The sequence below is a fragment of the Saimiri boliviensis genome, chromosome 17 (assembly GCF_048565385.1).
Source record: "Saimiri boliviensis isolate mSaiBol1 chromosome 17, mSaiBol1.pri, whole genome shotgun sequence".
NCBI classification, from domain to species: Eukaryota; Metazoa; Chordata; class Mammalia; order Primates; family Cebidae; genus Saimiri; species Saimiri boliviensis.
Window position 1 is genome coordinate 36,370,560 of NC_133465.1, and position 72,089 is coordinate 36,442,648.

Here is a 72,089-nt window from a genome sequence, read left to right on the forward strand (position 1 = left end):
CATACATGAAAGATTACACAGCCATGAAGCAGCCACAGAAAGACACATGACAACCCTATTTCACCATAGCTGTAAAACTGCTGGGGCTTGGCAATACTACATTTCCTGCCTTAGGATTTTGTAAATCCCACTGCTTATGATAAACTGACCTTTGTACTAGCTAAATAAGTGGAGCATAAGAAGAACTTGGTGTGCATGGTAAAAGCCTGTGTCTCCATATTCAGTGTGGACTTGTCACACTCATTGCACGGTCCTCAAGACAGGCCGGCTCCTACTTGGCAGATCATGAGTGAGAAGACTTTATCGGCACTCCAGCTCTGCCACGTTATTAAAATGGAGAAGCCTTACACTGGTCCTTAATGTGTTTGGACCTCAGCAGCTTCATTTATAAAATGCGTGTCGGGGGAGGGAAGAACCAATAACAAAACATCTGACCTGCCATCTGCCTCCAGCCAAAAGTTGTGAGTAAGTAGAAAGGCCATGCAAATGTGGAACTTTTTTTTTAAGCTTAGCATTCCTTAGGGCTAGTGTGTAAACCATGACTGTTATCAGTGGTGCTGGGCCAGTCAGTAAAGAAAAAAGTAATGCTACCTATCACCCTGGCATTTCCCTCTCTCACGTCTCTATTTACAAAGTTACAGGTATTGCCAGAAAATACCCATATTCCTTTGTTCTCACTAATGAGTCAACTCTGGAAGCACCAGTCCCTTTATCAGTAAGACAGATCTACCTTTTCCAAGTCTCTGTTTACTCAACAACAGAAACCTTCTCCAGGGCTGTTCTCCATAGTCTTGGCTCACAGTCTTTCTGTGCCTTTGTGCTTCACCAGACTTTGCAATTTCTACCCCCAACAACAATGCCTGTGATTCCTGCCAGGGAGACTTTGTTTGGGGAGAAACGTGGCAACAAACACATGAGACAGATAGTTATTAGCCTGAGTGTCCAGACAGTGTGATTCTCTGATACAGTTACATTTACAAGACCCAGAGATGTTAAATTTAATTGAATTTTATGGTAGATTTATTTTGCTGAATACAATTCGCAGGAGGCTACTGGTTTGGACTGAGCTCCCTCTGCACTAAATCCAACAGGCCAAACCAAAATGGAGTTAACTCATGCTGATGTTCTGCACACAAGCTGAAACCGAGTTGTTTATCTGACCTACCAAGAAATCAAGAGAGATAATAGCCAAATCCCCAAACAGGCCAGTTTTAGGTAGTCTGCTCTGCCTTAACCTTAACAAGAAAAGTAACTTTGAAAACCAATCTACCCTTCGTTCTCTGTTGGGGCTTTCCTCAGCCCTTGTCTATAAGCTAACCTCCCCTGCTCAGCTCATTGGAACGCTCATTCTATTTTATGGAAGGAGGTGTTGCTCAACTTTAGAATGGCAAACAAAAGCCAATTAAAATTTTTTAATTTGTTGTAACTTTGTCTTTTAACAGTCGGTAAACAAACGATGCTGCCCTCAAAATATGACTTATGTTGGGTTGTCCCCAACTTCAGAAAGGTCTTATGTCTCATTGAAACCACAATATCACTAAATCATAGTCTTCCTATCTTGTAACGCATGCAGATGTGACCAGACAATTTCCCATGAATACATTATAAGATATTTGAAGCTTGCTTTATTAGATTATGGAATGGGACGACCCCAGCAAGTTACAAGCCCTGGGGTAGGATTGCCAGATAAAATACAGAATGCTGTGTGTGTGTGTGTGTGTGTGTGTGTGTGTGTGTGTGTGTGTATTCTTATATATATATTTTTTTCTTTGCTCTATTGTCTAAGCTGAAATGCAGTGGCATGAACACAGCTCACTGCAGCCTCCATCTCCTGGGCTCAAGTGATCATCCTGCCTCAGCTTCCTGAGTAGCTGGGACTACAGGCCTGGGCCACTATGCCTGGTTAATTTATTTTTCCTTTTTTTTTTTTTTTTTTCTTTTGGAAAGACAAGATCTCGCCATGTTTCCCAGGCTGGTCTTGAACTCCTGGGCTCAAGTAGTCCTCCCACCTTAGCCTTCCAAAGTGCAGGGATTACTGGCATGAGCTACCATATCCAGCCCTGAGTTAAAATTGCACTTCAGATAAGTAATGAATAAACAACCAATATTGCATGAGGCAGAATTATACTAAAAAATTATTTGCTGATAATTAAAATTCAAACTTAAAGGAAATTCTATGTTTTTATTTGCTAACTCTGGCAACCCTCCCCAGAGGTCCAATTCTGACTATTACAACAGATAAGAGTTGTAAATTTAAATTATGTCATCCTCAGAATCCTCTATAAAATGAAAAGTCTGAACACGATGAATCCTAAGGTTTCTTGCAGTTCAATAATTACATAATTCTATGACTCAAGTACTAATGAACTACAAATGTGGCATTGGGCAAGTTATTTAATCTCTTGGTGAATTAATTTCCTCATCTTCAAAATCAGGATAAAGCCAATGTCACGATTGTTAGACGAATGCACCTGGCTTGTGATTTGTCTTAGATAAACAAAGCTGGATGTAGTTAAAGAGGTAAAAGCAGATTTTATTCAACTACTGACAGTAAGGAAAGAGTTGGGCTGCCTTCTAATTTGTGCAAAGGTAACTAGACATTTTAAAGGGAAAATGAGGGAGGAGGAAGCATCAGCAACTGCAGCTCAGGCAGAGTCAGGGAAAATGAAAAATGACCAAGGGTTGGTCAGGGTAAATGTGATTAGGCTGGCTGCATCTGCTAGCTGGCAATTATGGACCCACAGAGACTGAGACTCCCAGGCCCTATCCTTCCTGATGATTATATTTCAAAGGAATCGTTTTCAGGTCCTTGAGAAAGACACTCCTAAGTTGTGGGAGATACATATACAGTCAAAGCAACAGAGAAAGGACTCAGAATTGTAAGCCCCTTTGAGTTCGTGTGCTAGGAAAGGGAAGTCAGGGGCCTATTATCAAGTGTTAACTCTAATAAACAGTAAATGTTTCTGACAGCCCTGTGCTTTTCCTGACAGGAACTCAAAAGGGGGCTGAGTTTTCTCAATGATGCCGCCTTCTGATGATAGTACAATTGGTCAAGTCTTAGCACAGTGGTATGGAGCTGTACTTATGTTCCAAGAGTTCTTTGCAGTTTGCACCTTCAAAAGTGTATGGCATAGTAACTTGTGCTTAATAATTAATTGTTTGCTTATTCATTCAAAATACTATACAATCCCTCATGATCAAGCTGTATCTAAGGAACACTTTTTTATAACTTAATTCTGTGTGAAGAAAAGGTTTTTGATGCAAACTTTTTTTTTTTTTTTTTTTTTTTTCCTGAGACAGTTTTACTCTGTCACCAGGCTGGAGTGCAGTGGCAAGATTTCAGCTCACTACAACATCCCCCTCCTGGGTTCAAGCAATTCTCCTGCCTCAGCCTCCCAAGTAGCTGGGACTACAGGCTCATGCCATCACACCCAGCTAATTTTTGTATTTTTAGTAGAGATGGGGTTTCACCATGTTGGGCAGGATGGTCTCGATCTCCTGACCTTGTGATCCACCTGCCTCGGCCTCCCAGAATGCTGGGATTACAGGCATGAGCCACCACAACCAGCCTAGATGCAAACTTTAAGTGAGAAAAAAGTATAGGACACTTGCTTAATTTGCTTAATTTTGTTTTGCTTTTGTTTTTTGAGACAGGGTCTCACTCTATTGCCCAGGTTGGAGTATAGTGGTGCAATCACAGCTTACTGTAGCTTTGACCTCCAGGGTTTACACAATCCTCCTGCCTCAGCCTCCCAAGTAGCTGGGACCATAGGTGTATGCCACAATGCCTGGCTATTTTAAAAAATCTTTGTAGAGATGAGGTCTCACTACGTTGCCCAGGCTGGTCTGGAACTCCTGGGCTCAAGTGATTCTCTTGCCTTGGCCTCTCAGAGTGCTGGGATTTCAGGCATGAGCTACCATGCCCCACCTCTTGCTTAAAATAGTATGAGTCTTAGCAAATTGTTAGTAAGCAATGATGGTTCGACAGTTTAAAGTGAATCTGATTTCTTCATTAAGGCATCTCTAAAGACTTACCATTGTCACCATTTTTGTGAACACAAAGTTGGTGACCTATGGACACAAAATAAACATCTTTAAATTATTATAGAATTTGTATGTTAGCTTTCAACTTGCTCTCCCTTCAGCTGGTCCAAAATAAAAAGATTCCTCAGTTTCCGAATAGGTGAAGGTACTACACAGATTTAATTATATCTGTATTGCAGCAAATCTGAGCTGGATCTGGGGAAGAGTGTGTGTCCTATTTTTGTTTCTCTTTACTCATTAGATTTCTATTTTTAAATGGTGCTAAATTGTGAATTTAATTCAATGCACACAGAAGTAGTCATGGGTGGAATTTTATGCCTCCCTGGCTCTAAAGAGTTTTCACAGATTTAGGCTTTGTATAAAGAACTTCTTCGTCTTTCTCAGATGATCCTCTTTTTCTCCACTCCATTGATGTTGTCTTGGTTCTGGCCTTCATCGCTCCTTGCCTGGATTATTATACTCGTGTTTGTTTGTTTGTTTGTTTTTTGAGATAGAGTTTTCGCTCCTATTGCCCATGCTGAAATGCAGTGGCATGACCTCGGCTCACTGCAACCTCTACCTCCTGGATTCAAGTAATTCTCCTGCCTCAGTCTCCCTAGTAGCTGGGATTACAGGCATGCAACATTGCACCCAGCTAATTTTTTTGTATTTTTAGTAGAAAGAAGGTTTCACCATTTTGGCCAGGCTGGTCTTGAACTCCTGACCTCAGGTGATCTGCCTATCTCAGCCTCCTAAAGTGCTCGGATTACAGATGTAAGCCACCGCACTCAGCCTATACTCTTGTTTTAAAATGGTCACTCTACTTCTAGCATCCCTCACAGTATTTGTTAGGCTAAACTGTATGTAACAAAAGCCCCAAGTAAGAGTGGTATAAGAGATTTATTTATTCTTCTTACAGATCTTCTGGAGGTGGAGGGTTTTCCCCACTGGCATGGAGAAGAAATGCTGGATGGAAATATGCGGTTGAGAGAAAGAGATATGGTAGCTGCCATATGACATACAACTAGAGAGATACAGAGATATTTAAGAGTTATGTGCTGGCCGGGCGCGGTGGCTCAAGCCTGTAATCCCAGCACTTTGGAAGGCCGAGGCGGGTGTATCATGAAGTCAAGAGATCGAGACCATCCTGGTCAACATGGTGAAACCCCGTCTCTACTAAAAATACAAAACATTAGCTGGGCATGGTGGCACGTGTCTGTAATCCCAGCTACTCAGGAGGCTGAGGCAGGAGAATTGCCTGAACCCAGGAGGTTGCGTTGAGCCGAGATCGCACCATTGCACTCCAGCCTGGGTAACAAGAGCGAAACTCCATCTCAAAAAAAAAAAAAAAAAAAAAAAAGAGTTATGTGCAATGTATTTTCCTCCTCCATATTCACAAGAAACTTTAGTAACAATTGAAACTGGTTTCATAGAAGACAATATTTCAACCGATGGCGGGGCGGGGATGGTTTCAGGATGAAACTGTTCCACCTCAGATCTTCAGGCATTAGATTCTCATAAGGAGCGAGAAATTTAGGTCCTTCACATGCTCAGTTCACGATAGGGTTTGCATTCCTGTGAGACTGTAATGTCCTCGAATGTGCAGTTCACAATAAGGTTCGTGCTCCTATGAGAATTTAATGCTGCCACTGATCTGACAGGAGGCAGAGCTCAGCTGATAATGATCGTTCCCCACAGCTCACCTTCTGTTGTGCAGCCTGATTCCTAACAGGCCACAGACAGGTACCGTCCACGGCCCAGGGGTTGGGGACCACTGCTTCAGAGACTCACTTAGGTTTGTGATTCTTCCAGAATCATTAAGGCAGGTGCTAGGGCTTGCCTAAGGAGGCTCAGCTGCATTTAGATTACAAATGAGCAGTGATATCTACCTGACCCTTTACAGCACCTGGTGAGGTTTCAGAGCAGCATCTTTCAGTGTGTGTGAGTTTAGAAATCGTCATGGGCATTTCCACCAACATACTCTGCTTTTCTCACTTCAAGAGATGTTTCGTTTCATCTTTGCCACCACCTCTTACTTATCATGAACAAATGGAATAACAGACCACACAAAGACAGTAAGAATCTCAAATCTTTTCCATTCATGGTTGACTTTGGCAGAATGAAAGAACTCAACAGGCTGACTGTTCCCTTACCTAAGAAAGAAAGACGCATCAAGATAAATGGCTAAATGAGCCCAAATAAGGGGCATCTACATTGTGTTAAATATCATTCTTTATTCTTTGTGACTAAAGCAAAAGCACAGACATGAGTTTCACACAGACCAATAGGAAAGCCCCTAATGTGTCTTGTGGCCTCTGCACAACATTGTGAGAACCACTGCCATCAACTTTTGCTTTATGTTGGTCTTTTGAGGTCTTCTTTGCATTCATTGGCATTCCCAATCTTATTCTCATCACCTCTCGAACCTCTGCTTGAAGAAAGAGCTGAAGCAATCCTGACCCTCAATCCTCAGCAGAATATGTCATGAGGCAGTCAGTGTCTTACATTCAAATAATCTTTTTTTTTTTTTGAGGGAAAACAACCACAATAGCCAACAGAATGTCATTTATTGATTGTCCAATGGGAATAGAACACTGTTTCATGCAGTGTGGAATGACACATAATCATCTACTGTGACAAAGCATGGGTGGAAAAAGCCCTGAGCTTGGAGTCAGAAACCCGGGACTCCATTCTTGACTTTTTTACTAATACAAATTTATGTTATTTGCAAAGCCTCTCTAAGTATTCACTTCTTCATCAATAAAACAGACACGATATTATCTATCTCACAGGATAGTTTTAAGGATAAAATGAGATAATAGATGTAAAATTTCTAGAACCACGTTAGGCATTCATGAAGTTAATCTGCAGGAGGTAGGGGGCAAGAGGAGGGAGAACATTAGGACAAATGCCTAATGCATGCAGGGCTTAAAACCTAGATTTTAACCTGTTTACCCTGTGGTTGATAGGTGGAGCAAACCACCATGGCACATGTATACCTAGGTAGCAAACCTGCATGTTGTGCACATGTACTTCAGAACTTAACGTTTTAAAAAAATTAATCTGTGCAACCATTCCATTGTACATCCTCCTATGTATTCCAGTTGCTAAAAGAAGTAACTTTCAAATAAATACAAGCAAACAGCCAAAAATAACTTTTAAAGAGGACTCAAAACTTTACTTCTTGGAAAAACATGAGAATATCCAACTTAAATTGTTAGTAAAACTATTCCCAACCTCATTCCTCCTCCTCCTCTTCTTCATCTTGATCTTTGTCCTTCCCACAATCCTAGGAATCATCTTATTTTGCTAAATCCCAACCCACCTCTCAAAACAGCTTGACCAACATCTCCCAGAGTATGGAATTTTTTTTCTTATTCACCTTTATCAGGACGATGCATATAGCCTATGCACCTAAGTCCTTCACTTTTTCTGTAGGTCTTTTTTTCTTCCCGTTGTTTTTATCCGATTGTTTTTATCAAGCAAGTCTAGGAATGGGGCATGAGGGATACATATACTACTCAAAGGTCAGCGATTGTGGAGAGAAAACCAAGTAGGAAAAGACAATATTCTTCTTTTCAGAAAAGAGTGAAAGACTGGGAGCACCTGTATTTTAAAACTTGCTTTACTCAGTCATATTTACAAAAAAGAGAGATTGAACGCCAGTAACAGAACACAGGATGAAACTGGAAGTTCAGTCAACTCTTCCCAAGGTGTCTGGAGTCAAAGTTTGGAGAAAAGCTGCTATTTCTGATTGGACAGTCAGAGCTAGAAGAGCAGGTCCCAGGTGCTTCTTTGTATGGTGGCCATCCTATCCAGGAACTCTGGATATCCCTCCGTGAGCAGAGCAGGTGTTTGCTCTCCTAAACATTTCCTGTGGCATCTATTCTATTGCACCTGAAGTCTGCTCTATCACAAATTCCTTCTTATAGGTACAGGCAGTGACCATGCAAATATATAACTGCAGTTTTGCAGAAAGAAGAACTATATCTCTGAGCTCAACAAAAATGTCACATCCTTTCCACTGTCTTCAGCTCTCACAACACTAATCTCTAAATCAAATTGTATACCTCTTTTCTGCTAACATACTTGGGATTGCTCCTCAGAAACAGATTCATTCAACACCTCAGTAAAAAAATGTGGCAGGTGTTTACATGATTCCTTTAAAGCTGTTTCTTGTGTTTTATTTTTATCTTTTTGTGGCTTGCTTTTTACCTTGAGGGGTAAGTTTCAGGAAAGATGAGGTTAATTCAAAATTGTCATCATATTTGTTTAAGTCACCTTTGGTTAATATTCTAGCATTTCTGTGGAAGAGACCACTGTAGGTCAAGGTGTTTTATTTCATCTGATTTAATCTGACTTTTTATCTCATCCATTTTTTCCCCCTTGGGTAAATATCAGTCTTATTGATGTTTCTAAACCTAGGTAGCTTCTCACAAGTTTTCCTCATACCAACCACTTCTCTTCCTTGTTCAAGCCATTCTCCCAGTGGGAAAGTCTGTGCCAAGTGATACCCAGCCAGCATCTCAATCAAAATCCATCTTCAGACTTCCTTCTCTCTGGCACTCCTTCCTCATCATGCTCATCATACTCAGTTCGCTTATTATCTCTGCACATTCCTATGTTACTGATAGAGTGTGATCTGGCATCTGTTAGCTTATTGTGTTGCTGTTGTTTTCATTTATTTTTTAAATTAAATTCATATAAATAACTATTTATTGAGCACCTACTGTGTGTGTTTCTGTTAAAAGTCTCCAAGAAATACAATCATGAGTAAGACAATCTGTGCTCCATATATTTTTATTTCAACCTTTTACAGAAACTAAAATTTTTCAAAATATTTTAACAGCTTTATTAAGATATAATTCCTATGCCATACAATTTACCCACTTAAAGTGTAGAGTTCAATGGCTTTTATATATTCACAGAGTTGTACATCCATTATCACAATTTCAGAACGTTTTCATTAGACCCCCCTCCAAAAGAACACTTGCACCTCTGAGCCATCACTTCCCAATCCCCTATCCCCTCCCATTCCCTTGTCCTAGGCAACCACTAATCCACTTTCTGTCTTTATAGATTTGCCTGTCCTGGACACATAAAGGGAATTTTGTATAGATGGAATCATATAACCTGCAGTTCTTTGTGACTGGTTTCTTTCATTTAACACAGTGTTTTCAAGTTCATCCTTGTTGTAGCATGTATCAGCACTGCCCTTCCCTCCTTCCTTCCCTCCCTCCTTCCTTCCTTCCTTCCCTCTCTCCCTCCCTCCTTCTCTCCCTTTCCCTCTCCCTCTCCCTCTCTCTTTCTTTCTTCCCTTCTGTCCCTTTTCTTCCCGCCCTTCCTTCTTTTCCTTCTCTCTCTCTCTCTCCTTTCAACAGGATCATCTCACTCTGTGACCCAGTTTCAAGTGATCCTCCCCCCTCAACCTCTCAAGTAGCTGGAACCACAGCTGTGTGCCACAACACCTGGCTAATTCTTTTGTTGTTTTTAGAGATGAAGTCTTGTTTTCCTCAAAGCTCAGGCTAGTTTCAAACTCCTGGCTTCAAATGATCCTCCCACCATATCTCCCAAAGTGTTGAGATTACGGGTGTAAGCCACTGTGCCTAATCTTATATATATATATATATATATATATATATATATACATATATATATATATATATTTTTTTTTCCAGAGAAGTTTTATGATCACTCAAAAATTGAGAGTAAAGTACAGGGATTTCCCATACATACACAGCCTCTCTCATCATCAACATCCCGCAACAGTGTGGTGCATCTGTTACAATTGAGCTTCCTTGTTTTTTTTGCTTTTTTTTTTCAACCCTTCTTATGTTATTTCCCATGGCTATTTTGTATCTATCTTTATTAGCTATCTCCTTTATTATCTTGCCCTCCAGGACTGATGGTTCAGCCCAGGGGCTCAACATAGCTGATTAGAAGTAGACTTTCAACCCAGGCCCATTTTCCTGATTTAGTGTTGGGAGTGGGGGTGGAGGGAATTTTGTTTGTTTTGTTTTAGAGATGTGCATTGCTTTAAAACAGGGAGAGACAGTCTGAAGTACAGAAAGGATCTGTGTCTTTAATATTAGAGAAAGGTAGGTCGGCGCTTTAGTTTTGCCTTTGGCAAATTCATTATCAGTCTAAGTCTCAGCCTCCTTATCTGTAAAATGAGTTGGGTAATGCCCATCTGGAGGAGTTCTTGGGAAGATTAATGCAATAAGCACCGAAAGCACCTCTTTGGAAGGTTCAAGGAAAGGAAACTGGATTCATTAGCTGGGTTGGCAGAATTCCCGGGCTTTCCAACCCTTCACCGTAGGCCTAGTAACGAGCACTCCTAGCAGGCTAGCACGCTGGCCTCCTGCCCCTCCAGAGTGTCTAGCTTGTGGGCTGGGGGCTGGGTATGGACAGGATACCTGGAGGGGATCACATCTAACTTCCAAGGGTTATCCTGGAAAGGCTCGACAAATCACTCATTCATTCATTCATTCGTGTGTGTGTGTGTGTGTGTGTGTGTGTCTGTGTGTGTGTGTGTGACGGAGTCTTGCTCTTTCTCCCAGGCTGTAATGCAGTGGCGCGATCTCGGCTCACTGCAACCTTTGTCTCCCAAGTTCCAGCGGTTCTCCTATCTCAGCCTTCCGAGTAGCTGGGATTACAGGCACTTGCCACCACACCTGGATAACTTTGGTATTTTTAGTAGAGACGGGGTTTCACCATGTTGATCAGGCTGGTTTTGAACTCCTGATCTCAGGTGATCCGCCACTCCCCCTTGGCTTCCAAAAGTGCTGGAATTATAGGTGTTAGCCATCGCGCCTGACCCATTCATTCATTTTTATCTGAACCTGCCTTCCAGACCTCTGCCTTTAGAAGGTTTAGTGACAGGACCCTTATACAAGTCTACTTGGTTTATTTGAAAGCTGCTTGAATAAGAATTATAATAATAAACTGGAGGATAACATAAAAGGATCCTTGCAGAGGATTCTTCCGTTTCATCGAATCGCAGAGTTAGACGACGGCTCAAAGACCTCAACCCCCTTATGGGTCGGACAAGGAGGTTTTTCATTCTGCCCTGGATCCTCTTACAATAGCCTAGCGGGAGCTGGCCCTCAAAATGATGAAGGAATAAACGAACGGAGGGATGGAGAAATGAATGATAACGAAAGAATGAATGCGTTAGGGCTGCTTGTTTGCTGCTATTTCCTTCACAATGCTTTTTAGATTTCCGGGTCCATCTCCTCCTTCACCGTTTCTCTCCCCCTCCCTCGGTCTCTTCTCCAACTCGTCTCTTATTGAAGGGCGCCGCGTTCCCGCGCTCCTCCCCTTTTCCTCGACCCGCCCCGCCCCGCCGCCTCGAGGCCCCGCCCCGCCGCCTCGAGGCCCCGCCCCACCGCCTCGAGGCCCCGCCCCGCCGCCCGAGCCTGGCGGGAATGAATGGCAGCGTAGCCTCCGCGCCGCTCGGGGCGCCGATTGGCTGACCCGGGCGCTGACGCGCCGGCGACCGCGGATGCACGCAGGCGAGCGGGGCCGGCGGGGGCGGAGCCGGGCTCCGGGGCGGGGCGCAGGAGCCCCGGGGCGGAGGAGCCGGGTAGGCGGGAGGCGGGAGGCGTCGGGGCCGTTTAAGCGGCCTCCCTCCCGCCCCCAGCCGCCCGGTCTGGCCCCAGCCCAGTCCCGACCCCCGGCCTGGCCCACTCCGGCCTTACCCGGCCGAAGGGTTCCACTGGACACGCAGGCGGCCCCTGGAGCAGCACAAGCCCATGAGGGCCGCGCGCCCGGCCGCCGGTGCTGACGAGACGGAGCTCCCGGCCCCCGAGGAGGAGCAGAGGATCAATGCGGTTCAAGAATCGATTCCAGCGGTGAGAGGGTTGGCGTCCCGGTCCCGCGGCCAGTGTCAGGAGCGGGTCCCCGGATCCCGCCGTTAAGCGCGCGTGTCCCCTTTTCTCACCTGGATGCATCCGGGGTGGATCCCGCACCGTGGCCCGGGATCAGCTTCCAGGGGAGTCCCTTCCCGGCTGTCCCCGGGTGACCCCTTTCCTCCGAGGATGGGAGCTCGTGCCTGACCCGGGTCTCCCCTAGCGATCTGCAGACAGCGGATGGATTCCCGCACCGGGACCCCTAGCCTCCCTCCTTCTGGGGGATCCTTTTGCTTATGGGGCTGACCCTCCCGACCCCCGTACAGGCCGGGCTCTGGCTCGCTCTGGGAACTCGAACCCCAGCCCCCGGAGCCGCCCTCGAGTCCTGCAACCTGGCTTGCGTCTCCATCCCTTTACCTCTAGGGCGGGGGTCTCGCGGGGCGCGCGGAACTGGGTGGCGCTCTGCGGAGAGATTTGTCGTACAGCCGGGTGCTGGGCATTTTGGGAGCTTTGTCTGTGAACGACCCTAGCAACAGGGAAACTGAGGCACGCTCCGCCAGCTTTTCCTTCCCTGGCCGTGTAGGGGCCTTGCTGGTTCTCCAGCTGAGCGTCTCAGGGCGGTGCTATTTTGGGCTCTGCGAAGGGGCAAGTTAGCTTTCGGGTGGCGAGACCTGCTGCGGAGGCGCCACTGTTAGGAAACGAGGATGAGGAACCGTGGAGGCGCCACCGGAAGGCTGACCGGCTGCTCATTCACTGTAGAGCTGGTGGGAATGCCAGGCTGGGGGGCGCCGTGGCCTTACTCCCCACCGGGCCTCCGCCGTCTAACAATGGATGGAGTTTAGCCCATGGCTCTGAGAGGAACTCCAGGCTTTTCTTTTTTGTTTAAGTGGGTGAAAGTTCACCTCCCCAGGGCTTGGGGTAATTCTGCATCCCTTTGTGTGAATTCCCGGACCTTCACCACAGGCAGCCTTGCTGGGGGTGCAGTGACAGGGGAAATTTTAAGAAATGCGTGAACTCTTCCCAGAAGGTTGTTGAGCTTTTAGACACTACCTTTTATTTCAGAATTTTAAAGTACACATTTTTCTTCTTCTTTCTAATCTCCATGCCCTCACTCCTCACTCACCCATCTCATTCCTCCCCCAGTCCCAAAATGTAAAGGAGCCAGCAAATAAATGCACAGAAGAGTTACCATGGTCTCTGGGCCACCAGGAGGGAGATCAGCTTGAAGACGTGGATTGACTTCTGAATATATTGCTCATCAGTTAGGGTGTTGAATGCCTGGCATTGTTCCCCCAGTGGGAACTTTGTATCGGTGTGTCTAAGGGCAAAATGGAACCGTGGCGTTCTGACTTTAGAAGCTGATGTCAGAAATGAAGACCGGAGGGGCTTTTAGAGAGACTGTAACATGCACTCAGGCATGAGCAGTGAAGCCCTGTGCATGCGGTTTGTTTGATTTGGTTTTACTTCTCTACACGTCTGTGCTCTTCCTGTTTTTAGAGAACAGTAGCGATATTCTGTGAAATTGCCCCTTCCTTATTTGATTTAAGAGTTTGTCTTTCTTTCCGATCCCTTTGGATTCCATAAAAACAAACAAACAAAAAAGACCCTGCTTAATTGTTTCACAAACCTTAAAACAGTGTTAAAAGAAATAAAACACTTCATTGAGTATGCTGCCCTCTCAGCTTATTGAACTGACTTTTAAATTAAAAAAATTTTTTTTTTTTGCTAGACACTGATCTCTCCATTCCTTATTAGCACAGTTGTAATGTGATTTTTGCACTCTATATTTTTCACTTAAAAACTAAAAATACAGGCATTTTATTTTGTTGTGGCATACACTGTAATTTTCTTGGGGGCTTGTATTTTGCACTCAATGGATATTTAACAGTTTCTTGATGTCGTCTAGACCTACCGTGATTTTCTTTGAGGATTTCTGTGATCTCATAATTTCTTGGTTCTCTATCTTAGGCTAGGTTGGAAACGTGTTTCTAAGTATCAATTTTAACTTGGAAATAAAGCCTGTAAACAAAAAGTAATGTAATGAAAATGTCCTGATTTTTGTGGTTCACACATTAAAATACTGAGAGTACTATTCTGCACCTTTTAATATTGTGTTCTTAATGTATCTTTCTGAGCATTCCCAAGTAGGTAAATTACAAAGGATCTGGAGGGAGGGACATACTGTCTTTGAAGGGAGGTGTACTTCCTCCCTGGTAGATTTATTGGAACTGGATGGAGGAGCATGAGGAGGGTATATGCAAGATGACTTCTCAACAAACTTAGGATGTGAAAAATTCCACTGGAACACATAGACATAGTTTATCTTCCTTGTTTTATCTGTTTAACACTTGAGTATCCCCAAGATAATTACACACACGTAGACAAACACAAAGTCATTCTCTCCCCTTCACAGCATCTCTGATTGATGGCAATAACTGCTAACATTTTTTGAGTGCCATTTATCTATGCCAGACACTGGCTGGGCACTTGTATATTACTCATCTCATTCTCAACTATAACTCTGAAAGATATAACTTTTATACCCATTTAATAGAAAAGTAAATAGGTTTAAAGAATGAAAGGGAACTTGCCCATAGTCACACAGCTAGGAAGCAGGTAGACCCAAGAGTTCAATTTCATGTCTGTCTCTCCTCCACTCATGTTGCTAGCTCACCTCTTTCTTTCTCTGACTCCCTGCCCACACCACATCTATGTGTATTGCATGTAGGCATAGGATCCACAGAGCTTCTACTGTATCTTCTTGTTGGTGTGTACTCATTTCAACAGTCTTGCAACCAAAAATCCAAGGAAAAAGAAACCCTCTTCCTCAGCCCCAGCCTCATGATCATATAGCTAGCTTCAAAACTGAGTATGTGAGAAAGCGTCTGAATCTAAAATATTAGGAAATCTTTCATGGCTACATATTGTCTTTCTTCCCATGTTCTTAAAGCACTAAGTCATAGGCATGGGGTAGTCTCCTTATATACATGTCTTCCTTCATTTAATAAGTCAAGATTGGCACTATTGGCAGTGGACACTTTTCCTGAACAAATATGCTGTCATAAAGGGGAGCTAATAGTTAGAGGGGTCCACTTACATTGCAATGTAAGTGATGTTGAAGGCGCCCTTGAAATATCCATTGTCTTGGCCTTTAAGTGTTTTCTTTTTGTAAGATTCAGCGTTCTCTTGGTTTCCAGGCTGCCTGTTTCTCTTACTTACAGAACCTGCCGGGTCCACAGTAAAACTAATTGGCTATAGGGTATCTCTGTTAAGACAAAGTACTTCAGCAGTAGCTGGAATGTCTTTCTATTCATTCAACAATTATTAAGCTCCAGCGATAAGCTGGGCTTTGTACTTGAGTTTGGTAATAGAAAGGTGAACAAGATAGCCTTCATGGAATTCACACTACTGTGGGGAAAGATGAAATAAAAAATAACCTAAAACAAATCAAAGTCTTACCAATTGTGACATGGGGCTGTGGTCAGATGTGGAGTACTGAAATGATACTTCAGTTAGGATAGTCTGGAAAACCTCTCTGAGGAGGTGACATCTGAGCTGAGATGGAAGGATGAGAAGAGACCTGGGCATTCTGGAGAAGATCCTAGACAGAAGTAAACAAGTACGCATGCCCAGAGGCAGACACAACCTTGAAGTCTTTAAGGAGCAGAAAGGAGGTGGTATAGCCAGAGGGTAGAGAGAGAGAAAGATGCCATCCTGAGACTGGAAGAGTAGTAAGGCCCAGAGCAGTCAGGGCTTGTGGGCCTCTGAACACTGTGTTGCAGGGCTATTGTAAGCACTTTGGGAAGCCAGAGGCAGACTTTAAGCTGGGATTGGGGTGTGTGATGTGATCTGGGTTTTTGTTGTTGTTGTTGTTGTTTGTTTTTGAGACAGGATCTTGTTCTGTCAGCCAGACTGGAGTGCAGTGGTGCCATCACAACTCCCTGTTGTAGCCTTGACCTCTGAGGTCAAGCAGTCCTTCTACCTCAGTCACAGGTAGCTGGGGCTACAGTTGTGCACCACTACACCTGGCTAATTTTTACATTTTGTGTGTGTGTAAAGATGGGATCTCACTATATTGCCCAGGCTGTTCTCAAACTCTTGGGCTCAGGTGACCTCCTGCCTCAGCTCCCCAAAAGTACTGGAATTACAGATGTGAGCCACCATGCCCAGCCCCTGATCTGTTTATAACAGAAAACTGTGGCTGCTAATATAAAGAAGAGAGTCTATAGAGGGACACGCAGGAATATTAGTTAAGTGACTTTGTACAGACCTGAGACGTTAGTTCTTTATTTAAGGTAGGAGCTGTGGAGCTGAGTTTACCATGTCACTACCACCCATGCCCCACCTAACCCCATGGCTAATTTTTGTATTTTTAGTAGAGATGGGGTTTAGCGCTTTTGCCCAGGCTGGTCTCTAACTCCTGGGCTCAAGTGATCTGCACGCTTCAGCCTCCTAAAGTGGTGGCATTACAGATGCACACCACCATGCCTGGCTAATTTTTGTATTTTGAGTAGAGACTGAGTTTCTCCATGCTGGCCAGGGTGGTCTCGAACTCCTGACCTCAAGTGATGAGGTGGACTTATTAGAAATATATTTTGAAGGTAGTGTTGATGGTACTTCCAATGAGGAACACTTGCAGGATTTGATCTGCTGAGATCAGCCTCTGAGATCTGCTGGTGCGTTGCAGATCTACTCAGTGGGCACAGTGCATTGGGCTGAATTCAAGTGTGTTCGTGTGCTAACAAGTGTCCCCAGGTCTCTATCTGTTCTTTCCCTCCACAGTTTCGAAATTCTGTCCTGGCATGGGAGAGGGGTATGGGGGAAGGGGGAGGTGATAAGAACACTGGGCAAAGAAGAAGGCAGGAGAGTTTTGAAAGAAAGTGAGGAGATGAGTGAAAAGAAACCCTGCTTAACTAGTAGCTTTATTAAGTGCAGTTCCCACTCCCAGGACTAAATCACCTTCCTTCAAATGCTCTAGGGCTTGCTGGTTACTCAAGCATTGAGTAACCATTAGGGCCACTCTGCCTTAAATAGCGATGTCTTCCATAAATGGATGCTGTTTTCCATAACCAGCACTTGAACCTTTCCCATTCTTTTTTGGGGGAAGACATGAAGGCCAGAGTGTGGGAGTTGATTTACATTTTACATCTGCTTTTCCATTTAGGTCTTAGGAATGATTTCTTCAGAAGGCTGTGGAGGAGGCTTGATTGCACCCTAGCAGGTTAAAGAGAAATGCAAAAATTGTATTGTACTTTCCCAGCAGAACAATTACGCTGTCTATCTTACTGAGCTCCAGATGTAGAGAGTTGCTTCTAGGATAGTTACCCTTATTTTTCCCTATTGCTTGGGTCTTGCCCTGTGTATACCTTTCTACTTTATTTTTAATGTGAATTATTCCAGGTGATCAGGGGACTAAGCTGTCACAAACATAGCCATCCAGTTTATTTGTTTTTTAGGAGAAAATGTGAAAGTCTATCCCTGTTGCTGGGTAATGGCTTGACTATTTTTAGATTGGGCTGCCAGAGATATAAATTGCTATTTTAGTCTGGAGCCTGGTGGTGGGTAGACAAATCCTACTTACTGCACCCTACACAGAGCACTTTGAATTTCATCTAACTTCAGCCATCTTGGGACCTTGCTTTTTACCCTTGAAAATTCCTAATAGGGTATGCTACTTACAGCTCTTTTGGGTAATGATGTGGTATGTCCTCTAATACTTGGGACACTTTTAAAGCATTCTTCCCAAGAGTGTAGTTATTTTCTTTTTTGCTAATGAGAGCTGTATAGCAACACTCTTGTCCCTTAGGAAATTAGTAAAGTTATTTAAAATATTATCAGGGGAGAAAAGATGATGCTTGATAATAGTTAACTATATTTGAGAATAACTTGGATAAATTTCGAAACTACTAGCTGTATATTTCTCTTTAGCAGTTGGTTTTCAAACCATCTGGTAGATTATACTCAGCAAGTACGTATTTTGTACACTAGTTAAAATTTTTAACCCATCAGTGGGCCAAGTGAAATATCTTCACTGTCCCAAATTCATTCCCCAGTGGATTTTCCATCTGAACTATCTGTATTGTGTTAATAGTGGCTGCCACTTTATTTTTATTTATTTGATCTAAAGATAACAAGCTTTTCTTTTCTTTTCTTTTCTTTTTTTTTTTTTTGAGACGGAGTTTCGCTCTTGTTACCCAGGTTGGAGTGCAATGGAACGATCTCGGCTCACTGCAACCTCTGCCTCCTGGGTTCAGGCAATTCTCCTGCCTCAGTCTCCTGAGTAGCTGGGATTACAGGCATGCGCCACCATGCCCAGCTAATTTTTTGTATTTTTTTTAGTAGAGATGGGGTTTCACCATGTTGACCAGGATGGTCTCGATCTCTTGACCTCGTGATCCACCTCCCTCGGCCTCCCAAAGTGCTGGGATTACAGGCTTGAGCCACCGCGCCCGGCTGATAACAAGCTTTTCTTAACTCAGGGAGAGAGTATTGGCTGGTCTTTTATTCATAAACTGGGCACCCTCTAGAATGGCTTGGTCATGCATTGCAGCCAATTTTTGGCAACTTGGTTCTACTATTTGGTTCAACCTTGTACCATTTTTCATTGTTTTTATGAATAAGGTAATGAGTAGTTAGAACTCATTAGTGGCACAGAATACTACCCCCCGCCATACACACTTCTTTAAACTAACTTGAGCAAAAGGATGATTTATTGTGCAAAGCCTGTTGACGTCTTATAGACTCTAAGCACAGGAATGCAGTAGGCCTTTGCGACCTGAATGCTGTTGGGAGTTTTTTTTTTAACCAATGTCTGTTTCTGTGCATCTGATTCTTCCTTCCTTTATTCAGACAGCTGCTTTTTTTTCTCCTCCTGAAGAAAAAAGGATTAGTTAGACTAATCCAGAATCCCTCATGAAACCCGTTGTGGGTATGGATTGGGTTTTTGGTGGGGAGGGCATCCTCACTCAGCATACTGAAATGGAAGAATGCTGTCCTCCCTTTAGGTCCTGTGGTATTCATGCTTTTCACTGTGCTGCTGATTGTCACAAAGTTAGCCCAAAGGGAAGTGTGGAATATGGGCACATGTCTGTATGTGTAACAGATTTTGATATTTAGATATATACACACATATGTGTATATATGTGAATTTTATAGCTAAAAGTATCAGGTAGTAGTCATGTGTTTGGTTTTTGAAGCGAACTCTGAATTCAGGGAGAACGAAGGTGAAAACATACTTCCTGTTTTAAGTTGCCTAGAGGTAGCCAGGTATCATTTATTTAAGCTGTCTGATGCTAGACTGGTAATACAATATAGGGAAACTAGTGGGACAGGCCTGTTAATCATGGGATGTAGGTCTTAAAGATGTGCCTGTATAATTTTTTTTTTTTTTTTTTTTTTGAGATGGAGTTTCACTCTTGTCGCCCAGGCTGGAGTGCAATGACGCGATCTTGGGTCACTGCAACCTCTGCCTCTCAAGTTCAAGTAATTCTCCCGCCTCAGCCTCTTGAGTAGCTGGGACTACAGGTGCCCGCCATCACACCCAGCTACTTTTTTTGTATTTTCAGTAGGGACAGGGTTTTACTATGCTGGCCAGGCTGGTCCCAAACTTCTGACCTCAGGCGATGCACCCGCTTCAGCCTCCCAAATTGCTGGGATTACAGGCATGAGCCACCGTGCCCATCCCAAGCTTTATAAATTTTAAGAAAAAAAATTGAAACTTTTTTTTCAAATGTAGTGTATCCCTTTCACTAAATGATAATACAATTTAGAAAAATTCCTTTTTTTTTTTTCTAGTTGTACGGTGTCTGTGTGTGTGTGTGTGTGTGTGTGTGTGTGTGTGTGTAGGAGGAGGCTTCCAGTCGAAAGCGATATGGAGATATGGTTTCTCTTTGCTTTTGGTTGTAGAAGGTTCTTCTTTGGAATAAACTGAAAGAATGCTTAATCTAATAAACTAGGATATTTGCTTAAGGATCATTGCTATTGGCTCAGTTTACTCCTCTTCAGTGACTTTGGATTTATTACTATAACTAGGTATTTCCACCAGTCATGTCTTCGCTTAGAACAAATCAAATATGCACTGATAGGTTTCCTTATTGTTCTTCACACACTTTGAGCTTTTCTTAGATGATGTCTTTTTGTTTTTACAGGTTCATGAACCATCGAGCTCCAGCCAATGGCCGCTACAAACCAACTTGCTATGAACATGCTGCTAACTGTTACACACATGCAGTGAGTACAAGTTTTCTGCCATTGCCATCCTTTTCACAGGGCTTTGGCAGGAGGAAGGGGTAATTATCTCTAGTAACCTAGCACAATTAGTTGGATTTACCCATCTCTGTGACCTTACCTACCAGGAAATCAGTGCTGGGTCATGTCACCAGAAACTATGTAAGCATAGAACACTTGGTGTGTTCTAATCCACAGTCAGCTCTGTCCTGGGCTTGCTTTCTGCAACAAGATCATCTTTAAAGGAATAATAATAGTATGTACCCTAGCTGTAGAAAAACCAAAGACACCTGTTTATGAAGACTCTCACCCCTAGAATGCAACTAACTGTGTTTATTTTGCAAGGAGAGTTCACAATTTGTTGAAAAAGATGCTTTTTAAAAATTAAGTGGTCTTCTAAAATGGGGAGGGGAGCCATAGCCTCCCATCCCTACAGTGGCCACTGCATCCCAGAAGAGATGTTATTCCATATTGGTGAAGGAAAAGCTGATGTTATCCCTAAATGTTTTGTTAATTTTTTTCCTGCATTATAAAAGGAAAACATGCTCATTATAAGAAACTTTAAAAATACTGAAAAATATATCAGAAAAACAAAACTAACCAGAAATAAACTGTTAACACTTTGGTGCATTTCTCTCTCTCTGTGTGTGTGTGTGTGTGTGTGTGTGTGTGTGTGTGTCGGGGAAGGTTTGTGAATATGTATTTTCAGTTTTCCTGTTAATGTAAAATTAGTGGCATTTTCTTATGTCATTATAAATTTTACTTTATCTGTGGTTTCATTATTACCTTTTAAAGTTGCATTTAGTGACTTTGAGGGAAAAATAGTGGCTGGGAGATGGTCTGAAAACGAGAAATAGAGAAAAGATCAGTTTACTCCTTTAACAATGAGTGTTTAGAACAGGCTAGTTTAACTATGATAGACAGTGTTGGTACAATACAGTGGTTCACACAGCTTACCTTTAGGAATAACATTTACTTGGATGAACCTGAATAAGCCTTACTTGTCTCTTCTGAGTGTGTCACAGGTTAATGAACACTTACATAAACTGAAGTTAAGGGAAATCTGGTAAAACCTCCATATTAATTTTTTAGAACAGAAAATATAATCTTATTAAACAATACCTTGAATTCTTTCATTTCAGGGACCAATAATATTTCTAAAACAGGCAAAACACCTCTATTGCCATCATTTAATTAGAAGATACTTTAACATGAAAAAAGTAGAAAGGACGTGATCTCAACATAAAGGGCATTCCTTTAAATGAAATACATTGTGTTTTATGGAAAACTTTATTGTATTTAATCTTCTAATTTTGCTCTTGGGCCAATGAAAACTTACCATCTGAAAAACTCATGCCAGTCTCATCTAGGGGGATTTAATATTCTGTTGCAAGATGGCAAATCTGGGTTCGGGAAGAAAGGAAAAGATAAGTGAATTGCTAACGTTTGTATTCTGTGTCAAGTATGCTTATTCTAATATCTAATAAAGTAGTATATTCTCCTGGGAATTTCTGTTATTATAAGATGTTTAGTAGTCATAGTCATACATATATGACTAGAAATTAAAATTTGTGACCATGTGGACTATGAAATATGGTGCAGGAAGCAAAATTCTCTCTAAAATTCTCAAGATTTTTTGAATAGGTAAACCTTAGAAGGGGATTGCTCTTGCTTACTTAAAAGGTTCTGTTAAAAATGAAGTGACCCCAAAATGTTCACTCTGCAGTAGCAATCATATTGGCAGAATGTACAGATCCAAACTGAAAATCAGGATATATAAATTCAACAATTCACTTTCTGTATGTGTGTGTTGCTGTGTACATTATAATACTTATTACTTGATTTGTTCAGTTATCCTGTTCTGAAATATTGGGATTTCAGTAGCAGCAGGACAGATGTTCTAAAATGAGAACCTCCCTGAAAAATCTGGGTATGTGCTTGGAATTTTGTTTTGTTTTGTTTTTTGAGACAGGGTCTCACTCTGCCTCCCAAGCTGGAGTGCAGTGGTGCAATCACGGCTCACTATAGCCTCAACCTGTCGGGCCCAAGCAGCCTTCCCACCTCAGTCTGCCAAATAGCTGAGACTGCAGGTGTTTGCCACCATGTCTGGCTAATTTTTTAAATTTTTCTAGAGACAGGGTCTTGCTGTGTTGCCCAGGCTGCTCTGCAACTCCTGGACTGAAGCAATTCTCCTGCCTCAGCCTCCCAAAGTATTAGAATTACAGGCGTGAGCCACCACACCTGGCTTTCTTGGTGTTTGAATATTTTAAGGCATTACTCTAAATCAGATTATAAAGTAGAATGAAACATGTTCTTATTTAATGAAATTAGGATAAAGAACATCTGTTTTTTTTAGCAGTTGAATAATGTTGCATCCTTGATGGCTTAATTGTATCCCCATTGGTTGGCACAATTCCTGGGCCCTGAATGGCATTACCTGCTTTTCAGTGTAGCAGCTAACTTCATCTGGCTCTCTTTATGATTATCCAGGAGGGGCAAATACTTGCTTTAAGATTATTTTTCTAAAATTGTTCCAGGCAAACCTCTGTATTTTTAGCAAAAGAGTCAACTCCATAAGAGCCAGAATATTCCATTCATTACTCTTTACTGTTCCCTCAGTTCCTCATTGTTCCGGCCATTGTGGGCAGTGCCCTCCTCCATCGGCTGTCTGATGACTGCTGGGAAAAGATAACAGCATGGATTTATGGGATGGGACTCTGTGCCCTGTTCATCGTTTCTACAGTATTTCACATTGTATCATGGAAAAAGAGCCACTTAAGGTACAGTGGATGGCATGCTGTTTCAACAGATCCAAATAGTTGACTCAATATGTTTGGTAGCCTCCCACGCTGGCATGCTTTAGTTAAGTGAGGCAAAGGGTAGACATTTTCTGCCTTGTAGGCTAGAATACTCTCCTATGATTCACGACATGTTCTTTGGACTGGATGAAGTTTGAGGACTCCTCCCCAGTATGTATCTTAAAGGTAGGCCTTTGCTCAGTAGCCCCCACAAAACCTCACTGATTCCCTAGGACTTACCACTTAAAAACCTGAGAGCTATTTTCCAATACTATCAAGCACACTAAGGATGTGATGAGAGCAGCAGTGTGGGGTAGTGACAGAGCACACCGAGCTTGGAGTCAGCAGGCAGGCTTTGAGGCTCAGCCCTACTCTTTAATATTGGGTAAGTCACTTGACCTTGTGGAGCCTCAGTGTCTGTATCACTAAAATGAGAATAATAATACCTGAATCACATAGTCACTGTAATACGGGAATAAGATAAGGTACTTGAAAATAACTTGAAAATTACAAAAAAAACCAAAGGACTATATGAAGTATAGAGGCATACTTATAGTTTGGGTTTAGCATTTTGCAAAGTTTAGCTTTCAGCATTAAGTCTTGTGTATATTATTCAAATAAAATTCACATATTTTGCTATTAATAGCCGTCAAGCACTTTCAAAGCAATATGATAGCTCTTGGCCTGCCAAGGAGAAGAACATTAAAGCTTTCCTCCTCTGAGTGAAGGATTGATTTTGGAGCAGCACACCATTTAGGTGGGAATGTGTTGCTTGTGAAATGGATTCTGCATAACCCTGAAGGGCAAAACTTTTTTTCAAAAAAGGAAGATTCAGAGTGGACTATGAGCAATTTAAAGAAATACTGGAATATGCCTTTTGGTTTTAAAGAATGTCCAAAAAATACTCAAACTAGTCAATATGATATTTAAAAGATATGCCACATTTTTAAGCAGGATTTGAGATTTATGAGATGATTACTGGTTTCCTCACATGTAGAATCCTAGAGTTTTAGATCTGGGAGGATCTTTAGAAATCATCTAATTTAAATCACTTAATTTTTATTCGGGGGTACTGAGGCTCAGAGAAGTAGTCTGACTTGTCTGAGTCAGTGAAACCAGCAAAATCTGATTATCCCAAGACCTCTGACTCCAAGTCCTAGTTTTTTTCACCATATCTTTTACAATATTGCATATAGTTGGCAGTCTGCTACCCTTTCCTGTAAGGTAACAGTTTTCTGGGCTTAAAATAAAACCACAGCATTGAATCACAAGGGCGCTCTGGGACACACTCACAAGAGAACCACGAAAGTACCTGTCCTGGCTCCTCAGGATACTGTCGCAGCGCCCAGAGGCCAGTTTAGAAGCAGAATACTTTATTATCTTCTTGGCACAATTTAGTGCTTGTGGTTGTCTCAGCAAACTTGGCTTCGATGTCTAGATTCTGGATCAATAAAAAGTTGTAGGTACCTCTTTCAATATTCTTTGTCTCCCTGCCAGAGGCGTAATAGAAACTAGATTCTCTTGAACTTTGAATAGCACTGCTAGAATCGTAAGCCACATGTAGATTTTTGTTCTTCATTTAAATTTTTAAATATTAAAAAAGGCTTAATTTAAGTAAAAGGGAGAAGGGAATTAGCATTTATTATGTGCTCGGTGCTCCCATGTGCTAGATACTATGCTAGATACATGGCCTACATTACCTCATTTAATGTTCAACATAATCTGTGAGAAATATCTTATTTCCATTTTACCTGTGAGGAAAGTGAGAGTCAGAGAGGTCAGTGGCAGCTCTTGAATGAGATTCCAGGTCTGTCTACCTACTCTAACAACATATAACAATCTAGAAAGCAGAATTAGAAAGGCCCAAAACCTTGCTAGGAATCACAGTCATCCAAGGAGTTTTAAAAACTTGTTCTTCCCATTCCTCCACCCTCTATCTCACCTCCAAACCCTTCAGAATCTTTTGAACTGGAGTTCATCACTATATTTTGTAAGCTCCCCAGGTGATGATATGCAGTTAAGTTTGAAAAGCTTTGATTTAGTGCTTGCTTCTTTAGACCTGTAATGTAAAATATCATCTATGGGTAAGCTGTGGCTTCTGATGACTAGTAGACTGAAATCCATTCTTTCTCACAAATGTATTTCTCACATTTTTAAAACTTTTTTTTAATTTTTAATTTTTGTGGGTACATCGTAGGTATATATATTTATGGGGTACATTTTCTTTTTCTTTCTTTCTTCTTTATTTATTTATTTATTTATTTTTTTGAGGCAGACTCTCACTGTGTCGCCCAGACTGGAATGCAGTGGTACAATCTCAGCCCACTGCCACCCCCGCCTCCTGGGCTCAAGTGATTCTTGTGCCTTAGCCACCCAAGTAGCTGGAACTACAGGCATGCACCACCACACCTGGCTACTTTTTGTATTTTTAGTAGAGACAGCATTTCACCATGTTGGCCAGGCTGGTCTCAAATTCCTGACCTCAAATGATCCACCTGCCTCAGCCTCCCAAAGTGCTGCGATTATCAGCGTGAGCCACCACACCCAGCCTTTATGGGAAACATTTTATCACTTATTCACACAAGTCCTTATTAGTTTGCTTTAGTCAATGTTATGTGTAGGGGGAGGCAAAGTCTAATACTAGTGTTCCCTCAAATTATACCTGCTTGGATACTGAAAATAGATTCAAGATGATACTATGAATTTGTCCTTTTAAATTACCTCAGTAAAGGGCAGATTCTGTCTAATCCATTTTATGAATAGACCACAGTGAACCAAACTCTTGATACATATACTCCTGACTTTTCAGTTTTGGAAGGAGGAACTTGCTTAGAAATACAGGTGGCTATGCTTTTACAGTAAATGTGCCTTTTGTTTCTGTTTTTGTTATTGCTTTTCCTAAGTCTCTGTCTCTGAATTTCTTTTATTACTACTTACTGTCCACAGTAGGATATTCAAAGTAAAAACTTTAAATACATTCTAAAAAGACACAAAGAATGTGATTTCAGCTCAGAGAGTGTTTACTGAGCATCAGGACTTTGCCCTGCACTGATAGGAGCCAGGGGGTGGTCTGCCCTCCAGGAACTTCATTTTTCTGTTAGGTGGGATCTAAAAGAAATGGAAAACATCAAAAAAGACAGATTTTTTTTGTTTGCTTTAACCACTTCAGACTTCCTATCATGGGGCTCTTGTCCCTATGTCTCATATACGCTGTGAGGCTGAGAGTATCTGTTGTATGTGCAACTTAAAAATAATAACAAAGCTTTTACTGATGGTTTCATAACATTAACAACAACAAAAAGCTGTGTGATCCTGGAAGATAAAGTATAAAGGCCATGAGAACTAGAACAAGAATGGAAATTGCAACATAGTGGAGTGATCACCCATACCTCCTCTCTGATCATTTTCTGAAAATTTTATTTAACTTTTTTTTCCCCCCTCACTAGGACAGTGGAGCATTGTTTTCACATGTGTGATAGAATGGTTATCTATTTCTTCATTGCTGCTTCTTACGCTCCATGGTAAGATATGGTCTTCCTATTTTTGAAGGTAGTGATTTTATGGTTAGAATTCCTCAGCCCTTCTTTCCTCCCTTCCTCTTGTCCCCACCCTCAGCCCTCATGCATACACCACCTCCCCTCCTCTGGAACATATACTTGCATGCATCTTTTTTTCCTTTTGATTTACTTGGGTCAGAATGCATATTTGAAGGGGAGAATATTGCTGCTGTCTATAAGATCAGGTCATTAGATTGTTCAAGAAGACGTGCTATGAACTGGTGTGTAGATAGCTTGCCCACGCTTGAAATCTGTAAACTTTGCTCTCCCTATTGTTTCCCTATACCTCTGCTATTGTTCACAACACTAGAAAATTGAATTGTTCAAGTGGAAATGCTGTCAATATGTATGAGGAAAGCAAGCTTATTTATTTATTTATTTTATTATTATTTTTTGAGACAGAGTCTCGCTTTGTCACTCACACTGGAGTGCAGTGGCACAATCTCGGCTCACTGCAACCTTTGCCTCCCAGGTTCAAGAGATTCTCCTGTCTCAGTCTCCCAAGTAGCTGGGATTGCAGGTGCCTGCCACCATGCCCAGCTAATTTTTTGTATTTTTAGTAGAGATGGGATTTCACCATGTTGGTCAGGCTGGTCTCAAACTCCTGACCTCGTGATCCACCCGCCTCAGCCTCCCAAAGTGCTGGGAGTACAGGCATGAGCCACCGCGCCTGGCCTATTTTTGAAATTGATACCATTTGTCTTCAATTCACCTCAAGTGCAGTAGGTACTATATAGCGAGTGTGTAAGAGAACCGGCCACATGAGTTATCTATTTAAAATACCTAATATTCTGTTAAGTGCCTTTGATCTTTCTGCCTTTTTGGTGCTGATCAAATATAACCTTTCATTGCTTTGAAACTCTTAAAGAAACATTAGCTTTCCTCTACAAGACATAATCCAGTTTTAAACACTCAGAAGTTTATATTTTGCTATCATCTACTGTGGTCATTAGAAACAGTATGCCTCTAGATTCTGGCTAATGCAGCATTAATCATTCAAAAGAAACCTGATTATCTGAAGGGGTAAAAAGTAAGTGCTATCTTTGCCCAGCATCTGACTAAATTATAGGTCTGCTTCATGTTGGAGGAAGCACACTGAAAGGCTTTTATGAATGAATAATAAGTGCCCAGAACAATGCTTATCTCAGTAGGAACCTATAGGGTGCAAACAGGATTCCTTACTTTACTTATTTTAAATTCTCCAATTTAAAATGAGTAAATGAATAAAAAGAATTCAAATGTGAGGTAAGGAGTTAAATATCATAGTAGGCAATTTTTTTACATGTAGTTTTAGATATGCAGGCTGTACTTTTTCCATTTGGAAATGTGAATTTTGTAGTTAGAGATAATCAGGACAACATTTGTTTTCTTCTCATTTATTCTTTTTGTTTTTATTTTTTTATTTTTTGAGATGCAGTTTTGCTCTTGTTGTCCAGGCTGGACTGGAGTTCAATAGCGAGATCTTGGCTCACTGCAACCTCCACCTCCTGGGTTCAAGAGCTTCTCCTGCCTCAGCCTCCCAAGTAGCTGGGATTACAGGCACGTGCCACCATACCCAGCTAATTTTTTTTGGATTTTTAATAGAGACGGGGTTTCACCATGTTGATCAGGCTGGTCTCCAACTCCTGACCTCAGGTGATCCACCCACCTCAGCCTCCTAAAGTGCTGGGATTACAGGCATGAGCTGCTATACCTGGCCTCATTTATTCTTTTTTTTTTTTTTTTTTTTTCTTTTCTTTTTGGGACAGAGTCTTGCTCTGTCACCCATAGGCTGGAATGTAGTGGCACAATTTCAGCTCACTGCAACCTCTACCTCCTGTGTTCAAGCAATTCTCCTGCCTCAGCCTCCTGAGTAGCAGGAATTACAGGTGCCCACCACCACGCCTGGCTAATTTTTGTATTTTTAGTAGAGACTGGGTTTCACCATGTTGGCCAGGCTGGGCTTGAACTCCTGACCTCAAGTGATCTGCCTGCCTTAGCCTCCCAAAGTGCTGGGATTACAGGTGTGAGCCACTGTTCCTGAACTTCTCATGTATTCTTAATATGAAATTAGTACAAATGGATTTGCAGTATTTTAAAATTTAGACCTCACAACGGTCCATGGTTAAATTCTAACAAAATGTCTTTCATAATATATGTTAGGAATAATTCTTCTCATGTTCTCTCTTGGCAGAGAGATTGATATGGAGACACTTGGTTTGTGTATTAGGTGTCCACTGTGGTATGTGATCCTGGTTCGGGATTTTGTTCCAGGTTCTCATTAAGCTTTGTAAGCAACCTACTTGCAAATACATGGTCAGAAATTAAAGGGCAAGCAGTCTTGACCTCATTCTGCTTAATAGGGAAAATCAGGCATCACAAGAGTGCTGGGACTCCTTTTTACTTTTCTGCCTTTAGCTGGTCCTATTTTTAAACCATGTTGAAAACTAAATTCTAAGTCTTTTTTTTCTCTCTCTCTTTTTTTTTGGCAGAGTCTTGCTCTGTTGCCCAGGCTGGAGTCCAGTGGTGTGATCTCAGCTCACAGGAATCTCTGCCTTCTGGCTCAAGCAATTCTCCTGCCTCAGCCTCCCAAGTAACTTGGGTTACACGCGCCTGCCACCATGCCTGGCTAATTTTTGTATTTTTAGTAGATACAGGGTTTCAGCATGTTGGCCAGGCTGGTCTCGAACTCTTGATCTCAAGTGATTCATCCACCTTGGCACCCCAAAGTACTGGAATTACAGACATTAGCCACTGCACCTGGCCTAATTCTGGGTCTTAAAGGTCGACAGACAAATTTGTCTTTAAGTTCCTTAATTTTACCTAAATTGCCCAAATACCTCATTGGTGTGTTGAGTACCTTTTCTTCCTGCTCTTACCTTAAGACTTTCTGAGTTTTCAATGACACAGGTTCTATGAATTCCCTTCATTTATCACTTCTGTTCTTTGTTGTCGTGTTTACATTTTTAGGTTAAATCTTCGTGAACTTGGACCCCTGGCATCTCATATGCGTTGGTTTATCTGGCTCATGGCAGCTGGAGGAACCATTTATGTATTTCTCTACCATGAAAAGTAAGAAAAAATAATTTACATTTGATAGTTTTAAAATCAACTGCCTAAATATTACCTGCATTGCAATACAATTTATTTTTATTTGTACTTCAAAATAGTAGAAATACATAAATAGAATGTTATTTTTAATAAATCTTCAAAACCATTTGGTATTCATTACTAGTGGAAAGATTGCTGTGGAAAAACAAAGAGTGGTACAGGTGGTATGATACAGTTGAGAGGACATTGTGACCAGCCCCTCTGGAGTCCATCAGACTTCATTTCTTTATCATGAGGCAGACCGGCCTTATCCTCTGTGCTTCAGTCATCATGTGAGAAAAACAGCAACTTTTCAAGGTGTCTATGAAGACTGGAGAGAATAGATATTAAGTGCCCCGTGTAATACTTACCTAAAGAAGGGCCTAGATGGTATTCCAAAAAGGGTATCTTGAGAAAAAATATGTTGGGAAGGACATTGGAACTCTTAATATTCTAGCCCTGGAGTATAGCGTTTTAGCCAGTTATTCATAGCTGATAGTCCTAAGTATTGAGCAATATAAAAACAAAAGCTTATTGAAATTTTGCATCTTTGCTCTAGAGGAGACCTTCAAGGTTCCCAATTCCAGCTTCATGAACATTTAGGATATGCATCAAATTAGTGACTCATCTGGAAATTAGGACCCAACCGTTGCAGTTCTGATTCCATTGCTCTTTTCATTATCCTGTATATTTGAATTTGAGAAATGCACAACTGTGAAATCTTTGTCATTGGGTTTATTTACAGTTCATTAAATTCTTTCTCTATTGTGGTTGGCAGAATGGCTCTCAGAATTGAACATAATTTGTGTTTATCAGAAAGTACTAAATTGTTTTTCCCTTTCAGAAGGAGAAAATGGTAGTTTTGACTAACCTCTTTTTTGACTCTGAAATTCACTTAAATACCTTTTTGACCATAATTGGCAATGTGAGTAATGTTATATATTATAGTATATATAAGTCCAAGGGAACAGTTTGCTTCTTAGATGCAAATCTCTTATTTATATCCTCGGATAAAATACGAAGTCAAGAAAGGCAGCTATCTTTTCTCCTCTTCCCAGCCTTTTGGTGTAAACAAAACCCATAAACCCATTCTTCCCCTATATGATTAGTTCGTGGTAGGCTTTGAGTATAAAACATGATGAATGAGGTATGAGTCACCCTTGGCCATTCAATTTGGCAGACATTAGGGAGTACCTAAATTGTGTCAGGTACTATTCTAGGATTTACAGATCAAAACATAATTAAATCTTGGTTCCTGCCTTTGAGGAGCTTACAGTCTGCTTTGATTAGGCTGAAATGTAATTTGAATTTCAATACAATGTGTTTCTTGGGGTTTTTAGATTTTTTTGTAGTCTGTGTGATGAGCCTTAAAAATTACAGTTCGTGCAAGTGCAAACTAAAGAGACAAACAAAATTACATGTCCTTTCCTTAGGGCTGCTGTTCTTTTTGCTGGTAAACTAGGCTCCAGGCTACATCTCCACTTACCTTCAGAATTTCACTTACAGCTCTGGATTGGAATGCTAATGAAAGCAAACACTCTAGGATCAGAAGAGGAAATATTTTACAAGGTGGAGTGGATTCAAAGATAACTACTTTTGGCAGAAAGCATTTTCTAGGTAGCATGTGGGATTTGACGCCTTTTCAACCCTGAAAGAAATGCTAGTTCCTTGTTACTCAACTACTGTGTTTTAGTTAGAGGCCTAGTGGTTGCCTATGAGAAATGACATTTTATTTAAATAGTTCAGAGTTTACATTTCTCTCTCAAAAGAAAAAAAGGAAAGGCTGATCTGTAAATTGTTAGGTGTAATAGAAATGTATAAGTTAAATTAACTGCATTTCTGTTCCTGCAGGTATAAGGTGGTTGAGCTCTTTTTCTATCTCACAATGGGATTCTCTCCAGCCTTGGTGGTGACATCAATGGTAAGACATGACTTCCAAATTTTAGTTATTTTCTTTTAAACTGCTGGAATGTAATATGGTTATAGATATGATATTTAGCTTTTCTTTCTGAAGTTATGTCCGTTAAGTAGAGACTCAAAAGAAAAAGAAACTTATAAGCAATGAAGTGTTTAGCTGGACATGGTGGCATGTACCTGTGGTCCCAGCTACATGGGAGGCTGAGGCAGGAGAATTGTTGAGCCCAGGAGGTTGAGGCTATGGTGAGCCATGTTCATGCCACTGCACTACAGCCTGAGCAACAGAGCAAGACCCTGTCTCAAAAAAATAATATAAATAATGAAGTGTGCCAGCAACTCGTCAGCTTGCACTAGGTATCATGTACAGTTTGGGAAAGCTATAAATTTAGGTATGTTTCTGTCTTTACGGTACTTTCCTGAATCAGAACCAGAGTAGGTTCAGAGAGACATTTTTCAAATCCCTTTAATCTTGCTTTTCCTTTACTTTGCTTTTAAGTCATAAGTCAAGTACTTTTTTGTTTGTTCTGTTTTCTAAGGTGAGCACTTTTTTTTTTTCCTTTCGCTTTGCTTGAAAATTATCTTTTAGGGATTTTTGTGAGTAAGGTATAACATTACCTCTGGTAGGCAGTGGCATGTAAATATTTTGAATTCCCTTTCAAATTGAATTACTTTTGAGAAGTCTATGTGTATCTGTCTTTTTGAAACAAAAATATATTTTTACAACTTCATGATTCCATCCACCTGGTTACCAGGCCTTTAGCTTATGTATTCCAGTATCTTAGGCTCTACATTTCTTGTCACTAGGCACTATATTAACTAAGTAGGTCCCAATGTGTTTAGTTTGAACTCTTCTGAGCCTACAGTGGTCAGAACTGTTCTTATGATTTTAGGCACTTGTAAGAACCTTTTTTTTTTTTTTTTTTTTTTTTTTTTTTTTGAGACAGAGTCTCACTGTGTCGCCCAAGCTGGAATGCAGTGATGCAATCTTGGCTCACTGCAACCTCTGCCTTCCGGTTTCAAGCTATTCTCCAACCTCAGCCTCCTAAGTAGCTGGTATTACAGGTGTGCGCTGCAATGCCTGGCTGATATTTTTATATTTTTAGTAGAGACAGGGTTTCACCATGTTGGCCAGGCTGGTCTTGAACTCCTGAGCTCAGGTGATGCACCTGCCTCCGCCTCCCAAAGTGCTGGGACTATAGGCATAAGCCATTGTGCCTGGTTGTAAGAACATAATTCTGTGATAGTTTTTTTTTTTCCTGGTCACAAAAACACCTATAAAAGGTTTAAGAGTTTCAAATCTGGTTCTGTTTTTTCAGGGAATATGTCTTACAAGAATATAACAAAATACATTTCTTTGAGATATGAGGTTTATGATGGCTTTAATAATTACCTAGCACCCAAAATACATATAGATGGTAAAAGTAACAGGGAATGGTAAGGAGGAGGAGTTAAGTGACAGAAATGAGAAAGTCAGCCTTGAAGGCCATGTAGTTAGAGGGCATTTCAGGACACACAAAGCAATATAAGTAAGGTCTATGCAGCCTAATTATTAGAGTAGAATTTCAAGCAAATTCTCTGTGGGTATCATAAGAGCAGGTTTATCCAGTAATTTTACTAGCCTGATTTTTTCATTGACATTTCCGTAAGTGGTATAACAGCAGGTGACTAATGTTTATGATAATCAAGCAGGATGATTCCCACTCTCCCTTCATAGAACTTAGAGTCAAGCAGGCAAATATAGTTTCTATTAAAGAAAAAGGTATCATGAAATTTTATAAAGTATTTGATTGGGAAAAGTTCTGGCTGCTGTGGGAGCTTGACAGAAGTACCAGAGGAAGTGATATTTAAGCTGATTTGGAAAAACATGTAGGAGCCAAGAGATGGTAGGGGTGAGGCAAATGTTACAGGTAGAGAATACAGCATGAAGGAAGCCCAGAGAGGGGAAAGCACCAGCATCTCTGGAGAAATGAAAATAGCTCATTGGTTGTGACATAAAATTCATGTACCAGCTTGAGTTATGCACATATGCATGATGGGGGCAGGTATGCAGGTAGCACAAGTCTTGTATTAAAGCTGGAGAGCTAGACAGAGTCCTGATCAGACCTCATAAGCCCCTAACAAAGTAACAGAATGAATGAAGATGCAAATCTTTGGTTCTGGCCAGAATCATGGGTATCAGACTTACCCTTCTGGCATAAAGAAATGGAAAACTGGAAAAAGAAAAAAAGCAATGTTTTTTGGCTTTAAACACAAACAGTACAGGACTGTGATTCTTGAGGGAAGAGAAACCAAGAAAATGAGCTTTGAATTCACCCTAGTTGTTTCCTTGGAGACACTTTCCAAACAGCAACAAGAGGTAGAACCCAGAGAACAGCAGTCTGGGTGGAAGAAACAGAAATTAACGCTTCAGGCTACTGACAGGGCTGCAGGCTGCAGCTTGTGCAAGAGGAGGGAGCAGCTCCACAAACTGCAGATGCAGAGAAGATGCTTCAGAAATCTAAAAAGCAGTTTCCTTCAGTCTTTGCCCAGATATCAAGCAGAATTTGTGCAGAGCAAACCTCTGCAAGCTCCAGCTGCAGATAACTCTTAGAAGGCTGGAAGATAAATGGAAATTCCAGACGGTGCCCAGTGCTGGGAGACGCTGGAATTCCAACCAGCCAGAGTTCAGAGATGGTGCTGGACATTCCAGGAATTCAGTTGATCTGCCAAGGCTACAGCTTAGGAGTAGAGCTACTCTAGCCCTAGAGAGAAGGCTACTCTAGAACTGCTATAACAAGGCCCAAACCAACCTTGGAGGGATAAAATTGATCCTCTAGTAAATAAGCCACCTAATAGAGCAAAACTCAACAATTTTTAAAGGAATACAACAAGAATCTTTACTGTAACAACTTAGCATGAGTAAAGTAAGTAAATAGTAATATTATCAGAAATAAATACCTAATAATATAATAAATAATAAATATAAAATAAATGAACATTACCAGATAGGCAAGAAACTGGAAAGTGACATATACCTAAGGGAAAACAGATCAATAGACAGAGATCAAAAGATGGGAGAGGTGTTGATTCCTACACAGGGAGTTTAAAACAGAAGAAGAATCTCAGAAAATACATGGAGACTGTGAAGAAGAATCCACATGGAAATTCTAGATCTGAAAACTGTGATGTCTTGAGAAAAAAAAATTACTGGAGTGATTTAATAACAGATTGGATACTACAGAAGCAAAGGTCAGTGAACTTGAAGCCAGGTCAGTAGAAACTATACAAAATGAAGCATGAGAGAAGAGGAGAAGAGTGATTTAAAAATGAACAAAAGGAGAAGAGATAGAGATTGAGGCAGTTTTTTGTTTTGGGATTTTTTTTTAAAGAAATAATTGTTACAACTTTTCCAAAATGATGAAAAATATCAATTTGAAGCTCCACAAAGCACAAGGAGGCCTGAGCAGGATAAACACAAAGAAGACTACACTAAGACACATTGAAATTGAATTACTAAAAAACAAAGGCAAAGAAAAGACCTTAAAATCAGCCATAGAGAGAAAAACAAGCAAGGAGAGATGATGACCACTGACATTTTATCAGAATTCATGAGAGCAGGAATACAATGTAATGCCACATTTAAAATGCTGAAAGGGGCCAGCATGGTGGCGCACGCGTGTAATCCTAGCACTTTGGGAGGCTGAGGCGGGTGCATCACATGAGGTCAGGAGTTTAAGACCAGCCGTGCCAACATGGTGAAACCCCATCTCTACTAAAAGTACAAAAATTAGCTAGATGTGGTGGCGAAGCTCCCGTAATCCTGTTTACTTGAGAGGCTGAGGCAGGTGAATTGCGAACCCATGAGGTTGAGGTTGCAATGAGCTGAGATCAGGCCACTACAGTCCAGCCTGGGCAATGGTGCGAGACTCCATCTCAGTCTGTCAGTCAATCATTAAAATGCTGAAAGGAAAAAAAAAAAACCCTATCAACTTCAAGTTGATGTTAGCTCAGGTTAGCTCAGTTTAGAACATTGTCAAAAATAAACCAGGAAGGCCGAGGCAGGCAGATCACCTGAGGTCGAGAGTTCAAGACCAGCATGGCCAACATGGTGAAACCCCATCTCTACTAAAAATACAAAAATTAGCCAGGCATGGTGGCATGAGCCTGTAATCCCAGCTACTCGGGAGACTGAGGCAAGAGAATCACTTGTACTTGGGAGGTGGAGGTTTCAGTGAGCAAAGATCATGCCACTGCACTTCAGCCTGGGCAACAGACCAAGACTCTGTCAATAAATAAATAAATAAATAAATAACCAGGATTGCTAGAAATGATGAATTTCTATGTAAACATATGGCTGTTTTTCATGTCTTAATTCCTTCAAAAGATAACATAGGGATTTCTAACTTGTAGAAGTAAAGTACATGGTTAACAATAAATGGGGTGGAGAAATGGAAGTACACTGTTTTAAGGGTCTTAACTTTGTATAGGGGATATAGTAATAAAGGTATATTGTGATGAGTTAAGGATGCATATTGTAATCCATAGAATAACCACCACCACCACCACCAAAAGCAAAATAAATATTATAGTTAAGTAATCAAGAGAAAAGATAAAATGGAATCCCAAAGTTATTCAATTTAATCTAAAAGCAAGTGGGAAAATTGGAAAAAGGCAACAAAGGTTAGGTGAAACCAAATAGAAAACATAAAGCAAGATGTGAGGCCTAAATACAACCATACCAGTAATTACGTGTCTCATATATAATAGCAATTACATGACAGTGGACTGAACACTCCAATTAAAAAGCAGAGATTTTCAGACTGGATAAAAAAGTTATCTGTAAAATGGGGATAATAGTATCTAATTTAGGGCTGTTGTGAAGATTAAATGAATAAATATATGAAGTGCTTCAAGCAGTGCCTGGAACATAGTTACCATAATGAGAGTGATAATGAAAAAAATTGTTTTGATTCAAAATTAACTATGTTCTAGGTCTTTGAAAGGTGAGGTCAGTGTGGTATCTTAAGAATGCCTGTGAACAGAATGTATGTCAAAACCAACCTGTGTACTTGGTTTGGTCTCTTGCTTGTTTTGGCAGAAAGAAAAAAAGGGGGTATTTTGGAACAGTGACAACCCATGTGATTTTGTTCAGGCCATTTCACTGCTCTGGCCTTAGTCTCCTCACCTCTGTAATAAGGGGGTTGTGTCAGATGAGTGACTTAACCATTTGGGAATCCTGTACCCCTTTGTGAATCTGCTGACAGCCTTACCCCATCCTAGAAAAGCGCTCCTAATACACACACAATAATTTTGTATAATGTGTATTCATTGCTGTATAACCTTGAGGAATTAATAACATCTGTTGTATTTTGTCTTTGATTTTACTTTTTAAATAAAAATAAATCTGGCTTAAGTCCTTTCTTCCCAAGGTTAGGGAGAAATCTGATGTCAGTCCATTTGGATTGGCTCCTTCTCCATCTTTTGATCTCGCACAAAACATGGGGGCTTCTATGAACTTTGAAAAAGGACTGGTGCACACAGCTGACTCTAGATCTTCACACCTGGTCATTAGCTCATGATGGTCTATTGTTGCCTTGCTTTTAACTGAGGCCCTTGGGACCCATTCTAAGTAGGTGCCTGAGTTAGAGCTTTCCTTTACTCTTGCTGGACTTGGCCATGGAGACCTAATCCAAGGCTCACCAGTCTGCTACCCAGTGCCTAGGCCTCTGTGACACCCACATACCTGTCCCCTTCCAAGGCCCTGCCATGATCTGCCTTAGGTTTCCCTGTACTGTGCAGAAGCTGTCTCCTTTATATTCCTAGTCCTCAGAAATCCAGGGCACTGACTTGCTTCTTCATCAGCTTCTAAGCATTGCCTCTATTCGCTCCCCTCATTCATGTAAGCCATTTTAATCTTGTATATGGGCCTTGGTCTTTGAAAACCAAGAACAGCCTAAAAAATTCTTCCTTCTGCTCTAAGACACACAAGAATGTTCAGTTATTGTTAAACTAAGCAATGCCCAGGCTCAAAGGCAAAAAAAACCTGGAGGCCTCTAGAAGGTTAGGAAATATCTTGTACTATGGGATCTATGATCTCAGAGGTCAATTCTAGTTATGATTTTCATGTGTGAGCCTTAAGGAATCTATAAGCTCACATAAGCAGGGGAAGTCTCAAAGAAGCAATCAGTGTAGAATAGTGTTTGAGAAGGACAAAGGGAAGTGAATACCCTGGGCTGAGATGTAAATTATAAATGGAATGGCTTGGGTCTGCCTTAGTAGGGAAGAAAGCATTTAAAGGAGAAGATGAGAACGAAGGATTGCACTTTATTAAAATGAACTTCCATGTCTGGCTATGACTGCAGTCTGTTTAGATATGCTGTAAATGAGCAGAATGTTCTGCTTTTTCTTTGGGGACCTGTAATGTGATTGCTTGCTAAACTCAAGACTGTCAGTCCAAAGGGCAATCCAGGTCAATGACTTTTTTAATGTTTGTTCATGTTTACAGATCAGGATTGTGTTCACACAGCTTCTTCATTGTCTTAGAAAATCAAGAGCCTTAGGGGGGAATTAGTTTATCTGTAGCTTGTCACAGCAGAGTAACATCAAACCCTTTTTATTTTCTTTTTCCCTTTTGACAGAACAACACCGATGGACTTCAGGAACTTGCCTATGGGGGTTTAATTTATTGCTTGGGAGTTGTGTTCTTCAAGAGTGATGGCATCATTCCATTTGCTCATGCCATCTGGCACCTGTTTGTGGCCACGGCAGCTGCAGTGCATTACTACGCCATTTGGAAATACCTTTACCGAAGTCCTACGGACTTTATGCGGCATTTATGACCAATCTGTACTAGGTCTCCAAACCAGTATTATTTCAATTATGGCACTTGAGAGTGAGGTGAGAGCTGAACATTGCACAGGGAAAGAAAAAAAAAAAATACGATAACCGCACTGACTTTCTTTATATCTTTTGAATATAATTACTGTGAGAGTATAAAGGCTGTGCTCTGGAATTTTCCCCCTCACAGCAAATAAATATAAGGTAGTGAATTAATTATCCATTCCATTCCACTATTGTGAAGGACTCTGAATAGACTTGGCCAACTGATGTTTACAAACCAGAATTTTGTATTTTAGTTTTACAGATTTTACTACATGATTTTTCTAAATTACTATGTCAGGTTATAAAAGTCAGTGCAATAACAAAGCTTCCTTTTTAAGAAGAAAATTGTTTCTATCACTTTCCCATTCACTAGGTAAAGAATCATGAACAGAACTTACACTACTTTTTACCATGTTTCATCTTGGCATAACATGGTTCTTTTTTAAATAGAAACTTTAGTTTTTTGTAAATTTTTTAAAAAACGATTTCATTGAAACACATCTCTGCGGGTCCTCATTCATGTTGTGAATTTTTGCAGCAAGCAGTCAACATTCCACAAACGAACAAACATTATACCTCTTCTGATAGTTTTATGAAGCATGGAGAAATTGCCAATTTTTAAAACTACGGTTTTCCAAACTTTTTGCCAACCTCTTACTCTGAATTCAGTGCTGCTTTGAGACATACACTTGACCTAGCCTGTTTTACCAGTGATGGAAAAGTATTTTGATATCATTAACTTTTTCAAAAGATCCAACTTTATGCCTTTGCCACATTCTCTTCAGGGTCTCTTTCAACATTGGATGAGTATTTTGTCTGTATTTTGTATGTATTGGGACGGCCATCTGCTGAAACTCCTGAAGAGCATTATGTATTACAGTGAGCAGTTGTATTCCCTGTTTGGTGCCCAATGGTTAAGTCGTAGTCATTTAGCTTTATATTGTCAGTTTGATATTTATTTTAAATTGTGGAACTAGACACATAAATTCACATTTCTACCTTTCCTTTGCATCTTCCAATATAGTGTGTGTGTGTGTTTTTTTTTCCTAGAAAAATATTTAAAGCCTTGTTTGACAGGTAGAAACTCATGTATCTCTAGTCCATGAGTTATATCCTGGCTCAGTGGAGTGATATTTATGTATAATTTTTACTTTTTTCTTAGTGTCTTATATTAAGATTAACATATTATTAATAGTTGCTTTGCTGATTAATCTCTCTTGTCGGTGTTTTAATAAATGAAATAGCCTTGCCTTTAGATCAGGTGCTGATATTGCCTGTTTCCTAGTAATGGGCTTGATCAGTGGAATTTTTGGTTTGATGATAAGCTTATTAATTGAAATTTTTTACTGATGTGGCTTTAAAAGAGGTTTATTTTGTGTATGTTTAGAACTCTCTGACTCTGATGAATTATATGGGAATGAGAAACAGAAGTGGTATTTGCTGCTGAATTAAATAGGCAAGGTACCCAGTGATGACACCAACCAAACCACTCCTATCTGCATGATTCTGAACATCTAGATGCCTGTCGTTTTACTGTGTATATTTTATTTTTATTATATTAACTTTCTGTGGATTCATTTAAAGTCTCCTCAAAAGTAACACTGTCAAAACCAGTAATATATATGTAAAAATTGTGCTGTAGACTACAATAAAACTGTTATTGGATTTGTTCCACTGTCTCTAAATTAGATGATTGTGAAAATAATAATGCATATTTAAGAGTTCAAGCTCATCCAGCAACTGTAATTTTTGTATTAGTCTTTTTTTTTTTTTTTTTTTTTTTTTTTGAGATGGAGTCTCGCACTGTTGCCAGGCTGGAGTGCAGTGGCACAATCTTGGCTCACTGCAACTTCTGCCTCCCAGGTTCAAGCGAGTCTCCGGCCTCAGCCTCCCAAGTAGCTAGGACTACAGGTGTGTGCCACCATGCCCAGTTAATTTATGTATTTTTAGTAGAGATGGGGTTTCACCATGTTGGCCAGGATGGTCTCAATCTCTTGACCTCATGATCCACTCACCTTTGCCTCCCAAAGTGCTGGGATTACAGGAGTGAGCCCCACTGCACCTGGCCTATATACTTGTCCTTAAAAAAAAAAGTCTGAATGGAAAGAAAAACAAATATGTCTTGTCACTTAGAACTTTCTAGTCTACTTTTTAATAATTGAATTGCCAGAGCCAGCTCAAATGTTAATCAACAGACATTTTCAGTTTAAAATATACTAGTCAGGAACTAATGACTTCAAGCTTTGTAGATGATGTGTCTTTACCAAGAGAAGCTTTTTGGTTTAGCATATTTAATCTATAGGACTGAGGTTACAGGCTTTTATATTACCAACCGGACAAGTATCAGATTATAAACCTAACAACTCTCCAAGTGTCAGATGTCATTCTACCTCTTCTATAGTGCTGGAAACCAGGGCTAGAGAAGTTTAACTGCTTCATCCTAAATCAGGGAGCTGGAACAGCAGCCAGCTCTGTCTGATTCTGAAGCCTCCCAATCACTGTATACCACTGCATTTCCAGAGTCAGCAAAAACAAATGAAAAAAACTTGATCTGAAAATTCATCAGGCATGGACACAGAAAGAAAACACTATTCACGTGGTTTAGAACCTCAGTAAGCCCTCAGACAACTCTCCTTCAAAATTAATTTTGAGCATTGAATGTCTTCAAGCATTATTATTGCCAAGAGTTCTGTCCTCTAGGTCACTGAGGTGACCTCATCCATTTCTAGAGTGTCCCCACTATTGTGCTGTCACCTTCCTGGTCAGTATCTCCTGTCTTAAACTATTTTCTTTTCTTTTTTCTTTTTCTTTTTTTTTTTTTTTTTAGACAGAGTCTTGCTCTGTTGCCAGGCTGGAGTGCAGTGGCACGATCTCGGCTGACTGCAACCTCCACCTCCCGGGTTCAAGCAGTTCTCCTGCCTCAGCCTCCCGAGTAGCTGGGACTACAGGCGCGCACCACCATGCCTAGCTAGTTTTTGTATTTTTTAGTAGAGACGGGGTTTGTTGGCCAGGATGGTTTCAATGTTGGCCAGGATGGTTTTGATCTTTTGATCTCATGATCTGCCCGCCTCGGCCTTCCAAAGTGCTGGGATTACAGGCATGAGCCACTGTTTCCGGCCCTTAAACTATTTTCTAAGGACTAGACCTCTCTCTAATCAGCTGCCTAAATGCTCCCAGACATACTGACTCAAGCCATCCCAAACTGATTTCATTATCTCTCCTCATCCTACCACCAAACCTATTTTCTGAAATTTCCTAACTTAGTTAATGGCATGGCCACAGCCATCTGTTCATTCATCCATCCTTGATTTCTTGCACCCCCCCAGATCCAACAGGTCAGCCAGAACTGTCATCCTGCTTTTCTCACAGCTTCCTGATCTGGTTCCTCACCTCTCTTCGCACTGCAAGGTCCTAAAAAGACCTACTTAGCAGTCATCAGACTACAGCAGCCACCTCCTCATTTGTATCCCTGCCACCGCTTACACCCCTCAAATGAGCTCATCCTCCACACTGTACCAGCATTATCTTCCTAAAATAAAATCTGAGCATGTGTCTCGTTGCTCCAAAACTTCCACTGACTATTACCCTATGAGATTCACGCCAGATGCTTCAGCATGGACTCTTCACATGCTGACTCCGCCTGATCGGCCCTCTCCCCAGCTGAACCCCACTTGACATCAGCCCCGCTAGTGATTTTCACAGCCTCCCCCACAACACACATGCCCTCATGGTGCTTTTGCAGCTGTGCGTTTGTACCTGCTGTTCCTTGGCCTGAACTGCCCTTACTCCAGCCCCTTTCCCACCTGGCAAATAGTTGCTTATTCCAAGCAGGTGCTACCCACCTCCCTTGTGCCATTGACCAAGTCCCCCCCACCCCCGCCCGGGCATGATGAGTGACGCCCTCCTTTGACCTCACAGCATTGCTATTCCTTCGTGGCCCCTGTCATGGTGTTCTGCTCTTGGGGCTGAACTCTTTCAGGCAGAGACAGAGTCTCATCTACTTCTGTTCCTAGCTTCTAGCATAGCACTGGCTCATGACAGGAGTGAAGAAGCTTTGTTGAATGAAAGGGGTGGGTTGGGGGAAAGGTTGGAGAATGGTGCTGTGGAAGGGAAAGACTGAGAATAAAACATTTTTTAGGACAGACTTTGGTTTTAGCAAGCTTATTCTGTCCTTCACAAGCAGTCTTCCTGGCCGGAATCTGACTTTCAGCTTCCTTGGCCTTAGAGGCTTTTTTTGACCACAAGGGTCAGCTAGAACATTCATCGCAACCGCAGGCAAGTTGATGAGAAAATGGAGTGTAAATATTAGAAAGTATGTCCTAGAGAAGAAAAAGTCCAGCATGTTTATTGGTGCTTTCATAGAATAACTATCAACAATTTACAAAATTATTTTGGAAAAAAAGCATTTGGCCTAACTTACTTCCCTCTGGTCCTCTTTTCTGAATATAGCAATAAAATAAATCAAAACAATTGTACTGCAAGTGTTGGGTCCTTAGTGCAGATTATACTCAAGAAGCAACAACTTACATTTTTAAAAAATATTTTGAATATTTTTACTCTAAAAATCATACAGCTATATTAAACCCTTTGGAAAATAGAGAAAGCTAAAAATTATCCAGCCTTCTCTTACCACAATATATTTTAATATACTTCCAATCCTTTATTTCCCTATTTTTATTATACAGCTATCAATGTGCCACATATGTAATTTTATATACCCTTTCCCACTTATTATAAGCATTTAAAAATACTGTTATAGCATTCATAGCAAGAATTTACAGTGATTCCATCATCTTTCAGACCTGGATATTCAACTTATTTTGCTTAATCATTTGCCTAACTAGATTTTTTATTATAAACAATGTTGCAGTGAACATACAGCTTTGTCCATATTTATGACTGGGTTTTAAAGGTAATAATAAGAAACAATTGAGTGTTTCTTATGTATCAGGTATTGTGCTATTTTACATGGATTATCTCATTTTATGTTTACAAAAAAAAGTATTCTTCTTCCCATTTTACAGATGAGGAAACAATTACAGATGAATGAGTTTTCTTGCCCAAGGTAAGTGGCAGAACCCGAGTGAACCGAGGAACCCTAGAGGCTGTTTTCATTTTTAAGAGAGCAATTCCTGGGGCAAAGGTTTATTAATGGGTTTACCCAAAGAAGACCTTTTAAAAATAGAGCTCATTTCCAAAGCTCATTTATACTTGGCCTCTTCAGTTTATGTCTACTCTTCTTACATGCCAATGAGATGGAGAGTGGAATAGGAAAATCTCCAAAGGAACTGACCTCAAAGAAGCTGGCTTATCTCCCTCCTTGTGCAACACAACAAAAGTTTCTCAAGGGGCTCCAAGGAATGTTTTTAGTTTAACAAGGTTAGAATTATTGCATTCATGTCTTTCCACTGCTTTTGCTATTTTAAATAGACAGTGCCAATATGTTCTTACATTCTGTGCCATTACCACCTACATCCCTGCAATGGATTGGTGGTGTTATTTTTCCAAGAAACAGTGCCACTGTGCACTCTCTCCACTTTGCAAGGGAAGTTAAGCTATTCTCATCAGGGGCCTGTTCAACACAACAGAACGCTTTCTCATTCTGCCATACAGCTCATTATCACTCATGCTTTCACTGCAGTCAGACTTGTGAAGTCAAAATAGAATGGCAAGGCATAAGGGGGGCTTGGGAAAGTAGGCTTTGGAGCCTTGCCCTATATCCTGGGAGAGGTCACAGTTCCTCGGCTGTTCTGCAGCAGGTCACACTGAACATACCCAGTCTACTGTGTCAGTCACTAAAAAGGTCAGGAAAATGTTTTGATCACTAGGATTTAGTTCTCTTAACGTCACAGTAGTGTTTTTTGAATCTCATGTATGAGCTGTGTGTTGAGTCAGGGTAGAATCAGACAGCCTGTGACAAATTGGCTGGGTGAGCTTCGGCAAGTTTGGTATTACTTTTGAACTTCAGTTCCTGTTTGCAAAAGGGGTATATCACGTCTCTTGCTGCGAGGTCATAGGGATTAAGTAATATATTGAAAGTGTCAAGTTTATGCAGTCTGCCATATGATTGACACTGAGTAAACAATCCTAGTGCTTCCTTCCCATATGGCTGAGCTTTTAAAATAATGGTTATAGCCCACCTGGGGATATTTTCCATGCACAAACAACCTGAAAAACAATACCACTCTTAAAATTGTTCTGTGCGTTTTCTAGCTCTTACAAACGGTTCTGGATCAAATGATGGCCAAGGCTAAACTGAGGTATGTGGTCACTCCAGGCTTTCTAATAATTTTGCGTCATTTTAAACAATGTTCTTTAAATATTCAACTTTTTTTTTTAGACAGAATCTCACTCTGTCACCCAGACTGGAGTGGAGTGGCACTATCTCAGCTCACTACAACCTGCACCTCCTGGGTTCAAGCAATTCTCCTGCCTTAACCCCCTAAGCAGCTGGGACTACAGGTGCATGCCACCACACCCAGCCAATTTTTATATTTTTAGTAGAGACAGGGTTTCACCATGTTGGCCAGCCTGGTCTCGAGCTCCTGACTTCAGGTGATCTGCTGGCCTCTGCCTCCCAAAGTGCTGGGATTACAGGCATGTGCCCGGCCAAATATTCAACATTTCTTTAAACAAGAACATGAGTATTCACAGAGAAAGGGTAGCAAAGGAGGAGGCTGGGGCAGTTCTTTTTGTCCAGATAGGAGCTGCTTACTTCACTTAGCAAAACAAAAGGCCTTCAATACATTGGACCCTCATTCTGTCAAATTGGACAGCAATTTGGTCATCTGTTGTTACCTGAGCATGCTTCTTGGGGGACACACACCCAGTGGACTGACTTTTGGTGGCTTGTTAAAGAATTCCTTCCAACTACAGTTGCATAATACCTTCTCCACCTTGTTTCTCTGCCAGTGATGTTGTAGGGTCCTTTATTCATACATTCATTTGACAAATGTTTATTGGGTATCATCTATGTGCCAGGGACCAGTCTAGGGACTGAGGATGTTTTAATGGAAAAAAAAAAGAAAGAAACAAAAAGATTAAATTCCTGCCTGTTGCTCAGCTAGGTGAGTCTGCCCTGCAGCTTCCTTATCTGCATTTGATGTTTGGGGGAGCTTTTGTCAATCTGTTTGTTGGCATCATACAGAGAGATGACTGTGGCCAGTGAATGTGACAGAGTACATTGCCAAGTAGAAAGTGATCCTGATTTACCTGTCTTTTTAACAAAGGTGACTTACTTTGTGTTACTCATTTGTGCGTCTGCTAGGCTGAGGTCGAATTGCCTGTTTGAAAGATGGCTCTTACTTTTGAGAACGCTAAAGCAGCTCATTATGTAAAGAAACTTGCAGTGAACTCTGCCCTCTACTGAATAACCCTCACGTGTGAATGAATCACCCTTTGCTTCAGCTGCACAGGTTCATTTGAAGCAGGGTTTACCTATCCTCCCAGGCAAAGGATGATGAATGAGCAACACCTGTGTGGGGTGAGCTGTTTTTTTCCTTCCTTGTTCACCGTGTGTGGGATGCCTGAGGTCCATCCATTATTCCTCTAGTCCTGCCATGTATTATCCTTGTATGAGAGGCTGGGGAGACAGCATCCAATAAGGTAAGTCTCTGCCCTCAGGGGAGAAAGATATGGAAACAAATGAACAATTATAATGCAACATAATGGAGGAGGGAGTGTTAACCCTGCCCAGGGGAGTCAGAAATCCTCTGTACGGAAGAGTAGTTTGGCTGACACTCAAAGGGTGAATGAGGAATTGCCAGGGGGTCAAGTGAGGGGCAGTGGGTAGAGACAGAGTAGAAGAAAGACATATTCCGGGCATAGGAACCAGCAGGCTTCAGGAAAGCATGGGGTGTATGGAAGGAGAGATAATAATAATAGCTGATAGGGCCGGGCGCGGTGGCTCACGCCTGTAATCTCAGCACTTTGGGAGGCCGAGGCGGGTGGATCACGAGGTCAAGAGATCGAGACCATCCTGGTCAACATAGTGAAACCCCATCTCTACTAAAAAAAATACAAAAAATTAGCTGGGCATGGTGGCACGTGCCTGTAATCCCAGTTACTTAGGAGGCTGAGGCAGGAGAATTGTCTGAACCCAGGAGGCGGAGGTTGTGGTGAGCCGAGATCGTGCCATTGCACTCCAGCCTGGGTAACAAGAGCGAAACTCTGTCTCAAAAAATAATAATAATAATAATAATAGCTGATATTGACTGAGTCCCTACTAAGGGCCCAGCCCATTCTTCATGTTTGATGCCCATATTGACTCATCTATTATTTTGGGGAGTGAGGAAAATGATCTTGTAGACATAGGAATTCTTTTGTAGCAGACTAAATCTTAGGTGGTGTATTATTCAGTTTCTGCACGGCTGTAAAGAAATACCTGAGACTGGGTAATTTATAAAGAAAAGAGGTTTAATTGGCTCACCATTCTGCAGGCTGCACAGGAAGCATAAAAGCATCTGCTTCTGGGAAGCCCTCAGGAAACTTAGAATCATGGCAGAAGGCGAAGTGGGAGCCAGCACTTCACATGGCTAGGGCAGGAGGAAGAGGCGGTGGGAAGTACTACACACTTTTAAACAACCAGATCTCACAATAACTCACTCACTATCACAAGAACTGCACTGAGGGCATGGTGCTGACCATTCGTGAGAAATCCGCCCCCATGATCCAATCACCTTCCACCAGGCCCCACCTCCAACACTGGGGATTAAAATTCCATGTCAGATTTGGTGGTCACACAGATCCAAACTGTGTCAGATGGATTTCTTTGTCTTAATATTTGGACCTTCTTTTCCTTTTTTTGATCTCTTGCAAACATGTACCAACATAGAATTCTCAGAGAAGGCAAATATTTTGTCATTCACCTGAGCAAATTCCTGTGATGCTGTATTAAAATGGAAACAAAGCAAGACAAAGTACATTATGAATTGGTTGGACAGACAGTCTACTACTAGGGATTCTTATCCTTCGGTACGAACATAGATTATCCCGATCCGAGGGTATTTATAGAGACCGTTATCCAGGTGTCCAATTCATTTAAAGGGTGAGCCCCTCGTAGGTGCCAGATGCTGCTCTTGGTGTTGAGGATAAAGTGAACAGAACAGACACAAGCTCCTCCTTTGCAGAACACACATTCTAGTTGTGGGGAAAACAGCCGATAAACAAAATACAAAGAAAATGTAGTGTATGAAATGGTGATATGTGCTAGGGTGAAAAATCAATCAGGGAAGAGGTGTGGAAAATGCTGAGGGTGGGTGAATGTGTGCTCATAAACAGGGAAGCTAAGGACAGTCTCATTGAGAAGGGCCATTGCCCTTTGAGTACAGTTCTGAAAGGCCAAGGGACCTGGCTTCTGGTCGCCAGACACCTGCTAAGAAAGGCATCCGGGCAGAGGCAATAGCAGGTGCAAAGGCCTGAGGTGGGCGTAGCCTGGTACAGAAAGAGGCCATGATGTAGGGTTTTTGAGCAAAGGGAAAGCTCAAAGTGCGTTGGCACTGAGGTCAGAGGTGTGACAAAGACTCTCTTTTGACCAAGCTTGACTCAGGCTTCTCTGAGTCTGCTTTCTGACTAATACCTTGGGTGCTGTCATCCTATTTGGTCCAGTTTTAGCAAGAATCCTACTGGGTCATTTTAGAGAAAATTCCCCACACTTGATATCTGATCAAGCTCCTTATTATTACTCTGGACTGCCTTTAGCAAGAATCCTTCAAGCTGTGATGTTTCTTCTTCATAATTTTCCATCCACTGACACCGACCCTGCTCCTTGTCTGTAAATCTCCACTTGTTCTTGTTGTTTTTGGAGTTGATCCCAATCTCTCTCTCCTGCTACAAAATCCCATTTTGGTAATCCCCCTGAATAAAATCTGCCTGCCTTAGCACCTTTAACAAGTGACATGAATTATTTTTTCTTTAGTGGCAGTACTGAATGCTAGCGTACACAGGGTTTTGTAAGCCATGGTAAGGCCCACAGGCACATGTGCAGGGTGATTGTTAGTGGAAGAATCATTCATGTTTGGGTGTTAGAACATCCCAGCATCTGGATTCATAGCACTGAGTTAAGTCCTAGCTTCTAAAGCCAAATGAACATGGGCAAGCCCCCCGAGCTTCTATTTATCTTTAAAATACAGATTATACTAATAAGACCATCAGCCTCACAGGGTAGAAAAACACGGTGAACATGTGAGTTTAAACATGACACTGTCAAACCCAATGAGGGAACGAGGCAGGAGTCTCTGCCAGCCGATGTTTATTGAGCCAGAGCCTGAGGGCATGCTTGGGAAGAATACCCATGGTAGGAGCCCGGGTGGCCTGTGCTCTCCAAAGAGGTTTTCGGGAGGCTCAGTTGTTTGTTTGTTTGTTGTTTGTTGAGATGGAGTCTCGCTCTGTTGCCAGGCTGGAGTGCAATGTCGCGATCTCGGCTCACTGCAAATTCTGCCTCCTGGGTTCAAGTGATTTTCATGCCTCAGCCTCCCGAGTAGCGGGGACTACAGGTGTGCGCTACCATGCCCAGCTAATTTTGATAGTTTTAGTAGAGATGGGGTTTCACCATGTTGGCCAGGATGCTCTCGATCTCTCGGCCTCATGATCTGCCTGCCTCGGCTTCCCAAAGTGCTGGGATTGCAGGTGTGGGCCACTGTGCCCGGCTGAGGCTCAGTATTTATATGTTTCTTTAAAGGGGAAAAGCATGCAGGAAGTGAGGCATAGGTGATGAGGCCAACAGTTACATTCCTGTGAGGCTTGAATTAGTGCCCAGTAAATCTACATTTTACACAAGATTCGGTGAACATTTAAAGGAGCGGGAGTAGAAAGGAAGAGTCAATTGTGTAGATATGGCAGGGTGGAGGGAGGAATGATTCATCTTGCCTAGTCCTTGTTCTGTACCTGGGAAGATAAGCTTGATACTTGTCCATGGGAGATTTTACCAACCTTAGTTTTAGTAGTTAAATTGAGGTTTACAGACATAAAGTTACAATTGACATGTACTTGTTTTATCAGAGGATGTACGTCTTGAAAGTTAAGGGGTCATCCCTTGTGAGGTCAGTCAGACGGAAGTGTAGGAGGCCTTTTGCCTTTGTGGGAGTCTGGTTAATGTAGGATGCTTTGACACAAGGTTGGGAAGTAATTGCTGCCTGTTTGGGAAAAGAATGGTAGTGTTACCTGACTCAGGCTGACTCTCTCTTTGGCATAATGAGTTTGGGGATACTGAGATTTTTATTTACCTTTACATCACAGCATTTTTTTCTTTTTTCTTTTTTTTTTTTTTTTTTTTTTTTTGAGATGGAGTCTTGCTTTTGTTGCCTGGGCTGGAGTGTAGTGGTGTGATCTCAGCTCACTGCAACCTTCGCCTCCCAAGTTCAAGTGATTCTCCTGCCTCAGCCTCCCGAGTAGCTGGGATTACAGGTGTGCGCCACCCAACTCAGCTAATTTTTGAATTTTTAGTAGAGACAGGGTTTCACCAGGTTGTCAGACTGGTCTCAAACTCCTGATCTAATGGTCCACTCTCCTTGGCCTCCCAAAGTGCTGGGATTACAGGTGTGAGCCACCGCGCCTGGCCTACATCACCAACTTTCAGGATAAAAAGTGAACCAGGTATTCCCAAGCAACCTTGAAGTCATCCTGGCTGACTTTCCTCCCCAACATTACTCACGGATCCCTCCCCCAGCTATCCTTTGCCCCTTTGAAAGAAAGCATCTTTGTGCAGTGTCTCATCTCTCTTCTACCCATTGATTTAACTATGTTTCTGTTAGTGTGCTTGTAGTAGGAATAGCATCCTACATCTGGCCCAAATCTACCTTTATTTTCACTTATCAGCATTAGGACCTCAAGCCCGTGAGAGATAAAAGGCTCTTCACTGATCTGTTTTGGGGAGGGTGACATGGTGATCAGTGGAGAGGAAAGAGACAAGCAGTTGACTTGCCCAAGCCTTGATTTCCTCATCTTGAAAGGGAGGATTATGCTGTCAGCCTCGAAGGGCTGCAGTGAAATTATTTATGTAAAGTATCCTGCACAGGACCTGACCATCAATTTGTGCTGAATTCTATTCCCAGCTATACATCTTCATCAGAAGTGCTCTGATGAATGTGGAATAGCCCTTGCTTATGAAGGGAGAGGGGCGCAGGTAGATTACTCTCGTATTTATCTCCTTTCATGTCACATTAGGGAAAAATGGCCCTCCTTCTACCTAAGGCTCTTCAAGCCCATCAGAGAATTGCTTGAAGCCTTGGGAGGTGGAGGTTGCAGTGAGCCCAGTTTGGGCCACTGCACTCTAGCCTGGAGGACACAGTGAAACTCTGTCTCAAGAGAAAGAAAGACAGAAGGAAGGAAGGAAGGAAGGAAGGAAGGAAGGAAGGAAGGAAGGAAGGAAGGAAGGAAGGACGGAAGGAGAAAGAAAGAAAAGAGAGAGAGAGAGAGAAAGAAGAAGGGAAGGAAGGAAGAAAGAAAGGAAAAGAAAAGGAAAGAAAAGAAAAATTTCCCTATCCTCCAAGTCCAAGTGTCACATCCTCCTAAAAGTCTTTTTTTGATCCCCTTGGGCTTAGACAGGGCTCCTCCTTCACATTCCCCTATGGCATTCTATTATGGTAGTCATTAATGACACTGTATTTTATTCATCTGTTTCTCACAGTAGATCTCAAGGTCAAGGAAAACTTCTATTTCTATTTGGGCCTTATTCTACCAACCCTCTCTTCCTTTCCCTGTTTCCATCCTTCATCATACTTATCCTCCCTAAAGAACTTGATAACACTATACACTTTCTTTTCCTCAGTCTCCCCCCAGCCCTGGCTTCCCCGATATTACTGCCTCCTGGTTTCTCTCCTGTATTTCTGACCTCTCTCAGTCTTCTTACCTTGTTCCTCCTGCTCTATTTATCTTTAAACCTTGGTGTATCCAGGGGTCCTTTGGCTCCCTTATTTTCTCTCCTGACCCACTTTCCCATGGTGATCTCAATTGCATCTATGGTAAGAGTCTTATCTAACACTGAACACTCTCCCAATTTTCATATCGTTTTTTAAGTTTTTATGTATTTATTTTTTATAGATGAAGTCTCACTCTACTTCCCAGGCTGGAGTGCAGGGGCATGATCATAGCTCACTGCAGCCTCAACTCCTGGGCTCAAGTGATGCTCCCATCTCAGCCTCTGGAGTAGTTGGATTACAGGGTTGAACCACTGCACCCAGGTACGACTTGTAAAACCTTAAACCCATTTGTCTACTGGCAATCTCCACATAGATATCCACCACACTCACCTTAAAGGCAGTAGTTTCAGAGCTAAACAAACCACGTTTCTCCCAATCCGGATTCTCCTCTCATATCTTCTATGTAAGCCAACAGTGTAACTATACACACAATCAGCTAAGCCCCAAACCTGGGATTAATTCTAGACTCCCTTCTTCACATCTATCCTTCACATTCCGTGGTCGCCAAGTCCTTTATATTCTCTGTCCAGGTCTTTCTCTCTAGGCCTCTCACCTTCTCCACAGGCACTGCCTCAGTAAAGGTCCTTATCCATTCTCAGGTGCTTTATTGTGATGGCTCCCGGCAGGTCTCTCTGCCACCGACCCTGCTCCTTCAATCCCGTATGCCTCTAATCTATACACATTTCTACCAGTGCACTTTTTAAAATGAGAATCTGATTCAAGTAAGTCTGGAGGAAAATCTCTGAACTAGTTCCCTGTCTCCTTCACGATAGACCCAGTACTGGATCTGGCACCAATTTAGCTGTCCAGCCTCATCTCTGGCTCCTCCACAGCTGATCAAACTGCCTGCTCAACTCCTTGACTATGCCACTGCTTTATCACACCTCCACACCTTGGCAGGTGCAGTACCCTCTCCCTAGAACACTTTCCCTTAATCTATCCACATTGAAATTGTCTCCCTACTAGCCGGACATGGTAGCACACACCTGCTACTTGGGAGACGGAGGCGAGAATCGCTTGAACCACCAGGAGGTGGAGGTTGCAGTGAGCCAAGATGGCGTCACTGCACTCAAGCCTTGGGGACAGAGTGAGACTGTCTTAAAAGAAAATAAAGGAAAGAAAAGGAAAGAAAGTTTTCCCTATCCTTCAAGTCCAAGTGTCACCTTCTCCTAAAAGTCTTTTCTGATGCCCCTGGGCTTAGAGTGGGCTCCTCCTTCACACTCCCCTAGGGCATTCCATTATGAAAGTCATTAATGACATCTGTTTCTCACGATAGATCTGAAGGTCAAGGAAAATTTCTATTTTTTGTTCTCCTGATCCTTAAGAAGTTCTTGACATGTAGGATGTCAATTAGAACTTGCCTATTGAACGAATGAATGAATGATTGTGAATGAAGACTTGATGGTGAGTGTCATCAGAAGCAGCATTTGTTGAGATTATCAGTGGTGATGAGAAGGCAAGAAGACCTGGGAGATCCGGCTGTCAGAGGCACTGCCAGCATGTGTACTGAAGTCTTCAAAAGTGATGACAGAGAAGAACACCTTGAGCCAGGATTAACTGCGGACAATCTTCCTCCCACCACCCCACATCTCTGGGCCGCCGCTCCCTCCCTTCCCTCTCGCAAAGTTCAGCCTGAACAAAACAAAATTACGGAGATAAAACTTTTAAAATTATTATTGCTGTGCTGAATTAAAATGATTCACACTCCTTGAGATTATCTGCTTTTTGAGGTTACGCTCTGCCCTTAGCAAGGATAATCAAGGACTGTTTCTCTTTCTCAGATTCTCTTTCCTGATACATCAGAGCAACTTGTTAGCACTCTATGAGATGAAAACTGTCAAACCAACCAAATCAACCAAGAGACATCCTGGAGGACCAGAAAGAGCGCAGGGTTCAGACTTGAGGTCCCTTCCCAGCCCACATAGATCATGAAGGCCCTGTCAGCTTTAATGGCGGGGCAGCAGAGGGCCCTGACCATAGCAACTCACAGACCACGTGGTTATGAGAAACGCTCTAATGGTAATGCCTCTCAACCTAAGACATCTCTCTAGGGAAAATGTCCAAGTGCTTTTGCGGCTGTCACCGACCTTATTTTCCCTTTCCTTGAGGCCATTTAGTGGCACATGTTCTAAATCTGATGTTAGAGCTGGAGAAACTGAACCTTCCAGGAAGTAAATAACAACTGGGGATCACATAGTGAATTGGAGATCAAGCCAGGACCTGCACCCAAGCAGAAATAACTCATGAAAGGCTATTTTACCAAGTCTTCTATGAAGCATCATCTGTTCTTTATTTAAGTCTGGGGGAAAATTAAATTTGGGAAAAAAGAATAGAAGCATAATTAAAGGATCTGGCAAGAGAATATAAAACCCGGAGGGAACAAATCATTCCTTTGTGCCTTTTTTTTTTTTTTTTTTTTAGCTGCTTGAGCACGCATATGATTTTCCTTGTTCCTTATTCCCAAATGTTCCTCTTTTTTTAAAGTCAAGTCTTAAAGACTGAAGCCTAAACCCTTGAGCACCTGACTTCCTTGTTTGCTGACCTGGCCTGGATTTACTCTTCCAGGGGCTGACCAAGCAACTCAGCTCTATTCTTTAAAATTTTTTAAAAATTTATGGAAAATTTTTATATGTTTACAAAAGTACACAGCAACTCAACCCTAAACAGAAAAATAAATACAAAACAAAAAACCTAGCCCTAAGGAGTTTTCAATGTATTTTCATCTCAGGACATCATTAGCCTATTTTCCAGTGGTGTAAAATGAACTCAGGACTTGAAGGAGAATGAATATCTGGATCCAGCTTTCCCTTGTCTGAACTGTGTGGTGTCTGGAAAATTGCTCTAAGGCTTGTTTTTTCCACTTTCAGAATCAGAATAATCAAACCAGCCTCAAAGAATGATTGTGACAATGAAATGAGATAATGTCTGGGAACATGTCCTGTAAGTTATAAAATGCTCTTAAAAACGTGAGGAACTGTTATTCATATTTCACAGGGCCCCTGGAGCATCAACATGAATAACATGCTCAGGAATGTGGGCAGAAGTTGTGTGTGTCAGGAGCCTGCGTGCCCACCCTGCTGAGACTCCATCCTGAACCCTTCACCTCACACCATCTTGTTTTTCACCCACTTGACTACCAACCTCGCCATCACTACCCCTTTTCCTCCTTTTTTTCAAGGGTGATTATTTTTTATCAATTTTGTCTCCCCATCTTTACCCCGGGTCCTCCTCTGGTCACCTGTCCTATTTTTCCACCCAGAATATGCCATCTTAGGCTGTCTTCATTTAGAAAAATCCTCTTTAAGGAGCACCTATCTCCTCCTCCTCCTCCTCCTCCTCCTCCTCCTCCTCCTCCTCCTCCTCCTTCTTCTTCTTCTCCTTCTTCTCCTTCTATTCCTTCCTTTTAGATAGTTTTGCTCTTGCTGACTAGGCTGAAGTGCAGTGGTAGGATCTTGGCTCACTGCAACCTCCGCCTTCCAGTTTCAAGCAATTCTCCTGCCTCAGCCTCCCGAGTAGCTAGGATTACAGGTGCCCACCACCAGGCCCACCTAATTGTTTTTGTATTTTCAGTAAAGATGGAGTTTCATCATGTTGGCCAAGCTGGTCTCAAACTCCTGACCTCGTGATCTGCCTGCCTTGGCCTCCCAAAGTGCTGGGATTACAGGCATGAGCCACCACACCTGGCTCTTCTTCGTTTTTTTAAACAGAGTCTCATACTGTTGCCCAGGCTGAAGTACTGTGAAGTGATCACAGCTCACTGCAGCCACAACTTCCAGGACTCAAGAAATTCTCCTGCCTTAGCCTCCTGAGTAGCTGACACTACAGGCGTGCACCACCACACCTGGCTAATTTTTTTCTATTTTTTGTAGAGTCAGTCTCACTGTGTTGCCCAGGCTGCTCTCGAACTCCTGGGCTCACGTGATCCTTCCATGTTAGCCTCCCAAAGTGCTGGGATTACAGGCCTGAACCACCTATGGTCTTTCATTCCAGCAAAATCCTGATTGGCAGCACCCTAATCGGTGTCAGGACCCAGGCAGGAAGCACTGTGGGCATAGGAAGAGGGGTGGAGAAGGAAGACTCCCCATAGCTGGCTCAGCCTCTATCTCATGGGCTAAAGACGGACTCATTCTCCTTAGAAGGTCGTTTAAGGAACAGTGGTGAACAAAATAAAATCCATGCCCTTATGGAATTTATATTCCAAAGGGGGAGCTGAGTATAAATGAGTAGATGGGCAAATAAGTAATATGTTAAGTTTTTAAAAAAAACATAATATTTCATATCATGAAAAGAAATGATGCAGAGTTAGGGACTAGCAAGAGACTGGAGGTGTGGTGGCTAATTCAGACAATGTGGTTAAGGTCAAGGGCTGTGGCTTTTCTTTATAAGTGCTACCCCCCACTGCACCCCATTGTGAATAAGGAAGCTAAGAGCCCTACTTGCTCCTGGCAGCCGTCCTAATAACCTTCGGGGAGGCAGTTTTAGGATGAAGCCATTGCTGTGGATAACAGAACAGAAAAAGGTAAAACTGAGTGCTTGATGCTGTGGTTAAACCGCCATACATTATCGAGTCCTGAAGCCCACGCAGGTCTGGGCCTTTCAGTTAGGTGAGCTGGTGACTTGTTCAGGCCATTTTGATTCGGGTTTTCAATTCTAATAACCAAATACATCATAACTGATAGGCGCTTCTCGTGGGTTATCATTCCCCACCCAGGCAGCTTATACACAGCTCTTCTCATGTGAATTCTGAGAAGCCTGTGTTCCTCCATCTTCTTACATTTCCATCATTACCCGGCTCAGACACTTCTTAATGTGCCTAACATATTAATGATACTTGACAAATATCTGTTGAACTGAATTGAGAGAAAAATCCAGAGAGCTCCTTAAGGAGAATGGAGGCACGAAGCCCTACTCTCCCCAAAGACAAGGACATTCCAAAATAAAATTTTGCAGCTCTTTCTAGGTCACAGAAAGCTTTCATATACATTATACCATTTAATCTTGTATCACCCCAGGGACCATCATTATCTTCATTTTATGGATGAAGAAATAGAGAATGAGAAAGGTTAACTCAGGGGCATAGCAATTAGGTGATGCTCAAAGGTTTTCTGACTCCCAACCTCCCACTCTTGTCTGGGCTCTGAAAATAAACCGGATGATGCGGTAGATGATCCAAATTCCAGGTAATCCAGAAGAATGACCAAAATGATGTGCCTAGGCTTATTGATCCGGGAGAACAAAGCTTTTAGAGATGACAGCATGGAAAACGTGTTTATCCACAATCAGCTAGTGACTGGAAGGGCTGAAGATTTGTGTCAGGAACACAGGAGTCCTTTTTCTGTGCTGCTACAACCAAAGCTGCCTGTCAACCCCAAAGAATGAAGAGAAAGTAGAATAAAGGCTTGTGTAGCACTTTCCTCCCACCAGCCCTCTCTCCACTTTATTATGCCAGCAGTACATTGCTTGAACCTTTTCCAATTGCACAATTCAGCTTTTTAAATTTTATTTTATTATTTTTATCTTTGTAGGGATGGGGGTCTCACTATGTTGCCCAGGCTGGAGTGTAGTGGCTCTTTACAGATGCAATCAGAACACACTGCAGCCTCAAACTCCCAGACCGAAGTGATCTTCCTGCCTCAGCCTCTCAAGTAGCTGAGATTACATGTGCACATTACCATGCCTGGCTCTGCCTTCTGCTCTCAGGCCACAGGGATATAAAGAACCCCTGCATGGTGCCTGGATTCCAGTCAAGAATTAGGGCACAGTTCCTGAACTCTTGAATACCCACACTTATCAGGGGACACAATCATCCCATTCTCTTTGAAGCTGACTCTGGGGAGGAGGGCCCCTTCTCAGGTGCATTCATCATCTGCTTTCCTGCTTTCATCCTAACTCTCTCATGTTCTTCCTCTTGAGAGATGGACACGGATGGAGGGGAGCCTAGCTCAGCAAATTTTCTGTTAAATCAATACAGCTTAGACCTGGACTAGGATGTTTATCTTAAGATGCAGTAATTTGACAAAGCTCTTTGTGCTTTCTAGTCTCACCTTGGACTCCAGAGAAAGATCTCAAGAGGATGTAAAAGGCAGATGCAGTAATTGGGTGACACATCATAATCAATGAGCATAAAAGCAGCATCTTTTCTCTTTAGGAACATAATACAATGTGGAAAACAGGACAGAGGGGCAGTGGATGTCTTCATCAGGACCTTATTCATGTACAGAGTTCAGTGTACCTCTTTAGGCAGTGCAGACTCTTGCAAAAAGAGCTGATCCTTCTCTTCTAGTCCATGTTGGTTACCTTCTGAGACTAACTAATAATAGGAGCTTAGGTTTTCCTAACTCTTCAAAGTTGACCAAGCACTTTGATTACTACATCCTTGTGAGCAGGGAGGTCTAATGATCCTCATTTCACAGATGAGATCAGGGTTCAGTGAAATTAAGGGACTTGGCCCAAGCAAACCAGAGAAAGACAACAGTCACCAGAACTTAACCTCTGTTTCTGTGTTCTTCGTAAAAGGTGTACTCAAAAATGTGGCTCATCACCTTTGGAGAAGGAAGAAAACAGCAAGGCAGAAAGCCCATCTCACTGCTAGGGCTTCAGGGAAATTGCAATGATATGACAATCAAGGCAAGAGCATTAATTCTTCAGTGTTGCTAAACTGCTGCCCTTCGAGTCCATGGAGGGGAGTGTTTATGTTGCAGCAAAAAGGGTTTAAGTTTAGGTATTATTTATTCATTCAACAAACATTAATTAAATGTCTACTAGTGTTGGGTGCCATTCTGGGTGCTAGGGGTACAAAGGATGAGTACCACAAGACTTGAGCAGCTTAACTTTAGTGAGGGGAGATATGTGAACAAGTAAGTGAAATAAGAGAATCTTAGAGGTAGAGCTCAATTTGGCTCAAAGGAGAGACCGAACAGTCCTGGGTATCTGCGCCATGACAGAGTTGACAGGTGTTATAGAGGACGTGCCTCTTCAGCCAAAGCTAAAAAATGAGTGAGTTTTTTAGGAGTGCAAAAGGCTAAAAAATATACAAATGAATAAAAATGAGTGAATTTTCACCAAATGAATAGGGAGATGAGAAGCACAATTGAGGTACAGACTATGTTACGGGGAACAGTCCTAAGGCATGAAGCGACATGAAATATGTTGAGAAATGAACCTCCATGAAACTGAATCCTTATATGCAGCAAGGAATGAAATGGAGATAAGAGTGAAGAACTTGAAAAGAAGCTAGGTCCTCAAGAGCCTTGTAAGCCATGCTGAGGAGTTAGAATTTTCCCTCTAAGCCCATGCTGACCAAAACGGCAGCCACAAGCCACATGGGTCGGTAGAGTATTTGAAATGTGGTTAGTGTGAGTGAGGAATTTAATTTTGAACTTTAATCAATTTATATGTAAAAACTGATGCTCAATTCACTTCTTGGAAAGCTTTCTGTTTTATTTTGTTTTTGAGACCGGGTCTCACCCTGTCACCAAGGCTGGAGTGCAGTGACGTACCACCACACTTGAGATAGGGTCCTGCTATGTTGCCCTAAGTATCCAAGGGCAACTACTTAGGTCTCAAATTCCTGGGCTAAAGTGATCCACCCACCTAGGCCTTGAAAAATGCTGGGAGTATAGGCGTGAGCCACTGTGGCTGGCCAGAAAATTTTTAAGTATGTTTGGAACAACTTGGATAAGTACATCTACTCTTGTCAGTTATGAAATATAAATACAAATCAAGTCATTTCCATGAAAATATAACATCTGAATTGAGGTGTGCTGTAAGTGAAGAAATATACACCGGATTTCAAACATCTGGTATGAAATATCAATGATTTTTGTGTTGGTTACAGGTTGAAATAATATTTTTGATACATTGGGTTCAATAATATACATTTTTATGTGAATTTGACATTTCTTTTTAAGTTTTCTAGTAGCCACGTAATACTACATATGTGATCCATACTATATTTCCATTGAATATTACATATGTGGTTCACATTATATTTCTCCCTTATTTGGGAGAACAGTGAAGGATTTTATGTAGGACAGAAACATGATTCAATTTTCATTTCAGAGACAACGTTCTGGTAGGAAAGAGGACAGATTGGTGAGATCTAAGGCTAGAGAAAGGAACGCAAGTTGGGAAATGATTGCCATAATTTAGGCATTAGATGATGAAGGCCTGCCTTAAAACAGGAGCTTTAGGAGTGGGATAATTAGATCAAGAAAAGGACAATTAGAGCATGCATCAGATTTCCTGGAGGGCTTAAGACGCAGCTTCCCTGACCTCATCCCTAGAGAGGCTGATTTAGGAGAAATAGGATGAGGTCCCAAACATTTTCATTACTAACTAGTTTCCAGATACTGCTGCTGCTGGTGGTGGTGGTTTGGAAACCTCACCCTGAAAACCTTTCCTTGTAATACTTGGTGTATCAAGTATCAAGAAAGGGAGAAGTCTATGAAGACTTCCAGGTCCCTGCTATGGCTATATGGGGAGACAGGGACTAAAAAGAGGAGATGCTTATTTGGGAAAGAGTAGGATAAGTTTCGTTTGGGATCCTGAGTTTGAGGCCACTTTGGAACTTCTAGGAGGAGGTTGTGTATCTATGGATCTGGAATTCAGGAAAGAAATCACACTCTAATTAAATATTTGAAAGTCATCAGAATTTAGTTGGCCCTAAGCATGAGCAAGATTGCCCAGAGAATCAGTGCAGTATGAGAAGAAAAGAAACCCAAGGACAGATTACTGCAGTGAAGCTCTGTTTTGATCAAAATGATTAGTGTTCAATAAAAATAAGATAGGCATGAATTTCCACTTGTTTTTAGCCATCCACCTCTTGTGTTTGATCACAGTGACTGAGGTTTAGGTAACACTTTCACAGGGCTTCAAAAGCCTTCTTAAGATTTGAATCAATGGTTAGCTGTTTCATCAATGATATTGAAGAAGTCAAACAAAGGCTTTATTTACATTTATTTACAAATTTGATTATTAATAAAATAGGCTTGACCAAATAGCAGAAACCCTAGAGCTTCAATTTCTTCATCTATAAAATTACCACATTGATACCTCTCTCACAGAGTTGCTGGGAAAATGGTGGCAATGTATGTGAAGCATGGCAGCTGATCTACCCAGAATAGCATCTCAATAAAGGTAATGTAAAGAACTGAAAATAGCAATAATTTCAGTGCTATTGTAATAGTAATTTTATAATCCAGAGGGGGAGAAACCCAACTACTTAGGGCAATATGTATTTTCCATTGTTTCATTGTTTTTCTAACAATTTAAGTAGAAGGAAAATAGCCTTCCTATATGCTAGACAGGATGGATATATTATTTCATTAGATTTATTAATCTAATATCTTTAAAATAAGGTCATAGTGAATGGCTCCCAGTGTTTCCTGGGATCTGGGTCTCTTTGATCCCCAGAAATGCCATTGCTAAAGCAGTCAAAAGCTGGGTCATTGCAAGTGGCTTGTTGTTGTGTATTTAGAGCGGCAGATGACTGGCTACAGTTCTGATTCAATCGATGAGCACAGACAGACCTGGGTTGACAAGCACAACCTTTCTTTTGTTCATTTAAGCCATTTTCTCTACCACTCTCTTCTGTTCTCATTTTCTTTGGGAGCCTCAGTACTTTCTTTGATTTACCTGCTATTTTTCTCCAAACAAAACCCTCTCCACCTGAGACAGGCAATCTTTCTCACATTACCTTTAATCTGAATATTGCTTTCAGCATCTTAACCAGAGAGTCTTATCAAGTACAGCTGCTTTAATTTAGGTGTGATCTGGAAAGAAGAAAAAATTGAATTTGTGGGGCATGGCTGACATCTCTCCTAGTCCTCCTGTACTTTTCTTTCCAGAGAATTTACCCTTCGCCAGGTCCTGGTGTGCTAATGAAATAGACATTTTGTTTGTTTGTTTCTGCTAGGCACAGAAGGAGGCCCAAATATTTCTTAATGGCTTGTTTTCCAGGTGGGCTGAACAGAATCAAAACCACAAACCACCAATAAGGGCCCAAAACGTACAAAAAACAAAGGAAACCATTAAAAATGCCAAAAATAAAATCAGAGGTTCATGAGAGTCTCTGTAGTTATTTTATTAAGGAGTGGGAGGAGATTATTTTATATACATATAAATGTATGTCATTAACAAATGTTGTTATATTATTTACCAAATGACCAGGTATGCTGCACTGTTTAAAAGAAAAGCATATCTAACCCTGTTCCAATCCTCCTTCCTAACCTCTACCACTCAGCCACAGAGACAAGTGATCAGCAAACTCACCTTTATCTGTAAACATTTCTCTAAATGTTACCAGGCCTTAGTTGACATCCCAGGTAATTGTGTGCCTTCTGTTATGATCTGAATGTTTGTGTTCCCCGCAAATTCATATGTTGAAATCCTAATCCTCTAGGAAAGATAGTTTTTGTTTGTTTTTTCAGAAGGAGTCTCGCTCTGTCACCCAGGCTGGAGTGCAGTGGCACAATCTCGGCTCACTGCAGCTTCCTCCTCCCAGTTCAAGTGATTCTCCTGCCTCAGCCCCCTGAGTAGTTGGAACCACAGGTGTCCGCCACCATGTCCAGCTAATTTTTCTATTTTTGCTAGAGACCAGCCAGATTTCACCATATTGACCAGGCTGGTCTCAAACTCATGACCTCGTGATCCACCCTCCTAGGCCTACCAAAGTGCTGGGATTACAGGTGAGAGCCATTGCGCCTTGCTGGAAAGATAGTATTAAGAGCTGGAGCCTTTGGAAGGCTATTAGATAATGAGAGCAGAGTCTTCATGCATGGGATGAGGATGCTTACAACAGCGGCCTGAGGAGTTTGTCTGTCCCTTCCACCGCCTGAGGACACAGCAAAACGGTGCCATCCATGAAGAATGGGCCCTCTACAGCCACTAAATCTGTTGGCACCTTGATCTTGGATTTCCCAGCCTCTAGAATTATGAGAAATAAACATTTGTGGCCGAGTGCAGTGGCTCATGCCTATAATCTCAGCAGGTGGATCACTAGGTCAAGAGATCGAGACCATCCTGGTCAACATGGTGAAACCCCGTCTCTACTAAAATACAAAAATTAGCTGGGCACGGTGGTGCGCTCCTGTAGTCCTAGCTACTTGGGAGGCTGAGGCAGAAGAATTGCTTGAATCCAGGAGGCAGAGGTTGCAGTGAGCCGAGATAGTGCCATTGCACTCCAGCCTGGGTAACAAGAGAGAAACTCCGTCTCAAAAAAAAAAAAAAAAAAAAAAAAGAGAAAAAGAAAGAAAGAAAGAAACATCTGTTGTTTATAAGCCATTCAGTTCATGTGTTTTGTTAAAGCAGCCTGAATGGAATAAGGCATCCTCTTACTCTCCTACAGCTTAAGATCAGATGGTAGGACAGGGGTTCTCGTAGTTTGCCATTGTTACATCCAGACAATTACGTCTCCATCCTTTTATTAAAACAAAACTAAAACAAAAACACACAACGACAATAAACCTAGCTCCTTTGAAGTTCATGCTGTTATACCTTATCTTCCTCTCCCTTCCTCATCTGGTTTCTTTCCCTCATTCACTGAAGTATTAAGGACCCAGCTCAGGATCTTTGTCTCTTGCAACCCATGCCATTAATCTTCATAACTTTTGAAAGCAGGCATGCAGCTTATTCCAAACCTTCTGCATCCATTCATTGGCCATCTGCAACTCCACATCAGCCCACGAACTCATGACCCCATCCTGAATGTTGTTGTATCCACATATCTTCACCCCTTACAAACTCATGATTTTGTAGATCCATATTTTAGACCACATTTTCCTACCTTGCCAGGACTTCTTCAGCCTCATGGAGGCCTCCAATCGATTAGTCTACTTATTTTTTAATTTTGTCCTTCTGTCCGCTCTTAACATCACTTACATATTTATAACTTATATTTCATGATTTATCAGTATCATCATGCTTTGCCACCACATTTATTTATTTTTTATTTATTTCTTTTGAGATGGAGTCTTGCTCTTTCACCCAGGCTGGAGTGCAGTGGCACAATCTCGGCTCATTGCAACCTCTGCCTCCCGGGTTCAAGTGATTCTCCTGCCTCAGCCTCCCAAGTAGCTGGAACTACAGGCATATGCCACCACCCCCGGCTAATTTTTGCATTTTTAGTAGAGATGAGATTTCACCATGTTGGTCAGGCTGGAACTCCTGACCTCAAATGATTTGACTGCCTCAGCCTCCCAAAGTGCTGGGATTTCAGGTGTGACTCACCTCGCCTGGCCACCATCTTTAACTATGTGTGCCTTTCACTCCTTTAATCACATTGACCTTATGCATAGAACAGTTTCTGTACCAGTGCCTCTGGTAATGGCAATAGAAAACCAAACAATGGCAAAATGGAGCAAATTATTTTCACTTTAAATAAAAGACAACTCACTTCAAATGCATGCAGCATGATGCCTAGGATTTCTACCGTACCTCTCCAGTAATCTTGATCTCTATGATGGCTAATTTTATGTGTCAACTTGACTGAGTTAAGAGACACCCAGATAGCTGGTAAAACATTACTGCTAGTTGTACCTGTGAGGGTGTTTCTGGAAGAGATTACCATTGGATCAGTAGTCTGAGTAGAAATCTGCCCTCACTAATGTGGTCAGGGATCATTCAATCCCTTGACGGCCCAAACAGAACAAAAAGGCAGAGGAAGGCCAAATTCTCCTTGAGCTGGGACATGCATCTTCTCCTGCTCTTGGACATCAGAACTCCTGGTTCTTGGGCCATTGCACTCTGGGACTTAAACTAGCACTATCTTTCTTTCCAAGTTTTACCCCCTGCCTCTCTGGAGTCTTATTCTTAGAGCCTGTGTTGATCGTCATGCGTGTGTGTGTGTGTGTGTGTGTGTGTGTGTATGCACATGTGCATGTACATAAATTCACTCTCTGGCCTTCTCCATTTCCTTAAAATTCACTGCTCTGTGCCTCTGTGCCCTGGCAGGGCTGACCCACATGCATCTGTGAGCTTATTTGCTCTCTGTGTTCCCGTTGAGTCCAGCCAAGGGTATGCTTCTGCAAGAAATCAAAGGGTAAGAGGAGAATGAGGATGTCAAATGTATGTGACAGCTTTAGCACAGCTGGATTGCTGTGGGTTGACTATGTCCTGCTATCAAAAGGCTGCCACTCCCATTGGGAGTCTTCTATGCTCAGCTCTCCTCTCAGGATTCTGGAACTGCTCCTTCCTCTGGCTTCTTTAGCCCTGGGGATAGTAAAACTCCAACTGTTGTTAACCCTAGCAGGACTACACTATCTTTTTCTGTTTCTGTAAGCCTTGCCCATACCTTTGTAAACAGTCTCTTTATAAAATTCCATTCAAACAACTTTGAATGTGCCGTCCAATTCCTGCTGGGATCCTATAGCTTCTCCTCTACCTGAACTATAAACATTTAAATTCCTCAGGCTTCGGTGTTAGACCCTTTTCTTTGTAAATTTTTCCTAGCTTTCTTCATTCACTTCAATTGCCATACGCTGATGCTCTAGTAAACTATATCCCTGGCTGAGAACTCTCCTTTGATTTTGAGACTTGTATAGCCAGCTGCCTATTCGGAAGTCCTATGGACAGTAACCATACTAAAAGAATGTTCCATTCCCTAGTGTAAGTATTACTGTCTGCCTAGCATCTGCCTATTACTATTGCCATTTCTGAGAGTCCAGTGTTACAGCAGGATTGTAGCTATTCCATTCCAGGTCCTTCCCCTTACCCCTAATCTTTCGTATTGTCTCTTCTTCTAAATTGGCCTCTACCAAAAGGCAGTAAGGATAGTTTATTCAAAGTACACGCCATTCTCAATTAAAAGAAGACTTCATTCTGAAAGCTTATCAGTTTAGAAGTCTTAATGCTTTTCCCCATTGAACTTATGCCTAGATTTCTAGTTTACCTTACAAAGATTTCTGAAGGCATATTTTACTTGTAAGCTTCTCAAGGGCAATGATCCTATCTAATTTATCTTTAAAAAGTAGCTTTATTGAGGTAAGATTTAATTTATCATGCAATTTGTCCACTAAAAGTGAATAACTCAGTTTTTTTATTATATTCACAGTATACCATCACCACAATCTAGTTTTAGAATATTTCCATTCCCTCCTACAAAAAAAAAAAAAAAAAAATCCCATACCCATTAGCAGTCATTTTCTCATCCTACCCCACCCCATTCCTAGGCAACCACAAATCTACTCTCCATCTCTATAGGTTTGCCAATTTGGACATTTTATATAAATAGATTCATACAATACATGGTCTTTTGTGACTGGTGTCTCTCACTTAGCATAATGTTTTAAGGTTTATCATGTTGTAGTATATATCAATACTTCATTCCTTTTTATTGCCAAATACTATTCTGTTGTATGGATATATGAAACTTCGATTATTTATTCATTCATTGATGGATGTCTAGCTTGTTTCCACTTTTTGGCTATTAGGAATAATGCTGCTGTGGACATGACATATTCTGTATAGAAATAAGTTTTCATTTCTCTTGGGTATATAGCTAGGAGTGAAATTTCCAGGTCATGTAGTAATATTATGCTTAACTTTTTGAATAACTGCCAAAAAGTTTTCCAAAACAGTTGTACCATTTTACATCCTTGATTAATAGATTTTTATTTTAGCTCTCTGACTCTGTCTTCTTCCTGCTTTCTGGCCTCCACTGTTTCTGATGAGAAGTCCATTTAAATCTTACTGGGGTTCTTTTGCATGTGATGAGGTGTTCTTCTTACTGTTTTCAAGATTGTCTTTCAGCATTTGGCTAGGAAGTGTCTGAGTGTGAGACTTTTTTGTGTTTGTCTTATTTGGCATTTGTTGAGCTTCTCAAATGGATAGATCAATGTTTTTCATAAACATTGGGAAATTTTAGCCATAATTTCTTTAATTTTTTGTCCCTTTCTCTTTCTTCTCTCCTTTCAGTGCTCTCATTACATACATGTTGGTATATTTCATGGTGTTTCACATGTCCCTGAGGCTCTGGTTTTCTTAATTCTTTTTTCTCTCTTGTTATCAGATTGCATAATCTCTCACTCTATCTATCTTCAAGTTTGCCAATTTTTTCTTCTGCCAGTTCATAGCTGCTGTTGAGCCCCTCTAGTGAATTATTCATTTTCAGTATTGTACTTTTAAACTCCAGAATTTCCTTTTGGCTGTGTGTGTGTGTGTGTGTGTGTGTGTGTGTGTGTATTTCTATCTCTTTACTGATCTGCTGTATTTGACAAGATACTTTTACCATAGAGAGCTCTTCAAAAAGTTCATAGAAAATGCATATAAAAAACTATGCATGAACGTTAAACTTTTTTTGCACCAAAATAAACTCACATTAACTTGTTATAACATATCTGGACAGGATCTTGTTTGAGACAATAGGAAGGATAACACATCAGTTGAAAAAGAGTCCCATCAGATAAACACAAATTCTGTTAAATTGAAGCTAGAACAAACATCAAATTTATGGTGAAGCCTGAGTGGAAGAATGGTAAAAATCATCGATGCTTCACAAAAAGTTTATAGGGACAATGCCCCAAAGAAATCAGTAGTTTACAAATAAATAAATAAATACAGAAATCAGCTGTTTACAAATGGATAATTCTTTTTAAGAAGGGGTGAGACTGTGTTGAAGATGAAGTCTGCAATAGCGACCATAAACATCAATTTGTAAAGAAAAAATTAATATTGTTCATGCCCTAATTAGGACTGACGTTCAACAGCAGAAACAATAGCCAACACCAACACGGTAGACACCTCAATTCGTTTATCTTAAAATCTTCTGACTGAAATTTTTAAATTAAGCAAATTTTCTGCTTTATGGGTGCCAGAACCATTGTACCCAGGTTAGCTGCAGACAAGAGCAGAGCTTTCAATGGAAATTTTAAATAAGTGGGATCAAGATCCTAAAGCATTTCTTCAAAGAATTTTAAAAGGAGATAAAACATGACTTTACCAGTATGATCTTAAAAACAAAGCAGAATTAAAGCATGGCTACCAAGAGGTGGAAGTGGTCCAGTTGAAGAAAACATGGGGGTCAGGTGCAGTACCTCACTCCTATAATCCCAGCACTTTGAAAGGCCGAGGTGGACAGATCACCTGAGGTCAGGAGTTCAAGACCAGCCTGGCCAACATGGCAAAACCTCATCCCTACTAAAAATACAAAAATTAGTTATGTGTGGTAGCAGGCACCTGTAATCCCAGCTACTTGGGAGGCTGAGGCAGGAGAATTCTTGAACCTGGGAGGCGGAGATTGCAGTGAGCTGAGATCTCATCACTGTACTCCAGGCTGGGTGACAGAGCAGGACTCCATTTCTAAAAAAAAAGAAAGAAAATGTATGCTATTTAAGAGCAAAGATCATGACAGAAGTGTTTTGGGATTCTCAAGGCATTTTGCTTGTTGGCTTTTTATAAAGTCAAAGAACAATAACATATACCTATTATGAGAGTGATTTGAGAAGTTAGCCAAAGCTTTGGCAGAAAAATGCTTAGGAAAGCTTTATCATAGAGTCTTTCTCTGCCACAAAGCTCCTGCTTATCCCTCTCAACAAACAAGGGCAGTTTTGTAAGTTTAAATGGAAAATTATTCAGCACACACCCTCCAGTCCTGATTTGGCTTCTTCTGACTTCTTTTCCCCACCTAATTTTAAACAGTCTTTAAAGGGCACCCATTTTTATTGTTAGTAATGTTAAAAAAAAAAAAAAAAACTGCACTGACATGGTTAAGTTCCCAGGACCCTCAGTTCCTTAGGGATGGACTAAACTGCTGGTATAATCACTTAGAAAATTGTATTGACCTTGATGGAATTTAAGGTGGGAAATAAAGTTTATATTTCTTATTTTTACTCTTTGTTGCTTCCACTTCGCATGAACTTTTTGAAGTCCTCTCATACTTTATGCATATTTTCTTTGAACATATTTGTAATAGCTACTTTGAAGTATTTGTCTGCTCAGTACATCTGGGTCTTCTCTAAGGCTATTTCTGTTGCCCGCTTTTTTTCCATGAATGGGTTGTATTTCCCTGTTTCTTTTAATGTCTCACAGCTTTTTATTGAATACTGGACATTTTAGATCATATATTGTAGCAATTCTGAACACTGATTCTCTGGACCTTGTTGTTTCCCTGGTCCTTTGTTTAATAGCTAAGCTGAAGTAGTCCTTCAAAGTCTATTTCACTCGCAGTGTGCAGCTTCTAATGTCCCTGCTTAGATTTTTTCCCCCTTATTTTTATTTTTATTTATTTATCTATTTTTGAGATGGAGTTTCACTTTTGTTGCCCAGGCTGGAGTGCAATGGGGTGATCTCGGCTCACCGCAACCTCTCCCTCCTGGGTTCAAGCAATTCTCCTGCCTCTGCCTCCCAAGTAGCTGGGATTACAGGCCTGCGCCATCGTGACTGACAATAAAAATTTTGTATTTTTAGTAGAGATGAGGTTTCTCCATGTTGGTCAGGCTGGTCTCAAACTCCCGACCTCAGTTGATCCACCTGCCTTGGCCTCCCAAAGTGCTGGGATTATAGGTGTGAGCCACCACACCAGGCCCCCTTATTTTTATCTTTTAGCCTGTCTAGATAGGGGTTCCCTCTAGGTCAGCATAAGCCACTTACTAGTCAAAGGTTATGCTTCAGTCTTCTAAGTCTGTTAGGTTTTTTTTACCCTTTACTGTTGGAAATAGTAAGTGTGACCTAGAGGCTGTTATCACAGTTCAGGGAGCTTAGTACTTTTCTCCCATGTTCACCTAGGAACTGGTAGCCTGCTGGTTCCCTCTCTGATTGCTTCTTGGAGGATGCAGCCTTGGGTATGCACATAGTCTTCCAGACTTTCAGGGATCACTATGATTTTATTTTTAAGCTTAGCCATCTTGGAGTCACTCCTGAGTCAGAATAACATATTGTTCAGTCAGTTGTTAATCAGAAGTTGTGTTTATGCCCTTTTTAACCAGTAAAAGTTCCACTCTATGTTGATGGGCCTGTGGGTGACTTGAGAAATGCTATGATATCTGCCCCACATCCTGCTCTGATTTTTCCCAAGTGGGTGCAGCCTAGCACAGCCTTTTTGATTCCCAGACTTGAGTGTACTCTTAGAAAGGGTCCTCTTGGCTCTTTTTTCAGGTTCTCCCTATTAAACTTCTGAATACTCTCTATTTTGTTTGTACATACACGTACCAGCCGCCTCTTAATTGCTTCCCCAACAAGATTACCATTATTTTTAAGAATGTCCTTCCATATGGAGTTCACCCTTTGTTCCAAATAAAGTCAGTCTCCTCAGGCAGAGCTATGGTGCTTTTGTTCCTTGTAGCCTGTCTTTCTCACCAGGTAGAACCCCTGTGCCACGGCACTGAAGCTGGGACAGAGATCCTCTTTCCCAAGAGTGACATCCCTGCTCCACTAGTAAGTACTGGGATTGGAGAGTGTGGAGATCCCTTGTCTTCTCATCTTACTTCTTCCAGCATGTAATCTCTCACTTGCAAGTGCACTGAGGTGTAAGAAACAAGTCCCCAGTATCCTTGACTTGCCTACAGCAGAGCTTCTACCTTACAACTGGGGACTAAATGATACTTCTTGGCATGCTTATCTGGAATAGAACTTCTGCAGACTGGGGCTTAGGAGAAACGCTAGCATCCTGTCTCTTCTAGGGTGAAACCATAGCCTCAAACTATTATGTAGAGAGAGATGGAGCCCTGTCTTGGCTGATGTATACTGGGTAGTTTCCATAATTGGGAGCTAGTTGGAAGGTTAATGGGCAAATTTTAGCTCAAATGGCACAGACTCTTGCTATTATTATTGAAATTTTATAGATTTTCTTGAATTGATGTTTCTTATTTGCTGTATGGCCCTTATAACACTTTCCAGAGATTTTAAATGATGGATATTTTAAATAATTTTCTCTAATTTGATTGTAGTCTTGCTGGAGATAGAGTCCACCAAAGCTGTTATGTCATTCCCGCAAAAGTCCCACCCCTTAATTCTCTTTATGTATTCACCATAACATCTCTTTGCACATAACACAGAAGTGAAAAGCACAAGCTCCATTGTAACCAGCCTGAATTCAAGTCTCTAGTCTGAATTCAAGTCTCTCACTGTAACCAGCTTGAATTCAATGTTAGCTATGTTACTTAGCACACGTTATTAAACTAACAGTAGCTACCTCAGGGGACTGTGGTGAGAGTAAATGAGCTAATCCATGGAAAATGCCCAGCATAGTATTTGTCTCAGATTTAGGCATCCACTAAAGGATCACTGTCACGTTTATCTTGGTAACCCTGCATGATGACAGATTGCCACAAGGGGGCACCAAGAATCAGAGGTAATGAAGGACTAGAGGGATTCAGTTAGGTCACCCCAAAAGTTCTATTTGTAGACTCACATTTACATTCGTAAGCTAACCAGAAGTAGGTATTTTCCAAGAAAGCAAAAGATGGAGGTTGAAAGCACGTTATAAATATCACCATACCATTTCCCACAGAAGAGAGAAATTCAAGATCCTTCCTAAACATCACTAGTCCATTCTCCCAACTTGGAAGCTTGGCTATGCAAAAGGAGCTACGCTGTGAAAGGTGGAGTGTCTCTTTTGATTTTCAAGATACTTTCCTGTGACAAGACACTGTTCCATGAGTTGAGGGGATTCAAAGGTTTCCTGACAGAGCAACTGTAGTAGGTTGGCATTTACTTACCGAGTGCCTGCCATGTGCTAAGGATTCTCAAACGCTTAAGGCGTCATCATGCCATTCCTTTTGTTTTTATTGCAGAGGTCCCCAGAGGCTTGGCTAAGGATTTAGCCCATGTCCAGAGGATGATAAAAAGTCAACAGACGATCTGGAGCAGAGAGAGGGCATCTTAATGAAGAATGAATTTAGCATGACTGATTGTTAGATATTTTTTTGAGATAGGGTCTCACTCTGGTGACAGGGTCTCACTCTGTCAACCAGGCTGGAGTGCAGTGGTACAATCTCAGCTCACAGCAACCTCTGTCTCCCAGGTTCAAGAAATTCTCCTGCCCCTAGCCACCTGAATAGCTGGCATTACAGGCACACCCCACCATACCTGGCTAATGTTTGCATTTTTAGTAGAGACGGGGTTTTGCCATGTTGACTAGGCTGGTCTCGAAATCCTGACTTCAAGTGATCCACCTGCCTCAGCCTCCCAAAGTGCTGGGATTACAGGTATGAGCCATCATGCCCAGCCGGAATGAATTTAGCTTGATTTATTTAGAGTGGAGCACAGGAAAGAAGAGTGTCAAAGGCCAGGGATGCCCCTGGCAATATTGGAACAGATGGATGTGAAGTCAAACACTGTTAAAGCGGAAATTCCTAATTTAACTAAATTTAAAGAGAAATCACAATAGTTAGCAGAAATAAAAATGAAGCTGTTGTTCTGGCTGAAACGAGAGTAGTGAGCCTGGGTCTCTACCTACTAAGCTTCTTTCTTACCTTCTTACAGTCCAGAAAATGGTAGTTTTTGAAAATGAAATTGAATGTTGGAAGAATTGTGGTTGCATCTGTGTGTGACAAAGTTTGAAATCCACTGCAATGTTTCAAACAGTAAAGTTAATGGATGAAGACCCAGGATAAGGGCTGGTTGTGGGGATGGAGAAAATGGGGTGGAAGGATGATCCAACGCCTTCACCCCAGCTGCCCCGGCACCCTTGCTCAGCCACAGCTGCATCCTACTTTCCATCCTTCTCCTTTGCACTAATTCTCCTGTTTTTCTTCTCATTCTGTCCATTGTGTCATGATAGTCTAGGATCAGGGTCTGAGCCCAATCTGTGGCATTAATCTTGTTTCTTGTCTTTAATTATAATTCACATTTGACTCTTCCCCTCCTAGAAATAACCCAGTCTTCTCATGGACCTGGGAAGCCACTGTGTTGTTAGGATTTTTTAGCTTTTGTGAA

At 41.5% G+C, this 72,089-nt stretch overlaps 1 protein-coding gene across 5 annotated transcripts; it reads left to right on the forward strand.

Moving 5' to 3' along the window:
• Positions 1–11,554: 11,554 nt before the first annotated feature.
• MMD (monocyte to macrophage differentiation associated) lies at positions 11,555–50,647 on the forward strand. 5 transcript variants are annotated; one of them, XM_074388551.1, is made up of 8 exons: positions 11,555–11,876; positions 20,021–20,102; positions 22,719–22,879; positions 26,344–26,418; positions 29,404–29,505; positions 31,375–31,444; positions 43,326–43,366; positions 44,515–50,647. In XM_074388551.1, exons 1-8 carry the CDS (start codon positions 11,851–11,853, stop codon positions 44,540–44,542), a joined length of 585 nt encoding a protein of 194 aa, XP_074244652.1. In that variant the 5' UTR covers positions 11,555–11,850; the 3' UTR covers positions 44,543–50,647. The 5 variants fall into 5 exon arrangements, 4 of the variants coding, with proteins under 4 accessions (XP_074244652.1, XP_039332805.1, XP_039332806.1 ...); XR_012514615.1 differs by lacking the exons at positions 43,326–43,366; positions 44,515–50,647 and adding an exon at positions 38,058–38,084 and having other exon boundaries at positions 30,957–31,444; XM_039476871.2 differs by lacking the exons at positions 43,326–43,366; positions 44,515–50,647 and adding an exon at positions 38,058–39,972.
• Positions 50,648–72,089: the final 21,442 nt, after the last annotated feature.

Bases quoted from the DNA above. Each gene is read 5' to 3' on its own strand.
- MMD (XM_039476871.2), top strand. From the start codon at position 11,851: ATGCGGTTCAAGAATCGATTCCAGCG. The intron at 29,506-31,374 runs GTAAGAAAAAAT...CTGTTCCTGCAG, and splicing joins GTATTTCTCTACCATGAAAA to GTATAAGGTGGTTGAGCTCT. The intron at 31,445-38,057 runs GTAAGACATGAC...CCCTTTTGACAG, and splicing joins CCTTGGTGGTGACATCAATG to AACAACACCGATGGACTTCA.